This window comes from Quercus robur, chromosome 3 (genome assembly GCF_932294415.1).
Source record: "Quercus robur chromosome 3, dhQueRobu3.1, whole genome shotgun sequence".
Classification (NCBI taxonomy): Eukaryota; Viridiplantae; Streptophyta; class Magnoliopsida; order Fagales; family Fagaceae; genus Quercus; species Quercus robur.
Window position 1 is genome coordinate 19,488,503 of NC_065536.1, and position 72,089 is coordinate 19,560,591.

A 72,089-nucleotide genomic window follows, 5' to 3' on the forward strand; every position below is an offset into this window, starting at 1 on the left:
TGTCAAATTTCATTCAAATTGGAAGTTAATTACTTTTCAATCTATAATATTTTTTTACGCATAATTTTAAGACTAAAAAAACTTGAAATTTAAACATTTTACTGACAACAAAACTAATGATTTTTCATCTTCTTGAAATTTTGTAAGCATAAAAAATATAATTAGAAAATGTAGTCAAATGGTAGATTTGTCAAAATTCACACCAAATAAAAATATATAAAGAGAGTTTAAAGGGTTTCCCTCTAAACTAGTTTGGAGAGAAACTTTATCATTCTTTATTCTTATAAAAATGTGTTAAGAGTTTGATTCTTGAGTATTATTAGTATAGTTTTTTTTATTTGTTATATGCAAAAATATAATTTTAATGTTTAAACTAGTTTGGTTTCTTCATAATCACCAGTAAACTAGTGTGTGTATTTATTTACTTGCATTACTAAAATGCTTATGGAAAATTTAATATATGAGTATTTGTAAGACAATAACTATCTTCATCGCGGCGAAAATGGCCAACTGGCCTTAAAAACCAAACTATCTAGTTAGTTGGCGAGACTTAGAAACATATTTCATTTATAGCATCTCGAGTCTTAAAGACTCGATTTTGGGCTTCAAAATCGAGTCTTTAAGGCTCGGTTTGTATGCTTGACCACGTCTGATGTGGCAGAGTTGTCATCTGGCATTGACATGGAAATCGAGTCTCTTAGACTCGATTTCTAACCCCTATATATAGCGCTCACACCAAACACCAGAGCATCAGAGGAGGAAAAACCCAGAGAAAAAAAAAAAAAAAAAGAAAACCAGAAACAGAGAGGAAGAGAAGATCGAGATCGGAGACCCAGGCGCGCGCGGCATGACCAGAAACTGGCCAGTGACCCAGGCGGCCAGGGGCTCACGCCGGCCAGCGTCGAGCGCGGCCAGGGGCTCGCGCGGCCTGGGGCTCGCGCGAGCCTGGGTCGCGCACGGCCTGAGTCTCGCGCGAGCCCCAGGCAGGCTCGCGCGCAGCCTGGGGCTCGCGCGAGTCAGGCCGCGCGCGACCTGGGGCTCGCGCAAGTCAGGCCGCGCGCGACCTGGGGCTCGCGCGAGCCCCAGGCAGGCTTGCGCGCGGCCTGAGTCTCGCGTGAGCCCCAGGCAGGCTTGCGCACGGCCTGAGTCTCGCGCGAGCCCCAGGCCGGCGCGAGCCCCTGGCCGCGCTGGTGAGGTTTAGCAGTGAGGTTCTCTGTTTCTCTCCCTCTGATCTGATCTGAGTAGCTGTGTGTTTCTCTTTCTCTCCCTCTGATCTGATCTGCGTTTGGGTATTTTGGCATGTAGAGACTTAGAATTTTTTTAAAAAAATTTTGGGATTGAAATCGAGTCTCTAAGACTCGATTTCTGGTTGGAATACACGTGGAAATCGAGTTTAAGAGACTCGATTTCCATGTCAATGCCAGATGGCAACTCTGCCACATCAGACGTGGTCAAGCATACAAACCGAGCCTTAAAGACTTGATTTTGAAGCCCAAAATCGAGTCTTTAAGACTCGAGATGCTATAAATGAAATATGTTTCTAAGTCTCGCCAACTAACTAGATAGTTTGGTTTTTAAGGCCAGTTGGCCATTTTCGCCCTTCATCGCACGTACTGTGAATCATTTTAAAAAAAAATGTTTTTGTTTTCTTACTTAGAATTGACAAACACAATTAAGGTACCTATCTTCAAATTAGGTTGTGCACAAATCAGAGTAATAGAAACATCATATTCCAAGGAATCTCCATTTTCTATATTTTTGTTTGATAACACATGGTTGGTATTGATAGAGTATAAGTGTCATAATTCAAAATGACAGACTTTGAGTCTTGTTTTTTTAAGGGGCACATGTCATCGTTTGATTCGTCTATGTGTCTAAATTTTGAGTAACTCATAATTATATTTAATTAGACTACTTATATCAATTTAAATTAAAATATCAATGCATGTCGTTATGTGATTAGTTTTTGGATCTTCTTTATAATTTTCATTTAGTGACACTTCAAAGTTTTCTTTACTCTGAATAGTAGGACTCACTAAGCAGCACCTAGCATATTGTAATTGGCCATTTTAACTGTACTACATAGATTTAGTGGTTTGATGTGGTAATTTGTGACTAATTATATGGATTATTAAGAATATTTATGGAAATTTTGACATGTAACAATAATTGAGACAATAACTACCTCCATCATAGAGGGTCATTTTTGCCTTTTTTTTATTTCTTTTTTTTTTTTTTTGAATTAATAAAGACAAATAAGGTACTCATTTTCAAATGGTCATGTTAACGGATGTTCTTAGAGCAATTATTAATAAACTATAATAGGAAAGTTTTAGCACCACTTTCATAAAAAATATAAAAAGTTGTTAACAAAATTTATTGTTTTATCATCCTCCCAATAAAATATTTCTAAAAATAGTTTCTAAACTAAGAGTATTGGTTAACATTTCCCATTTTGAACAAATTAGGCTTCACACAAATCAAGGGAAAAAAACAGTATATCTCTAGGAATCTCCATTTTTTACATTTTTGTTTAATTCTAGAGTTGTTATATGTCGAAGTTAAAGTAATATATAATAGGAGAATCACAAACATAAGACCCATGTCAAACTGCTTAGTTATCTCCATCAAACATCATGAGTCCATTCATTAGATTAGCATCCTTGCTACTACTCTTGCTGATAACTACATGCGAAGCAGATTTTCTATTGCCTAGAGTATATATGAAAGTCTCTAATGATTTAGAAAATGGTTTGGTCTTGACCATCCATTGTTAGTCCAAGGATGACGATCTTGGAGTCCATGCACTCCCTAAAGGTGGCACATTTGAATTTAATTTCAAACCTAACTTTTACGCCACTACACAATTCTATTGTAGTATGGATTGGAATGGCGCATCGCACCAATTTGATATTTACATCTATAGAAGAGACCTGGACCGATGCAAAAGCATTTGTTGGTGGAGTGTAAAAGAGGGGGGACCTTGTCTCTATAATCTTGATAGTGGCAAATATGATATTTGTTCTCCATGGAATTAATTCCTAGAACATCACCATCCCTAGTCAAATGCTTGTTGTTGGAGTAAAGAGAAAATTCACATTATGAACTTGAATAACTTTGTAAGAGTTTTTTTTTTTTTTTTTTTAAATGCTATTGGTATCATTTTTCATTTCTTATATATGTAAAAGTATCATGGCAATGTTTTTTCTATTTGGTTTCTTCATTTACTTGAGTTATAGGGGGAATTTGCTTTGATTTAATAATCTTTCATTATAGTTTTCAGTTAATTCAACTAGTAAAGTTTTTTTATGGTTGAATAAAAGATCTGAGGTTTAATCCCCATCTACACCATAAACTGATTAGTATCTTGGTCTGATAATAAAGAGCTATTATCAGAAGCAGACGTCATAAGTTGAAACTCTCTCTCTCAAAAAAAAAAAAAAAAAAAAAAAAGAAACTTTTTATCCTTATTACATAATTAACAAGGTGAGACTAAGGGTGTGTTTGTTTAGAAGTGAAATAGGATAGATGGAAAATTTTGGAGAGAAAATGAGAAGGAAAACTTTTTTGAAGTGTTTTTGATTGGGTGGGGAGGAAGGACACCAAAAATTGATTAGTATCTTAATCTAATAATAAAGAGTTATTATCATGAGCGGATATCATAGGTTGAAACTCTCTCTCAAAAAAAAAAAACTTTTTATCCTTATTACATAATTAACAAGGTGAGACTAAGGGTGTGTTTGTTTGGAAGTGAAATAGGGTAGATGGAAAACTTTGGAGAGAAAATGAGAAGAAAAACTTTTTTGAAATGTGTTTAGTTGGGTGGTGAGAAAGGAAAATAATTAGTAGAGCCCAGGTTTTTTCTCCTCGAGCCTACCAAAAAGTTTTCTCTCCAAAATGGAAAGAAAACTGAAAGGAGAAATTAGGCATCATTTTTGGACAAAAATGTCCATGTGCAATTGCACATGGGCTTCATTCACGTTGTTTTTCTTCACACTTTTTCTCTTTTTCCTTCTAGATGTTGCCTACCTCCTCCTCCTCCTCCTCTTCTTCTTCTTCTTCTTCTTCTTTCTTTTGATTTACTGGGCAGGCTTGTCCAGTATTCTTTTTTTTTTTTTTTTTCTTTTGCTTTCTTTTGTGTGTGCGTGTTTGTGTTTAGATGTGATTTTTTTATGGACATTATTTTATTTTTTTTAATAAATTTAGGTGAATGATTTTTTTTTATCACTTTTATGGTTTTAATTGGGCATCATTTTTAAACAAGGGTATATGCGTAAATTTATACAAACTCACTTTTTACATCCCTCCATTTTTCCACTCCCAACCAAACAAAAATGAGAGAAATTAAAATTTGTTCTATCTTCCACTTTTTTATCCTCTCACAATTTTCTATCCTCCCACTTTTTCATCCCTCCGACCAAACAAACCCTAAAAGTTATCAGTATGGATCATATATAGGTTGTGCAAATTGCCATTCAAGTACTTAATATCTCATTATGTGAAAATAGACAGGTTGGCATGCATGATAATTGCTATCCCTTTTATCCTCATGAATCATATTCTTAATTCCATATTCCAAACACTATGCCAAAAAAATAAGGTTTATTACAATTTTCCCCCCCTAAAATTTTGCACCATTCATAATGTCCTCCTACACTATAAAATCGATTAGTTTCCCCCCTCCCCCCTCTATCATTAGACATAAGCAAATAGCTCCATGCAGTCTTTGCTGTTAAGATCCAACAAAATCTTTTGATTTCTTTATATTCCATACCAAAAACACCCTCCCTCTAGTTGGGAGTGATTGTAAATGGCGCAATATTTCCAAATCATGTCCTTCTAAGAACTCACAAGATGCATTTTGTTTGTATTTATCACAAGTTCATTTTCTGTCTCAAAATCCATTGAAAATAGTGTTCATGATGAGAAATTTGGAAGAATATTTTTTGTTGTTTTAAATGTTAGGTTCTATACTTGTAGACTTTAGTTGGCAAACACTTGAATACAAACTTGTCTAGATATAACTCATAGAGTCTATAAAATTGATTAGACAGTATTCAAGAAGCTAGTAGTGTGCAAGAACAAGAAAGAAGGTGATTCAAGGATATGCATATTTAATAGTTTCGACCAGTCGAAACTTAACTTCGAGTCTTCAACCGATTGACAGTCACATACCAGAATCGGTTCTTCAGCCATCAACCCACCAGATGTCTAGGATTTCAAAGCTACCTCACTAAGTATTTAAGGTAACTCTAAGGCATGTTTTTAGAGACTTTGTAGCTGCTCAATTTGAGATGTTAAGGTTTGTGCTTACTGCTCTTTCAAAGTCACTATTGGTGACAACTTACACACTCATTGAACCGATGGTTTCATGTTTATGATTGTTTATTTAACCTAAAACTTGCATAACAAATCTAAGAATCAACTTGGCTTTAATTTGGTTAAATACAATGTTTTCTCACGATCTAAAACTTACAATAAATAAATAAAAAATGCATCCTGTGGGTTCTTTAAATAGCATGATAAAAAAAATATTGTGTCATTTGCAATTGCCCATCAACTATTAGGTCATTTGCAATTCTCCCCCTTAACTAGAGGATGATGTTTTAGTCATTTCGATACTGAATATAAAGGATTTTTTTTTTTTTTTTTGAATTTTTACAACAAAGCGGAGGGAAGGGTGTCATTTGCTTATTTCCAATGATTGAGGAAGAGCATTGGTCTATTTTATGGAAAAAATTGTGAATGGTCCAATAGTTAACGGGGAAGAAAAGTGTAACCAACCAGAATATGAAATCATTTCTAGATAACTTCAAAATTTTGGTAAAATAGTCTTGACCTAAGGTTGTTTCATGTGTCAACAAGGATAAGAAATTTTCAATTAAATCTAGATTTCCTTGTATATGTTTTCAAATGATCTACAAGGCTTTCTTTTTTAAAGTCATAATTCTTTCCAATCAAAAAAAAGTCCCAATTCTTTTACATGAAAAAATTCACTGTTGTAAATCAATCAAAAGTACAATATTTTTTTATTCAGTCTAGATCACATCATTATTTTCTTATCTTGTTCTATTTTTCTATCATTTTAGTTACCTGTATAAAAATTTAAAAAGGCCAAAATCCAAAACTCACCCTCTATGTTTCACTATTTTTCATTGCAAACCTCTAAGTTTGCATTTTTTTCATTTCAATCCTCTAAGTTTCAAAAATCTCCAATCCAGTCTTCCATTAAGTAGGCATCCATTGTTGTAGTTAAATCCTCAAAACTATGTCATTTTACCCATAATTTAATCTTTATTTTTTACTTTATTATTTATTTATTAATTTATAAAAAAGGTTAATTAAAAAAGTCCAAAATTTAAAATATATATTAAATTCAGGGTAAAACGACATAGTTTTAAGTATTTAGCAGCAACAGTGGACCTTTACTTACCAGAAGACCAAAATTGGGGAGAGGACTTAAATGAGAGAACTAAAACTTATAGGACTAAAAATAGTAAATGTTGTCAATGCCTCGCAACGTTTGACCACCCATCGCGACGACGCTTGTAGTTTTCCCTCCTCGAGACCTTTATTCGAGAAGAGGGCACAGAGCTCGGGTGCTGTGAAAGAGGGTTAAAAAAGGAGGAACCTCTAGCATGTGACTAAATTGAGTCAATTTTAATCTATTATTACCAAATGCAATGAAGTCACCACCAATCATTAGACTTTTTCTAAGGTGTGATTAGTCATCTAATTTTATTTGATTTTATTAACAGTCCTAGGCTAAAAAAATGGTCATTTTTCCTAATCTAATATGAATGGTAAAAAATCTTGATTCTTGAGTTCGGAAGTTTGATTACATGTGAGGAAGGTATTAGGCACTCCACAATACCATACCCATCAAATATATAAGTTTTCTGTCACACCATACCCAAGGTTGTTAAATCCAGACCGGACCGAACGGTCCGACCCGGAAACCCGTGACCCGGGCCCTAATCCAGTTCTTTAGCCAGAGAAAACGGGTCCTACACTTAATCGGGAAAAACGCATGCACCAGGAATAGAACTAGTGACCTCGTAGGAGTTTTGGACTTTTGTCCAACACGCCAACCACTGAACCAGTAGCCTTCCTTGGGTGCTTCTTGACATTTATATTTTATTTATTTTAATTTTACAAGATTAATAGTTTTGGATTTAATTTTATCACTATTTACTTAATAGTATTTTCTAATTTTTTTTTGTTCAAGAATTATTCTTTTACATCAATAAATATGAATATGAAAATTGTAAATTTATGTTAAAAATGATTTTATTTTAAATTAAAATGCATTTTTTATTCGAAAGATTAATAAATACAATTTTTTAAAGCTTGTTTATATTTATTATTTTCTATATACTTTATAAAAATAACGAAAATACATTTGAAAGTTTTTTTAACTGCATAATATTTTTTAAGGGTAAATTTTCATATTTTTACACATTTAATACATTTATTTATATTTTAATTAATATTAAATTAATTTTGACGTCATCACGGTTCGACCTCGGTTGGACCTTGGTCCGACCTTAAAAACCTTGAACCTCTCCCTTCTCCAGTTCTTTGAACGGTCCAAGTCTGAAAACCTTGACCATACCCTGATAATGGGTCCAGTAGACTTGACATTCTCTAAGAGGAGTGTCTCCCGAGGGTTGCCTCCCCATGTCATCTTCCTCTAAGTCATCAATTGTTTCTTCACGAGTTAAGTCCATTAAGCTAGCTTCAAATAATCAATCCAATAACAACAATAAAGTCTATCAACTCAACCGAATCTTGAAAACTCCAATTTAACTTGGCTATTTAATCAAACAGAAGATTAAACTTGGCTATTTGGTTTGTGTTCAGTTGATACGTGGGAGGCACCACACCGTTTGGATTTTTTTTTTTTTAATTAAGAAATTAATAATAAATTAAATATTAAATATTAAATTAAGGCCAAAACAATGTCGTTTTATAAGGTCTTAATGGAAACAGTGGATGACAAGTTGACAGAGGACTAGATGGAGAAGTTTTGAAACTTAGAGCATTGAAATAAACGAATTCAAATTTAAAAGACTGAAATGAAAAATTGTGAAAAAAGTGGGTTTTGCATTTTTTTCAAAAAACTTTCTCACTTTTATTTTGTATAAAAATATGAAATTTGGTAATTTCCAGTTAGCTCAATTGATAAAATTTATGAAGATTGAATAAAAGATCTAGAGTTTAATCTCCACCTACACCAAAAACCAATTGATATTTTAATCTAATAATAAAAAGCGCAATAATCAAAAGCGGATGCTATAGATTGAACTTTATAAAAAACAATATATGAAAATTTAATAGTTATGACTTATGATAGTTGTATATGAAATATTAAATATGAAATTTGATCATTATGGTATTTATTAATAGATATTTATTATGATTTTGTTTTTATATGAAACAATTAAATATGTAATTATGATAAATATTTAATACAATTGTCTTCATTTATTGAACTACCTATTATGTTATTTAGTAATGATTAAATATATAATAGAATTTAAGTCCAATTAAAAATAAATATAAATTAGCATATGTATGTATAAAATAGTGAGTACACAAAAGCTTATGTAAAAAATTATTTCAAGGTTGGGAATTGTAATTAACAAAGGGAGAGAGAAAAAATAAAGCTAATATTAAATGCGCAATAACAACATATCCCAAGGAATATCCATTTTCTACAATTTTTTATTAATTCTAAATTTGTTAAATGTTGAAGTAAAAGTAATATATAATAGGAAAAAGCATCAAAAATATATATATAATAGGAAAATCAACAAAAATAATACCCAAGCAACACTCAGTTGTCTCCCTCCAACAACAAATCTCAATCAAACATCATGAGTCCATTCATTAGATTAGCATACTTGCTGCTTCTCTTGCTCAAAACTACGTGCGACGCTTTTTTTTTCCCACCAACAGTATATTTGAAAGTCTCTAATAATTTGGAAAATGGTTTGGTCTTGACCACCCATTGTCAATCCAAAAATGACGATATTGGAGTCATTTCACTCCCTAAAGGTGGCACATTTGGATTTAGTTTCAAACCTAACATCTTCGACACTACACTATACTTTTGCAGAATGGATTGGAAGGGTGCATAACACTATTTTGATATTTACATCTACAATAGAGATTTTGGTCATTGCCCACACACTTGTCGGTGGAGTGTAAAAGAGGGGGGTCCTTGTCTCTATGATATTGGTAGTGGCAAATATGATCTTTGTTATCCATGGAATAAATCCCAGAACAATAGCCATCCTTAGACAAGTGGTTCCTTTTGGAATAAAGGGAAAATTCATGTTATGCCCTCTCATAGTCTCATAGTCATGAATTAATTTGTAAGAGTTTGTTTCTTTTTAATGATGTTAGTATCATTTTTCATTTCTTATATGTAAAAATTAATATCAAGGCAATGTTTTAGCTAGTTTGGTTTCTTCAATTGCTTATAAGTCATAAGGGTATTTGATGTTTTGATTTAACCTTTTATCCTTATTATATGATAGGGTGAGACTGAGAGTTACGAATATAGATCATGTATACGTTGTGCAGATTGCCATAGAATACTGAAAAATCTCATTTTGTGAAGATAGACAGGTTTGCATGCATGATAATTGCTAGCAGTGGTGTAGCTAGAGTGGCCATGGCCCCCTAGCTTTATGAAATTCCCATTTGTGGTGGTACTAAACTTAATAATTATCTTAAATTCAAAAATAAATAAATACTTGTTTTGGGTTTCTCTCAAATTTTAGACATGGGGTTAGAAAAAATCCGAAAAAGTAATACAAAAAATGATACATGGAACTCAAAAATAATAAAATCCAGCCCATTGATTAGCCCATAGCCCATCCAAACAGATACAAACAACAATAACATCTTCAGTAAATCCCAAATCAGCAATATTACAAAATAAAATATTTATAAAAAAAAAAAATAAGAGTCTGTATGCTGTTTCACTAAAAAAAAAAAGTAAAATAATATTTTTATATCTAAACTTTACTAAAAGTTTTTTTTTTTCATTCCTAAATTTTAAAAAGTTCTTCTTTTCATCCTTATATTTTGTAAAGAGTTTTTCTATTAGTTTAGAGACAAAAATAGGGTTGAAAAAAGAATTTTTCAATAATTTAGGGGACAAAAAATAAACTTTTGGTAAAATTTGAGGATGGAAAGTAAAATATTTTCAATAGTTTAGAGACAAAAATTGAACTTTTCAATTGTTTAGGAACCAAAAAACGAGAGTATTTTAAAGTTTAGGAATCAAAATAGTATTTTCCCCAAAAAAAAAAAAAACCAATTCCATTTATATAAAAATAATCCTTATGTTGGTCTCCACACAATGTTGCACACTTTGCCTCCATAACTTGCCAGTAAACCCACACCTAACTACCTAAGCCATAGACGAACTCCACTTCAGTCATTGGTGCGCTGTGTGCAATGATATCTCATTATCTCTCTGTGTTTAGAAAATTTATTAAGCAATCTGAGAGTATACTCCCTCCCTCTCACATGGGGGTGGCCCCCATGGTGGGTGGGACCCTCCCCTATGTGAGAGGGAGGGAGTATATTAAAGCTATCTTCGTTTATGATTTACAACTATCTTCATTTATGTTAGAATATAATATTACTTTATATTTGATAAATTGCAAATTACACTCCTAAATTTTGAGAGTATTTAGATTTTACACCTTGAAATTTCAGAATTTGAATTTTAACCCCTGAAATTTGGAGGTATTAGATTTTATACCCTAGCGTTTCAAAATTTGGATTTTACCGCCTAAAATTTGGAAGTGTTTGAATTTTACACTCCAAAATTTTGAAACTTCAAGGCATAAAATCCAAATACCTCCAAACTTTAGGAATGTAATTTGTAATTTATCCTTTTATATTTAGTATTGATAATTGTGCAATCTCTTTTCATTAATGTTTTAGAATTTTAATTATTAGTTTTCAGTTTTGTTTACCTCTCTCTCTCTCTCTCATATATATATATATATATATATATATATAAAATAGTGGTTTAAATAATTAAATTAATTTATTCTTGTACTTAAATGTTTGTTTATGATAAATATTTATATTTTCCAATAATAATGAGTACTTATCGATTTATTTTATCGAAGTAATTCAATAAACACAAGTTTTTTTTTTATAATTTGTTATGATGTATTTTCTCAAATTAAGAGATAACAATTAACAACTGTTTAATTTAAATAAAACCAAACAATTAAAGTGAATTTGTGTTTACTGATTTACTTTGATAAAATAAATAGTAAATACTCATTATTATTTGAAAATATAAATATTTATCATAGACAAACATTTAAGTACAACAATAAATTCATTTAATTATTTAAACCACTATTATCGATATATATATATGAGAGAGAGAGAGAGAGAGAGAGAGAGAGAGAGAGAGAGAGAGAGAGAGAGAGAGAGAGAAACGTTTAAGTCTTGATAAAGTGGAAAATGAGAAGAAAAAAAAGTAAAAATATTGGGCTTAGTGGTCCTAAGCCAAAAAAAAAACTGTGTTTTATTTTTTATATATAATTTTTATTTTGAAAATCTAATTTATAAGTGAATAAAACAATTTGATAATTAACAGGAGAGTAACCCTATTTTTTAGGTAATGTTTTAGTGAGAGTTAGAGTTATATTTTTACCAGATTGTTTTTTAGTTTTGTCTCTTCTTAAACATAAGAATGTAAGGGCATTTTTTAACCAAAAAAATAAGAATCCCAAATAAGGGAAACCTCTTAAATAGTAGTATAGATAATAAACTTTTAGTTTGAATAGAATTTAATTTATTGACATTTAAATGATAAAATTTTACCTAAATTAAAAATTTTTTAAATATCATTCCTTAATTTGAGGAAATATATTCTAAAAAATAATATATAATTATTTTACTAATTAATTTAAGTAAAAAAAATTAAAATTTTATGTAAGAGAACCAATAACTTAAATGGGTGTCTATTGTTTTACTTCTTTATATTAAGCTACTTTTTTTGAGAGAGAATATTAAGCTACTTTTGACATAATATCCTTCACGCAAATTTAAAAGCAAAGAACAATAAGTAAGATGGATTTATTAAAAATATAAGTGTAAGTTGCATATAGGGAAAAACAAAATACAACAATGTGGGGTGTATCATGTGGGATTTAATTATAAAGATGACTTCATTGGTTAAAAGAAATTATATCGAAAATTCATGGCTTAATATATATATATATATATATATATATTAATTGGACTAGAATTTAAATTTCTAAAACTTAAATGGTAAAGTTTTATTTAAATTAAATTATTATTACATCTTATTCTTTAGTCAAGAGTCTTGTAACTTAATATTCTAATAAAATATTAATTTATTAAGATGCAACTTGAGGAAAAAAACAAAAACAAAAAAGTGAGATGTATGGGACTTAAGTTTAGAAAATGTTAATGATAGATTTTTAGTTTTATTTGAATTACACAACTGTTGAATGCTATCTCTTAATTTGAGAAAATATATCATAACAAATAATATAAAATTAATTTACTGATTAGTTGTTCATAAAATGTTGATAAGAGACTTTTAGTTGGAGTAGAAGTCAAGAATTTTTTTTTTTTTTTTTTAAAGAAAGAATACGTGGGTTGTTATTTGGGATTTAAGTTTTTTATAATTGACTTTTAGTTTTAATAGAATTTAAATTTATTGAATTTTAAATATATAAAATTAATTTATTAATTAGTTGTTCTTAAAATATTGATAATAGAGTTTTAGTTGGAGGAGAAGTTAAAAGGTAGGGTTTTTTTTTTTTTTTTTGGAGAAAGAAAAAGTGGTTTTTTTTTTTTTTTCAAGAGAAGAAATGGTTGTTATTTGAGCGCCTGTTTGTTTTGGCACGTGTCAACCTTTCGCTCACGATTCATCCACTCGAATCCCATTTCTAATATATATATTACATTATTTAACTTTAGAATTTTTTATAATCTATACTATATATAAAAGAATTCAATTCTTTCAACTGTACTTTTATGTGATTCAAAAATACCCTCATTATTAAAGGGTAACTTCATTTAGAAATATGGTCATCAATGTCAAATAACAAATTTCATTTTAAATTCAAAAAGAAAATTTCTAAAATTTAAGATTTTTTCTATTCAAAAAAAATATTACAGTTACTGCTTATCTTTAAAGTTTTTCATTTTTATTTGATTGAAAAATAAAAATATATATTTCTTAATTATAATAGATTCAAATTATTAATATTTATCTAAAAATATAAAAGAATCTCTGAGTATGCATGCTCAGAGACTAGTAAATTGATAAAATTTTACCTAAATTAAATAGTTGTTAAATATTATCTCTAAATTTAAGAAAATTAATCGTAACAAATAATAGAAAATTAATTTACTCATCAGTAAAAGTAACTATTTAGCGCAATTAGGTTTCAAACTCAACTTTTATTATTCAGTATAGAAATGTATTTAATAATACGATAGGATGTCAATTTTCAAAAAAAATCAACAAAATGTCCCAAACAAACTACATTTCGCATTTCAGATTTCAAACAACAAAGCCAATTTAGTTCAAACCCACCCAAAAGAAAAAGTCTTCTCTCTCCCCCTCTCTTGGCGAAAATGTCAGACGGAGCGTTGACCATCGTAGATGGGACTCAGCTGAGAGCGGCAGACTTGACGGTGGTAGCAGCGGAAGACAACGCCGATTTGATGACCGGAGCTAAGGTGTTGGAGCTGGCGGAATCAAGAGCCTCCTCCGCTCTCTTTGGTCTCTCATTACCCCAAACTCTCAAGTCCTCTGCTCTCCAAAGCATCAATCTCAACGATCAAGACGACGTCATCTCGTTCCGCCAAACCCATCTCTCATCTGACCAAGCTTCCCTCAAGCTCAACCACTACCTCATAGCCATCGCTGGCCAACTTAAAGGTACCCTCCTCTAAAAACAAACATATTATATTCATTTTTATATTTGTATAATGTATAATAATATAATGTCACGACTTGGACACAATAAGTACTAGTCACATGTGTTTTAAAATAGACTGATTATAATTGGAGCTCCTCGTAATTACATATGTAGGCCAGATCGATATACTATATGTACGACTTAGACACATTATATAAGTACTAGTCACATGTGTTTTAAAAAGGACTAGTTATAATTGGAGTCCATCGTAATTGCTTAGTCGATATAGTATATATACCACTTGGACATATAAGTGCTAGGCACATGTGTTTTAAAATTTAAAATAGACTGGTTATAATTGGAGCTCGTCGTAATTGCTTATATAGCCTAGATCGATGAAGTATATGTATCGCTTCGACATATAAGTGATAGTCACATGTTTTTTTAAATATACTGGCTATAATTGGAACTCATCGTAATTGCTTATATAGCCCAGATCAACATTGTATATATACGACTTGGATGTATAAATGCTAGTCACGTGTTTTAAAATCAATTGGGAGCTCGTCGTAATTGCTTATATAGCCTAGATCGATATAGTATATGTACGACTTAGTAGATGAACATATAGGTGTTTTATACATATATTTAGCTTGATCAGGAATTGCTTATATAACCTAGATCGATGTAGTATATGTACAACTTAGTATATGCACATATAGGTGTTATATACATATATATGGAGCTTGATCAGCAATGATCATAATCGTTTTCTTATAGTTTGTTAGTTCGTTCGGTTTGGTGTTTGAAAAAATGTGAGAAATGGAAAGAAAAATCAACTTTTTCTGATCTTACACAATCGAAAATAGTGTGTTTCTGTGTGTTAATTTGGCCTTGTTTGGTTGTTGGGAAGATGTGGGAAAAGGTTAAACATTGTGTAATGTAGACTATTTGGAAAGAGAGGAACAAGAAAAAGAGAGAAGTTGAATGTTTTTGGATCTTGAAATTCTGTTTTATCAAGTGCTTGGACTACTTAATAGACAATTCTATGTATGTTTGTGTGTGTATGTATAATTGATCTCAATTGCCTATGATGTTAACATGTAATGGTATATTTTGTTAGAAGTTTGGACTTTTGGTTGTCCTTGTTGACTGAGAAAATGTGAGAAATGGAAAGAAAAATCAACTCTTTCTGATCTTACACAATCAAAAACAGTGTGTATCTATATATATTACTTTTGGCCTTGTTTGGTTGCTGGGAAGATGTGGGAAAAGATTACACATTGTGTTATATAGACTATTTAGAAAGAGAGGAACAATTTTACTTTTGAAGGGGTTGAGAGATCCATTAATGATATCAAGTTTGTATAAGGGGAAAAAAGTGGGAAAAGAAAAAGAGAGGCTGAATATTTGGATCTTGAAATTGTGTTTTATCAAGTGCTTGGAACAATTAATAGACAGTTATATGTATACTTGCATGTATAATTGAGCTTAATAACCTAGATAAAATGTTATGGTATAATTTGTTAGAAGTTTGGACTTTTGGTTGTGCTTATTGGCTGAGGAAATGTGGGAAAAGAGAGAGAGTGAATGCATGGATCTTATTGATTGGTTTGACCAATTTATATGAAATTGTACATTTCATATACACATATGTGTATGTGTGTATGAATTTATAATTGAGCTTAATTACCAATGATGTTACACGTAATGATATAATTGGTTAGATGTTTTGGGCTTTAATTACTTATTAAAAAAAAAAAAAAGCTTTTGTGATTTTGCCTTTGGGTATTACCATTTTACATTTCATACACACACAAAAAATAATTATTATTATTATTATAATTATATTGGCCCCCTCCCCCAAAAAAAATTCCTGGCTCCGCCACTGTATTCCTGGAAGTAATGTTAAAAATAATCTACATCCCTCATCAAGGATATTTTTAGGATCTTTTTTCCTTCATTGAAACACAGTGCAAATTCACAATATGTACTCCTTGATCTTGAATGCCTAAGAGTTTACTTCCAGAAAGTTAAAACCCCAGGGATCCGACCTATAGCCCTCTCTCCGTCCACCACTGCCTAAAGCACAACCAAGTTTAGCCCAAGTTTTAACGAGTTTGGTTTTTGAATTTGGTATGATTTTTTTATTTGATAACCATCCATCCGCATTCAATAATAGCGTGAGAGTTTCCAGTAATGGTTCATATATATGATTTTTGCAAATTTTTCAATTTGACAAGAGGCATACATGCATGCATCTCAATCGTCCGCATCTAATTGAATAGTCCAAACACTAGACAACCAAACAAATGAAAGAGTGAAGAAAAGAAAAGAAAAGCAAGAATTCTTTAAGGATATGGAATCATTTCTAAAAATCTTCCAATCCCTGAAGATTACAGTGAAATAGTCATGAGTTAAGGTTGTTTCTAATTATTATAATAAGTAGAAAAGTACAAATTCTCTTTTACCATTAAAATAAGCTTTAACATAATATATAGTCGAATCTTTTATAATCTTTTTTAATAAAGTTTCTCTCCAAATTAGTTTAAAGAGATACTTTTTAAACTATTACGAAAAAATTAACATGGATATATATGTTTGAAAATTTAACCGTTGGATTGTATTTTCTTTATGTTCTTAACATGCATGTCAAATTTCATTTAAATTGAAAGTTAATTACTATTCATTCTATAAACATATTTTCATGCATAATTTTAAGACTACAAGATCTTGAAATTTGAACATTTGATTGATGCTTGAAATTTTGCACGCATGAAAAATACAATAAGAAAATTTAATCGAATGGTGGATTTGTCAAAATTCACATCCAATAAAAAGATATAAAGGGAGTTTGAGGGATTTTCCTCTAAACTAGTTTGGAGAGAAACTTTATCCCTCTCTAGTCTTAGAAAAACATGTTAAGAGTTTGTTGCTTGAATATTATTAGTATAATTTTTTATTTATTATATGCAATGATATATTTTAAATGCTTTAACTAGTTTGGTTTCTTCATTTCCTTATAAGTTATAGGGGAATTGATGTTTTGATTTTACAACCTTTCATGATAATATATGAAAGCTCAAATAGTATAAAACACTATAAGTTCTATAATTAGTTTAGACCCTAAATTTTAAATTACGGCTTAATTACTTTTACTCTAACTTAACTAAGTGTGGAACAAGAGTAAATGAATCATAATAAAACCGAAACACTGCTCTAAGCCTTAGAGTAGTCTAAGGCATAAGCATGTGCAATAAACAATAAATGTAAAGCTTAAAGAGTAGTAAAGAGAACTACAAACACGAGATAACACCAAGACGAGTTATCAAAAAGGAAACCAAAGTACTTAGGAAAAAACCTTTCTATGGCCCTCCAAGCTGAAATTGATCCACTAGTGAATAAAGTTAGAGTACACGAATATCTAAAAGACCCTACAAGCCTAATCTACTCAATGTTGTAATTGAACTCTCCATATTCCAGTTACTAATGGGCTTCATAGAGCCATGTCTTCATTAGTTATCGAGATCTTGCAATTAGCTCTAAATTGCTTCCACGAATCAATGGCTTCTTCTAATGCTTCCTATACGCACCAAAACTTCTCTCAACACTCAAATTGGGTGAGGTAAGTATTTAGGCTAAGAACCTTTCAAGGATGTGTAGATGAAGAGGTAGGAGTAGAGGAAAACTTTAGAGAAATGGTGTGTAAATGATTGTGCATTTACAATCTCTAACTCTCAAATATATAGTTAGGGTTTTCTCTCTCAAAAGTTCCTTAGAAAAACTCCTTACAATTTCATAGATAATGTGGGCTTATGTAGTGTTAGCAAAGAAATGAGATAAACACACTTTAAAAAGCTCTAAACAATGAGTTTCGCGGGTCACTAGAGACTTGGCCTGTGTCGTGAAGTGACTCACGAAATCCAACCTGGCATGAGACTATTCAGATTCTAACATATGCTACTCACGTGGCCTTTTGCGGATTGTCACTTGCGAGCCAATCGCGAAATCTTTTTTTTTCACAGATCTTCATCAAACTCTCACACACAATCCTTACATTAAATCCTACAATAAATACAAGAAATTGATTGAACAAAAATACAATCAAATTTAACACGAAATTAAAGCCAACATAATAACATAGTTGTAAATCACAACTTTACAATATAGGATCAAAGTTTGAACTATCGATCATATATAAGTTTGCAAATTGCCATTAGAGTACTGAAAATCTCATTGCATGAATTATTTTAAAAACAAAAAATATCTCATTGCATGAAAATAGACAGGTTGGCATACATGTTAATTACTTGTCCTAAAATAAAAATCATCATGTTGTTAATTTTAGATTCTAATAAAAACTAAAAAAATAAAAATAAAAATGAAAAAGTGAGGAGGAAAAGGATGGGAAAGAAAAGCAATGTTGCTTAAGAATATGAGATCATTAATTTCTAGATAACTTCAAATTAGGGTTAAAAGTCTTGACGTAAGGTGGTTTCCAGTTTAGAGACGATCTACAAAATTACATATAAATCCTATTCGTCCTTTAATATGTTTGCAAATGATCAACTAGGCTTTCTTTATACATGAATGATTTCACTGTTGTTAATCAATAAAAAATATAATGTTTTTCATTCAATATAGATTATCATTTTATTTTGTTGTATTTTTCTATCCTTTTAATTACCTGTATGATAAACAAAAATGAGTTTAATGTGTTAATAATCAGACCTTGTGATTTATAGTATAGTTTTCAAGTCTCAATGTGGATTTATTTTTTTAAAAACAAACCCAACTATGCGTTTATAAAGTTAACAGGTTGCCAGCCTTACTAGATCTACAGCTTACACTATTTTCTATCGCCTATTAGCTAGATCTACAGCTTATACTATTTTATATATATATAAGATACAAATTCTACTCTAGTTTAATATAAATGTAAATGTGTGTGAAACTCCCTCCTAGAGACTTAAACTCTGGCCCTTACTTCCACAACCCACAAACACTCTTATACCTGTAAAATGACCATCTTGCCAAGGGTGCACGGTGGTTATTTTCTTAATGGTATCATCTTTGCTAGTAGATTTACATAAAAGGCCTTGATTAGCTTACATTCATTTTATATATGCTATCACCCTAATTTACATTTTAAATGTTAATATTAATAAATAAATAAATGTGCACATCACAAAGTGCGATGATATCCGCATTGATGATATCCACATTTAAAACATGAAATAAGGTGATATGTAGGGACAATGTACAAAACGAGTGTAAAACAATATTTTTCACAATGTAAAGTGTAAATCGGAGCAAAATAATAAACACTCATAAGTCCTAGTAGAAAGTGTCAAAGCAATATTTTTCCTTCCAAAAAACCACACAATCTTAGCTTTTCATAAAAAAGTTGTGTGTGAATTTATGACCATGTGTGTGTAATTATTAACTTGGATTACTAAAATGCTTATGGAAAATTTGACATAAATTTTTGCAAGACAATAACTATCTTCATCACTGTGAGCCATTTAAAGTTTTCTTTTCTTACTTAGAATTGAAAAAAACAATTAAGGTACCTATCTTCAAATTAGGTTTTCCACAAATCAAAGGAATAGAAACAGCATATTCCAAGGAATCTCCATTTTCTGTATGTTTGTTTGATAACACATGGTTGGTTTTGATAGAGTACAAAATGAGAGACTTTAAGTCTTGTTCTTTAAAGGGCACATGTCATTATTTGATTCGTCAATGTGTCTAAATTTTGAGTAACCTATGATTATATTTAATTAGACTACTTATGTCAATTTAAATTTAAATATCAACGCATGTCATTCTGTGATTGGTTTTTTAAAATATTCTTTATAATTTTCATTTAGTGACACTTCAAAATTTTCTTTACTCTAAATAGTAGGACCCACTAAGTAGCACCAAGGTTTTGAAACCCGAATCGGACCATACGGTCCGACCGAATTAACCGCGATCCTCTCCTCATTCCGGTTCTTTTAATCTTAAGAACCTCTTTATGAAGAAAAAGCATGAAACCGTGTGAACCACGGTCAAACCGCACGGTTCTTAGAACCGTGAATGTTTCTCACGGTCTTTTTTTTAGCTAACACTTGGACTTTCTTCTTCTTCTTCTTCCTCTTTCTCTTTTCATTTGTCCGTCTCCAGACTCTCCACTCCCTTTTTTAGTTTTTGTATTCTTTTTTTATTTGTGTTTCCAAAGCCCCTCCACGTGATTACATTGGAAAGGTAGACAAGTTTCAGCCATTCCTTTTCTTTCACCTTGCCCAACGTGATGTGACAAATATCTTAACTTTTAAATGGGGCTGTCTTCTTTTGGTCTTAGAGCATCCACAGTAGTGGACCTAAATTTTTAGCTTTTTAGCTATACAAAAAGTCACTTTATCTATTTTACCTACATACATGCTGTAGCAGTGGATTTATTTTAACTTTCAATACAATAAAATAATATAAACATCACAATAAAATAATATAACCACTACAATAAAATAATATATCCCACTACCCAAAAAAACCTCCACAGCACCATCCACAACCACCTCTACCATCAACCACACCCACAACCACCACCACCACCACTGGCCACCAGTCCACAGCAGGAGGAAAAAAAAAACCCAACCCAAATCAAACCCACAAATCCACAACCACCTCTACCATCAGTTACACCCACAACCACCACCACCACCTCCACCACCACCGGCTACCAGTCCACAATAGCAAAAAAAAAAAAAAAAAAACCCAAATTGAACCCACAAATCCACAACCACCTCTACCATCAACCACACCCACAACCACCACCACCGCCACCACCACCATCGGCCACCAGTCCACAGCAGGAAAAAAAAAAAACAAAAAACAAAACAAAACAAAACCAACCCAAATCAAACCCACAGCCATAAATCACAAATCAGACCCATCCATCACAAATCGAACCCACGCCAATACGACCCACTACCAGCAAAACGACCCACCACCACCACCATCTCCACCATGACCCCTGAAATCCAGCAACTTAAATACCGAAACCCACCAAACCCAAATCCAGCTACCCAAACGTTGAAACCACACACCGATCTCAACCCCGATACCAACGCACACCGGAGCACAACCACAACCCAATGGCGGAGTGGAGGTGAGGGAAGCCACTTCGATCCACGAGGCCGGAGCATAACCACGACACAGCAGCCGGAGCACAACGTTGAGAGAGTGAGGTTAAGAGAGATACCGGAGTCAAGAGAGTAAGATTGAGAGAGATGAGATGAGAGTGAATGAGTGAGAGAGAGACAGAGGCACGGTTAGAGTGAATGAGAGAGAGAGAGAGAGAGAGAGAGAGAGAGAGAGAGGCATTTTTTTAATAAAAAGCTGGAATAAAACCTTTTTTTTTTTTTTTTAGCTCTCATGAACAGTGCACATCTATAGATAGATGTACACTGTTCATGTGGAGCTAAAAAAAAAATGGATATAGCTCCACTGCTGGAGCACCATTTTAGTATTAGTATAGCTAAAATATAGCATTATAGCATTATACCTACACTGCTGCAAATGCTCTTATATGACTATCTGTGGTTTTTGCCTTTAGGACAACATTGCATGTAGTAGATGTCCCCCCTATGCTAGTGTATGCACTAGCTTTACTTGTATGACTATATATGGCATTTTGATAAAAGTTTTCTATCGTTGAGCTAAAAAAAAAAAACTTTCTAGTTTCAATTAATATTTCCAATTTTTTTTAAAGAAAAAAAAATCTAATACCACAATTTATTTCATAACTTTTTTATTGTAATTGTGATACAATACAGGGTAACTAATAAAGAAAAAATAATGAGTCTATATAAATGATAAGCATTCAAATTCACAATTATGCAAAAATATATATATAATTTTATGATTCTAAAATTACTTTCTTTTAAAAGCAATAGATATAATTGAGTATATAAATAGTTTAATTTAAAACTATTAAATAATTTAAATTTTTTATTTTACTTAATATAATATAAGTGTCCTTATAATTTGTATATTATTATTGCTATCACAAGTTTAACTAATCAACATATAAATAAATACTATATCTACCTTTGCTTAGTATTTGATATTTCTTATTTATCTTGTGAAAGTTATGATATAAAAAAATACATTTGAAAGATAGATTTTTATATTTAATTTAATTATTTTAGTTATTTCTTATATTTATAATTTAATATAATTTTTTATTTAATTATTAAATTAATTATAATGTCACACTGTTCGACCTCAGTCTAATCTCAAAAACCTTAAACCTCTCCTTTTTACAGTTCATTGAACGGTCCGAGTTTCAAAACCTTGAGTAGCACATGGCACAATATAATTGGCCATTTTAACCGTACTGCATAGACTTGTGGTAATTTGAGACTAATTATATGGATTATTAAGAATATTTATGGAAATTTTTACATGCAACAATAATTGAGACACAATAACTATCTTCATCATTGAGAGTCATTTTTACCAATTTTTATTTTTATTTTTATTTTTCTTAATTAACAAAGAACCTATCTTCAAATTAGGCTTCACACAAATCAAAGGAACAAAAAAAGTATATCTCTAGGAATCTCCATTTTTTTACATTTTTGTTTAATTCTAAAGTTGTCAAATGTCGAAGTGAAAGTAGTATACAATAGAAGAATCACAAACATTAGATCCATGTCAAACCTTAGTTATCTCCCACCAACAGCAAATCTCAATCAAACATCATGAGTCCATTCATTAGATTAGCATCCTTGCTACTACTCTTGCTGATAACTGCGTGCGAAGCAAATTTTTTCCTACCTAGAGTATATATGAAAGTCTCTAATGATTTAGAAAATGGTTTGGACTTGACCATTCATTGTAAGTCCAAGGATGACGATCTTGGAGTCCATGCACTTCCTAAAGGTGGCACATTTGAATTTAATTTCAAACCTAACTTTTACGCCACTACACAATTCTACCATAGTATGGATTGGAATGGCGCATCGCACCAATTTGATATTTACATCTATAGAAGAGACCTGGACCGATGCAAAAGCATTTTCTGGTGGAGTGTGAAAGAGGGGGGACCTTGTCTCTATAATCTTGATAGTGGCAACTATGATAGTTCTCCGTGGAATTAGTTCCTAGAACAATCACCATCCCTAGTCAAATGTATATTGTTGGAGTAAAGAGAAAATTCACATTATGAACTTGAATAAATTTGTAAGAGTATTTTTTTTTTTTTAATGTTATTGGTATCATTTTTCATTTCTTATATATGTAAAAGTATCATGGCAATGTTTTTACTATTTTGGTCTCTTCATTTGCTTGAGTTATAAGGGGAATTTGCTTTGATTTAATAATCTTTTATAGTAGGTTTCAATTAGCTCAACTGGTAAAAATTTTGATTGTTAAATAAAATATTAGGGACTCAATCCCTGCCTACATCAAAAACTAATTGGTGTCTTAGTCTGATAATAAAGGGCTATCATTAAAAGCGGATGCCATAAGTTAAAACTCTCTCAAAAACCAAAAAAAAAAAAAAAAAAATATATATATATATATATATATATATATCCTTACTACATAATTAACAAGGTGAGACTAAGAGTTATCAGTATGGATCATATATATGCTGTGCACATTACCATTCGAGTACTTAGAGTATGTTTGGTAACTGTTTTTTGCCCTTATTTTCTGTTTTCAAAAAAAAAAAATTCTATTTTTGAAACTAAAAAACTTGTTTGGCAACCTAAAATGGACAAAAAACAAAAACTATTCTCAAAACTCAATTTGTGAAAGAAACTGAAAACATGCAAAAATTTGTTTTCACTTTCTAATTTTTAAAAGTCAATGAAAATACGCATATAATTTAATGAATTGTCTCATTTAATGAGTTAGCATTAAAATACAAATCCAAGTAACAAAAAATTTTAGTATTTTTTATTTTTTTCTTCAAAAAACTATTTTTTTAATTTCAACTAATCAAACATGTTTTTTATTTCAAAAATACAAGAAAATTGTTTTTTTTCTCTATATTCCTAAAAACAAGTTTTTGAAAATAGAAAACAAAAACTATTACCAAACTTAACCTTAATATCTCATTTTGTGAAAATAGACAGGTTGGCATGCATGATAATTGCTATCCCTTTTGTCGAGGTAATGTGCAAAACAGCAATGCAATAGAATTGTATATAGTTAGTTAGGCAACGTTTGAAACAATAAAGGAAAGTAGCATCTCGAGTTTTAGAAACTCGAGATCCATTTCATGTGAAAAAAATTTTACCTATAGTGGCGTTTTTAAGCCTTTCAGTGACATTTTAAATCCCTATAGCGGCGTTTTCCTAAAAAAAATTTCTTAGTACAGATTTATGGAGTCCTATAGTGGCGTTTTTAATCCCTATAGTGACGTTTTATAGACCTATAGCGGCGTTTTAATTCAATTTATGAAAATCAAGTCTTTAAAACTCGATTTTCAGCTTCTTTTTTTCCCCTTTTTACTGATCCACTTACAAATCGAGACTTAAAAACTCGGTTTTTATCTTGTAACTCGAGTTTTAGACACTCGAGATGCTAGTTTTCAATATTGTTTTAAAACGTGACAATTAACTAAATTTTTTAATATTTATTGTTATTTAGAAAAAAAATTCCCTTTTGTCCTATTCTTTTTTTTCCAAACACTATGCCACAAAAATAAGGTTAACTACATTCCCCCCCCCCCCCTTAAATTTTGCACCATTCATAATGTCCTCCTACACTATAAAATCGATCAGTGTCCCCCGCAACCATTAGAAATAAGCAAATAGCTTCATGCAGTCTTTGCTGTTAAAATCCAAAAAAATCTTTTGATTTCTTTATATTCCATAGGGGGTGATTGTAAATGGCGCAACATTTCCAAATCATGTCATTCTAAGAACTCACAAGATGCATTTTGAATTTTTGATTGTATTTATCACAACTAAAAAACCTTTTTCCAAAATTCTCATCCATGAGTGTTTTCTATGGAGCCCGAGACAGACAGTAACATTTTTTTGATAGCATATACTACTGTTACATTGTACATGATTATACTTTCTTCTTCTTTTCTTTTCTTTTTTGAATTTTGGGCTTTTGTTTCAAATTGTCTCAATGGCTTAACCCACTTGTTATGGTAGTTTGATTCCAAGATTTTGGAATATTGGTCTTTAAGATTTAGATTTTTCACAGTTAGTTTATAATCAGCATGATAAATGTTTGTGAAAATGCCCAACCAAGTCACAGTAGTATAATGGTTCATAAAAATGGATTCTCAAGAAATTTGTTTAGTTAATTACAAAAGTATAATGGTGTAGAATAGTTTGATTTTTAATTAGGTGTGAAAATGTCGCATTAGAGTAACAGTAGTGTAAGCCAACAAAAAGATTATTATTTTCTGTCTCAGAATCCATTGAAAATAGTGTTCATGATGAGAAATCTGGAAGAATATTTTTTGTTGTTTTAAATGTTAGGTTCTATACTTAGTATAGTTTAGTTAGCAAACACTTGAACACAAACTTGTCTAGATATATTTCATAGAGTCTATAGAATTGATTAGATCACAATACTTAAGAAGCTAGTATTCAGTGTGTAAGAATAGGAAAGAAGGTGATTCAAGGATATGCATATTTAATAATTTCGACCAGTCGAAACTTAACTTCAAGTCTTCAACTGATTGAAAGTCGCATACCAGAATCAGTTCTTCAACCATCAGCCCATCAGATGTCTAGGGTTTTAGACCTACTTCATTGAGTATTTAAGGTAACTCTAAGGCACGTTTTTAGAGACTTTGTAGTTGCTCAATTTGAAATATTAAGGTTTGTGCTTACTGCTCTTTCAAAGTCACTATTGGTGACCACTAACACAGTCATTGAACCGATGGTTTCATGTTTATGATTGTTTATTTAACCTAAAACTTGCATAATAGATCGAATAATCAATGTTAGGAACCCAATTGTATGTGTGTGACTGATATGTGTGTGCATATGTGACTGATGGCTAGTGTGCATGGTGCTAAGGACCAATGCATGTGGTGCTGCATGAAGGTGTGCTAGCTGCTGATGCAGCGTGCGTGCTGAGCTGATGAGAGGTGGCCCTCCAGTGCAGCCTCTGTGTAATACAGCAGATATAGAAGTGGTTAGCTGAGGGAAGAGTAAGTTAGATGGATGAGCTGTCAAGGTAGTTAGAGTTAGTTAGATTGATGAGCTGTCAAGGTGGTTAGAAGGTAGTTATACAGCTAAGCTTGGAGTGGAAGCTACGGGTATAAAAACAGGGATAACAGATTGTAAAAGGGGGAACCATTTTGTTAATTGAATACTCTATTCCCATTCTCTAATATCTTTCTCTATCTCTGTTTCTGTTTCCTCTATCCCTGTTCTTGGAGGTTAGTTGTCCTCGAATTCAACTATCCATTTTCAAATTCCTTACATTTGGTATCAGAGCTTGGCTTTCCTTGGCCATGGCAGAAACACGATCAAGCACTATTGCTACTCAGGAAGCCATTGCTGGGCTTAGAACTACGTCTGATCATCATGGTAAAAAGATTCAAGAAATGCGTACCATCCAGGAAATACACACACGTACCATGAACGAAATGACTCAGCAACTAGCAATTCTGGTGCAGTGGTGTAATGATTCTGTTCAAGGTGGATTGCCTCAATCTCCAACAAATGTGGAAGCCAGAAATGCTAATTCATCAACAATGGCTCTGTCTCGTCCTGTGAGATTGGAATTCCCAAGGTTTTCTAGAGAAGATCCTGCTAGTTGGATTTACAAAACCAACCAATACTTCAAGTATTATAATACACCTGTTGCAGAGAAGCTAATGTTAGCTTCATTCCATATGGAGGGTGAAGCCTTAATCTGGTTTCAAGATAGTGAAGATGCAGGTCTTTTTGTGGATTGGGAATCATTGATTCAAGCATTGCACATCAGGTTTGGGGCCACGGCTTATGATGATCCCATGGAAACACTTACAAGGCTGAGACAGACTGCTTCAGTGTCCTTGTATAAAGCTCAATTCGAAGTGTTGTCCAATAGGATTAAGGGTTTATCTGCTGCTCACAAGTTAAGTTGCTTTCTAAGTGGTTTAAGAGATGAAATAAGGCTGCCAGTGAGAATGTTGAGTCCTAGATCATTGAATGAGGCTTTTGGTTTGGCAAAAATTCAAGAAGAGTACAATTGGAGTTGCAAGAAGTTTGCTAAAGTTCAAGGGGATCAGAACAAGCCTTCCATTTTGGGAGTTCCTCCAAAAACTCCTTCTCTATTGGAGTATAAACCAAGGCTGCCCATCAAGAAAATTTCTCCTGCTCAAATGGAAGAAAGGAAGAAGAAAGGGTTGTGTTACAATTGTGATGAGAAGTGGGCTCCTGGCCATAAGTGCAAGAGTGCTATGCTGTTCTTATTGGATTCTGCAGAGTTAGCTCAGGAAGACACCAACTTTGGAGTTCACATTACTGATTTTGAAGAAAAATGCTATGCAGATCAGGTTGGACAGGAAGATGCTGAGATTACTCTTTATGCATTGAGTGGTACCCCTACTTCAGGCACTATGAGAGTCATGGGCAGGATCAAGCATAAGTCCTTTGTCATTCTTATTGATTCAGGGAGTACTCACAACTTCATTGATGCTGCATTGGTGTCACATCTGCACCTGAATGTTGATGCTTCTCAAGTCTTGGAGGTGAAGGTTGCCAATGGTGATTTGATTAAAACTCAAGGTGTTTGTGAGGAGGTTCCAATCCGGGTACAAGGGAATGAGTTTATGGTGCATTTGCATGTGTTGCCAATGGGAGGGTGTGATTTGGTTCTAGGGACTCAGTGGTTGGGTACTTTAGGAGTAATTCAATGGGATTTCAAGATGCTTACAATGAGCTTTGGTTATAACCATAGACAGGTACTGCTACAAGGGTTGAGGAGCACAAGGTCTCAATTGCAAGATGGGAAGACTTTCTTGAAGCAATCTGTTGAGAAAGGTTTGGTTCTTCACATTACATTCCAGCCTCAGTTATTAGCTGCAGAGGGTATGGACCAACTGCCTGAAGGAGTGGCTGCTTTGTTAGATGAGTTTAAGTCAGTCTTTGTTACACCAGAGGGGCTGCCACCCTTAAGGGACCATGAACACCAAATTACCTTGAAGGAAGGAGCTCAAGCTATATGTTAGAGGCCTTACAGGTACCCTTACTACCAGAAAAATGAAATTGAGAAGATTGTTAGGGAATTACTATCTGCTGGTTTAATTAGAAACAGTAGCAGCCCTTTTGCTTCACCAGTCCTCTTAGTGAGGAAGGCTGATGGTTCATGGAGAATGTGCATTGATTATAGAGCCTTAAACCAAGAAACAATTAAAGATAAATACCCTATACCTGTCATAGATGAGCTATTGGATGAATTGTTTGGTGCAGCTGTCTTTTCTAAACTAGATTTAAGGTCCGGGTACCATCAGATTAGAATGAGGGAGAAGGATATTCCTAAAACTGCCTTTAGGACTCATGAAGGCCACTATGAGTTTTTGGTCATGCCATTTGGCTTAACCAATGCACCTTCCACCTTCCAATCCCTCATGAACACCATTTTTAAGCCTTACTTAAGGAGATTTGTGTTGGTTTTTTTTTATGACATCCTTGTATATAGTAAGACTGTGAGTGACCATGTGCATCACCTTCATGTAGTCTTGGAAGTCTTGGTGAAACACCAATTGTATGCCAAACAATCAAAGTGTGTGTTTGCTTGTAAGGAAGTGGAGTATCTAGGCCATCTTATTTCTGGTGAAGGGGTCAGGACAGACCCAAGGAAGACTGCTGCTATGCAGCAATGGCCAATTCCTAAGGATGTGAAAGCTTTAAGGGGATTCTTGGGGTTGACTGGCTATTACAGGAAGTTTGTCAAGGGGTATGGACAAATTGCTGCCCCTCTAACAGCTTTATTGAGAAAGGATTCATTTAACTGGAACCCTGAAGCTTCTCAAGCTTTCCAACTCCTTAAGGATGCAATGTCACAACCTGCTGTTTTGGCTCTACCGGATTTCACTAAGTCCTTTGTGGTAGAGTGTGATGCATCTGGAGTAGGTGTTGGTGCTGTCCTCATGCAGAACCAGAGACCAATTGCTTACCATAGCCAAGCTTTGAAGGGCAGAAGCCTTGCCCTTTCAACTTATGAGAAGGAGTTGCTAGCTCTGGTAGTGGCAGTAAAGAAATGGAGACCCTATCTACTTGGCAGACCCTTTGTGATTAAAACTGACCATCAAAGCCTTAAATACTTGCTGGAACAGAAGATTGGAACCCCTGCTCAACAAAAATGGATAACTAAGCTCCTTGGCTATGCATTTGTGGTTGAATATAAGCATGGGAAAGATAATTTGGTAGCTGATGCACTTTCCAGAAAAGAAGTTGTGGGGGTTGAAGAGGTTAGGGATGTTAGGGTGGGGACTCTCTGCATGATTTCTTTTCCTACTCCCACATGGTTGGATGAACTCAAGCTGACTTACACCTCTGATGCTACAATCCAGAAGATTATCCTTGCTATTCAGTCAGGTAGTGATGGTCCAATTGGATTTACTGTCTGTAATGACTTGTTATTCTACAAGGGAAGGCTATTCTTGGGAAGTTCAGCTCAAGAATTGAAGGCTCAAGTGTTGCAATAGGTTCATGCTAGCCCTCTAAGGGGTCATTCTAGCTATTTAAAGTCTTTTCAGAGGCTTAAGAAAGACTTTTACTGGACGGGTATGGTGAAGGACTTGAAACAGTTTGTGAGGGAGTGTGATACATGCCAGAGGTTGAAGAGTGAGACTTGCTTACCTGCTAGTTTGTTGCAGCCATTGGCTATTCCTAATAGACCTTGGTTAGACATTAGCATGGATTTTGTGGAGGGGTTGCCTAAGTCTCAACAGAAATCACTGGTTTTTGTAGTGGTGGACAGGTTCACCAAGTATGTGCATTTCATCCCTTTGGCTCATCCTTACACTGCTGCTAAGGTTGCCCAAGTGTTCATGCAGTATGTTTTCAAATTACATGGTATGCCATCTACAATTGTGAGTGATAGAGACCCGGTGTTCACTTCCAAATTCTGGTCAGAATTGATGAAACTACAGGGAACTCACTTGGCCATGTCTTCTTCATATCATCCTCAATCAGATGGGCAGACTGAAGTGGTGAACAAAAGTCTGGAACACTACTTGAGAGCTTATGCTGCTGACAGACCTCATTCTTGGGTAGATTGGCTGCCCATGGCTGAGTTTTGGTTCAATACTAACTTCCACACTTCCATTAAACTTATTCCTTTTGAGGCCCTTTATGGTTATCCTCCTCCTAAGATTGTGGAATATGTGCCAGGTGTGACTAGAGTTGCAGCTGTGGATTCTTATTTGCAGGATAGGCAGCAACTTTTTTCCTTGTTGAAACACAACTTGAATATAGCTCAAGAAAGGATGAAATGGTTTGCTGACAAAAGGAGGGTGGATAGGTCCTTTGAGGTGGGAGATTGGGTTTATCTAAGGCTTCAACCATACAAGCAAGCTTCAGTACAGTCCAGACAATTTGGAAAGCTTGCTCCTCGTTTTTATGGTCCCTTCCAGATTTTGCAGAAGGTTGGTCAGGTTGCTTACAAGTTGGATTTACCTGAGGGGTCCCAAATTCATCCTGTGTTTCATGTCTCAAATCTCAAGGCAAAATTGGGTGCCCATGTGATTCCTAGACCTGCTTTACCAACTGTGTCTGCAGAGCATATACTAGCCCCTGAGCCTGTGGCTGTGTTGGATACCAGAACTCATCAGTTGAGGAGCAGACTCATCACCCAGGTTCTTGTGCAATGGCAGGATGAAAGCAAGGATGATGCAACCTGGGAACACTTGTTTGATTTGCAACAGAAGTTTCCACACCTTGTGGGCAAGGTGTTTTAAAGGAGGGGGCATTGTTAGGAACCCAATTGTATGTGTGTGACTGATATGTGTGTGCATATGTGACTGATGGCTAGTGTGCATGGTGCTAAGGACCAATGCATGTGGTGCTGCATGAAGGTGTGCTAGCTGCTGATGCAGCATGCGTGCTGAGCTGATGAGAGGTGGCCCTCCAGTGCAGCCTCTGTGTAATACAGCAGATATAGAAGTGGTTAGCTGAGGGAAGAGTTAGTTAGATGGATGAGCTGTCAAGGTAGTTAGAGTTAGTTAGATTGATGAGCTGTCAAGGTGGTTAGAAGGTAGTTATACAGCTAAGCTTGGAGTGGAAGCTACGGGTATAAAAACAGGGATAACAGATTGTAAAATGGGGAACCATTTTGTTAATTGAATACTCTATTCCCATTCTCTAATATCTTTCTCTATCTCTGTTTCTGTTTCCTCTATCCCTGTTCTTGGAGGTTAGTTGTCCTTGAATTCAACTATCCATTTTCAAATTCCTTACAATCAACCTGGCTTTAATTTGGTTAAATACAATGTTTTCTCTCAAGTCTAAAACTTAAAGTAAATATAAACAAAATGCATCCTATGGGTTCTTTAAATAGCATGATAAAAAAAAAAAAAATTTGTGTCATTTGCAATTGCCCCTTAACTATTAGGTCATTTGCAATTCTCCCCCTTAACTAGAGGATAATGTTTTAGTCATTTCAATACGGAGCATAAAAAATAAATAAAAATAAAAAAATAAAAAATAAAAAAAGGGTTTTTACAACAAAGCCGAGGGCAGGGTGTTATTTTCTTATTGCCAATGGTTGAGGAAGAGCATTGGTCCATTTTACATTTTACGGAAAAAATTGTGAATGGTAAAATAGTTAAGGGGGGAGAAAAGTGTAACCAACCAGAATATGAAATCATTTCTAGATAACTTCAAAACTTGGGTAAAATAGTCTTGCCCTAAGTTTGTTTCATGTGTCAACAAGGATAAGAACTTTTCAATTAAATCTAGATTTCCTTGAATACGTTTTCAAATGATCTACAAGGCTTTCTTTTAAAGTCCTAATTCTTTTACATGAAAATATTCACTGTTGTAAATCAATCAAAAGTATAATATTTTTTTTATTCGGCGTAGATCACATCATCATTTTCTTAACTTGTTTTATTTTTCTATCCTTTTAGTTACCTGTATAAATAAATAAAAAAAATTTTAAAAATGGCTAAAATCCAAAACTCATCTTCTAAGTTTCACTATTTTTCATTACAATTCTCTAAGTTTGCGTTCTCTCATTTCAATTCTCTAAGTTTCACTATTTTCATTATAGTCCTCTAATAAGTTTGCGTTCTCTCATTTTAGTCCTCCAAGTTTCAAAAATCTCCAATTCAGTCTTCCGTTATGTAGGCATCCATTGTTGTCGTTAAATCCTCAAAACTACATCATTTTACCCATAATTTAATATTTATTATGAAATATTAAATATGAAATTTGATCATTATGGTATTTATTAATAGATATTTATTTTGATTTTGTTTTTATATGAAACAATTAAATATGTAATTATGATAAATATTTAATATGATTGTCTTCATTTATTGAACTACCTATTATGTCATTTAGTAATGATTAAATATATAATAGAATTTAAGTCCAATTAAAAATAAATATAAATTAGCATATGTGTGTATAAAATAGTGAGTACACAAAAGCTTATTAAAAAATTATTTCAAAGTCATCCTAAAATCAAATGTCTTCAATATATACACATAGGAGAGGAGTAAGGAAGTTTTGTTTAGGGAGGATCGAGTTATGACACGGATATATTGGTCAAGACAATTGCCAAACACATACATAAACACACACACACACACACGCATATGTACACACACACATACAAACTCGAAATCTCTTATTTGAGAACAAAAGAATTTACCAGATGAACTAACTCAAACTAACATTGAATTGAAGTTAACTAATTTAAAATTAGCTAAGATATGCACAGCATTATAAAAAAATAAATAAATCTTAAATAAAAAATAAAAAAGCTATGTGGATGTAGTAGGCAATTAAGAAGAGAGATACATTTTGCATTATATAATGAAAAATGCTAACGAATGCCCTTAGAGTATTGGTTAATAATTCATTAAAAAAAAGTTTTTATAGGAAAAGAAAAAAAAAACAATTTATGTTTTAATAGTTTTTTTCATTTTCCATAAAAGTAATATCAAAACTTTCCTAAAATGAATGGTTAACCAATGTCTTAAAAACACTCACTCACTCTTATTGAGCCATAATATATATGCCATTGTCTCACTCACTCTTGGGAATTGTAATTAACAAAGGGAGAGAAAAAATAAAGCTACTATTAAATGCGCAATAACAACATATCCCAAGGAATATCCATTTTCTACATTTTTTTATTAATTCTAAATTTGTTAAATGTTGAAGTAAAAGTAATATATAATAGGAAAATCAACAAAAATAATACCCAAGTAACACTCAGTTGTCTCCCTCCAACAACAAATCTCAATCAAACATCATGAGTCCATTCATTAGATTAGCATACTTGCTGCTTCTCTTGCTCAAAACTACGTGCGACGCTCTTTTAGTCCCACCGAGAGTACATATGAAAGTCTCTAACAATTTGGAAAATGGTTTGGTCTTGACCACCCATTGTCAATCCAAAAATGACGATATTGGAGTCATTTCACTCCCTAAAGGTGGCACATTTGAATTTAGTTTCAAACCTAACATCTGGACCACTACACTATTCTTTTGCAGAATGGATTGGAAGGGCGCATCACACTATTTTGATATTTACATCTACTTTAGAGATTATGAACGTTGCCGACACACTTGTTGGTGGAGTGTAAAAGAGGGGGGTCCTTGTCTCTACGATATTGATAGTGGCAAATATGATCATTGTTATCCATGGAATAAATCCCAGAACAAATAGCCATCCTTAGACAAGTGGTTCCTTTTGGAATAAAGGGAAAATTCATGTTATGCCCTCTCATAGTCTCATAGTCATGAATTAATTTGTAAGAGTTTGTTTCTTTTTAATGATATTAGTATCATTTTTCATTTCTTATATGTAAAAATTAATATCATGGCAATGTTTTAGCTAGTTTGGTTTCTTCCATTGCTTATAAGTCATATATAAGGGTATTTGATGTTTTGATTTAACCTTTTATCCTTATTATATGATAGGGTGAGACTGAGAGTTACGAATATGGATCATGTATACGTTGTGCAGATTGCCATAGAATACTGAAAAATCTCATTTTGTGAAAATAGACAGGTTTGCATGCATGATAATTGCTAGCAGTGGTGTAGCTAGAGTGGCATGGCCCCCTAGCTTTATGAAATTCCCATTTGTGGTGGTACTAAACTTAATAATTATCTTAAATTAAAAAAATAAATAAATACTTGTGTAAAGAGAGATGAAGGCTCTCTGTGAATAAAACTCTCTGTTTTATTGAAGAAGACTGAGCAGTACAACTTTCTAGAATGAATAAAGTACAATCGCCTAGCTATATATATACAAGAGATATCTAATAAAATTGAAGAGAAAGAAACAAAACTAATTTCCACTTTTGACGGGACAAGTGGTTACAAGCTTATACTACAACTACCTATGATTACAAGAATTTATATCATAGCCTTATCTCCGTAAGCCACGTGGCAGCAATTCCTCATAACTATGTATAAACAAGTCATGGTAAGGTATGGCTTCTATTGTCTCCATTAAGTAGCTCATGTCCATTACGTCATGTTCTGCCTTTGGGATTGTGGTCTTGCCTTTCACTGCACTGGTATCAATTTTGGACTTATCTTCCACAGCACTAGCATTAGTCCTAACATCACCAACATTGAGATTAATCTCATCAAGTTTAACACCCCTCCTCAAGAGCAAAGCTCTTGCTGCTTGATCATCCACAATATACTCTGGATATTCAACTTGATGAGTAAAAATATTAATCAATCCCAATTTCTTAACCATTCTAACATAGTTGTCGACACCAAGTGCCTTAGTAAAAATATCTGTCAATTGATTCTTGGATGCAACATGGAAAGTCTTGATTGTACCATCTAAAACTCTATTTCTAATAATGTGACAATCTGCTTCTATGTGTTTTGATCTCTCATGGAACACTGGATTTGCAACTATATGCAATGCTGCCTGGTTGTCACAGTAAAGCAAAACTGACTTCTCATGCTTCACTTGCAAATCTCTTAGTAAGAATAAAATCCAAGTAACTTCACAGGTGGTGCTAGCCATAGATCTATACTCAGCTTCAGCTAAAGATCTTGATACCATTGACTACTTCTTTGATCTCCATGAAATCAAAGCATCTCCAAGAAAAACACAATATCCAGTAAGTGATTTCCTTGTGTCTGGGCATCCTGCCTAGTCAACATCACAATATGCTCTCAATTGTAAATCTGAATCACTAGGAAAGAAAATCCCTTGTCCAGGTGTACCTTTGACATATTGTAAGATTCTTGTTGCAGCCTGCATATGAGGAACTCTTGGTTTGGCTAAAAATTGGCTTAGCTTGTTCACGACATATGTGATATCAGGTCTACGGAGTGTCACGTACATCAATTTACCTATGAGCCTTCTATATTTGCTTGAATCTAATAGAAGTTCACCACTGTCCTTTGACAGTTTCAATTGTTGTTCCATTGGAGATTTAGCAGGCTTACAACCCATCATGCCTGTTTCCTTTAAAATGCCTAAAGCAAAATGATATCTCATTATCTCTCTATGTTTAGGAAATTTATTAAGTAATCCGAGAGTATACTCCCTCCCTCTCACATGGGGGTGGCCCCCATGGTGGGTGGGACCCTCTCCTATGTGAGAGGGAGAGTATATTAAAGCTATCTTCATTTATGATTTACAACTATCTTCATTTATGTTAGAATATAATATTATTTTATATTTGATAAATTGCAAATTACACTCCTAAATTTTGAGAGTATTTAGATTTTACACTCTGAAATTTTAGAATTTGAATTTTACCCCCTGAAATTTGGAGGTATTAGACTTTTATACCCTAGCGTTTCAAAATTTGGATTTTATCGCCTAAAGTTTGGGAGTATTTGAATTTTACACCCCAAAATTTTGAAACTTCAAGGTGTAAAATCCAAATATCTCCAAACTTTAGGAATGTAATTTGTAATTTATCCTTTTATATTTAGTATTGATAATTGTGCAATCTCTTTTCATTAATGTTTTAGAATTTTAATTATTAGTTTTCAGTTTTGTTTATCTCTCTCTCTCTCTCTCTCTCTCTCTCTCTCTCTCTCTCACATATATATATATAGATAATAGTGGTTTAAATAATTAAATTAATTTATTGTTGTACACTTGTACTTAAATGTTTTTTTATGATAAATATTTATATTTTCAAATAATAATGAGTACTTATCTATTTATTTTATCGAAGTAATTCAATAAACACAAGTTTTTTTTTTTAATTTGTTATAATGTATTTTCTCAGAGATAACACTTAGCAACTGATTAATTTAAATAAAACCAAACAATTAAAGTGAATTTGTGTTTACTGATTAACTTTGATAAAATAAATAGATAAATACTCATTATTATTTGAAAATATAAATATTTATCATAAACAAACATTTAAGTACAACAATAAATTCATTTAATTATTTAAACCACTATTATCAATATATATGAGAGAGAGAGAGAGAGAGAGACAGAGAGAGGGTACAGATAATAAACTTTTAGTTTGAATAGAATTTAATTTATTGACATTTAAATGATAAAATTTTACCTAAATTAAAAATTTGTTAAATATCATTCCTTAATTTGAGGAAATATATTCTAAAAAATAATATAAAATTAATTTACTAATTAATTTAAGTAAAAAAATTAAAATTTTATGTAAGAGAACCAATAACTTAAATGGTGTCTATTGTTTTACTTCTTTATATTAAGCTACTTTTTTTTGAGATAATATTAAGCTACTTTTGACATAATATCATTCACGCAAGTTTAAAAGCAAAGAACAATAAGTAAGATGGATTTATTAAAAATATAAGCATAAGTTGCATATTGGGAAAAACAAAATACAACAATGTGGGGTGTATCATGTGGGATTTAATTATAGAGATGACTTTATTGGTTAAAAGAAATTATATCGAAAAGTCATGGCTTAATATATATATATATATATATATATATATATATTAGTTGGAGTAGAATTTAAATTTCTAAAACTTAAATGGTAAAGTTTTATTTAAGTTAAATTATTGTTACATCTTATTCTTTAGTCAAGAGTCTTGTAGCTTAATATTCTAATAAAATATGAATTTATTAAGATGCAACTTGAGGAAAAAAACAAAAACAAAAAAGTGAGATGTATGGGATTTAAGTTTAGAAAATTTTAATGATAGATTTTTAGTTTTATTTGAATTACACAACTGTTGAATGTTATCCCTTAATTTGAGGAAATATATCATAACAAATAATATAAAATTAATTTACTAATTAGTTGTTCATAAAATTTTGATAAGAGACTTTTAGTTGGAGTAGAAGTCAAGAATTTTTTTTTTTTTTTTTAAAGAAAGAATACGTGGGTTGTTATTTGGGATTTTAGTCTATTTTTTTTTTTTTTTTATAATAGACTTTTAGTTTGAATAGAATTTAAATTTATTGAATTGTAAATGTATAAAATTAATTTATTAATTAGTTGTTCTTAAGATATTGATAATAGAGTTTTAGTTGGAGGAGAAGTTAAAAGGTGGGTTTTTTTTTTTTTTTTTTTTTTTTGAGAAAGAAAAAGTGGTTATTTTAAATTATTTTTTTTCAAGAGAAAAAATGGTTGTTATTTGAGTGCCTGTTTGTTTTGGCACGTGTCAACCTTTCGCTCACGATTCATCCACTCGAATCTCATTTCTAATATATATATTACTTTATTTAACTTTAGAATTTTTTATAATCTATACTATATATAAGAGAATTCACTTCTTTCAACTGTACTTATATGTGATTCAAAAATACCCTCATTATTAAAGGACAACTGCATTTAGAAATATGGTCATAAATGTCAAATAACAAATTTTATTTTAAATTCAAAAAGAGAATTTCTAAAATTTAAGATTTTTTCCATTCAAAAAAAAATTACAGTTACTGCTTATCTTTAAAGTTTTTTCTTTTTATTTGTTTGAAAAATAAAAATATATATTTCTAAATTATAATAGATTTAAATTATTAACTTTTATCTAAAAATATAAAAGAATCTCTAAGTACGCATGCTCAGAGACTAGTAAATTGATAAAATTTTACCTAAATTAAATAGTTACTAAATATTATCTCTAAATTTAAGAAAATTAATCGTAACAAATAATATAAAATTAATTTACTCATCGGTAAAAATAACTATTTAGCACAATCAGGTTTTAACTCAACTTTTATTATTCAGTATAAAATTGTATTTAATAATATGATAGGATGTCAATTTTTAATAAAAATCAACAAATGTCCTAAACAAACAACATTTCGCATTTTAGAATTCAAACAACAAAGCCAATTTAGTTCAAACCCACCCAAAAAAAAAAGGTCTTCTCTCTCTCCCTCTCTTGGCGAAAATGTCAGACGGAGTGTTGACCATCGTAGACGGGACTCAGCTGAGAGAGGCGAACTTGACGGTGGTAGCAGTAGAAGACGACGCCAATTTGATGACCGCAGCTAAGATGTTGGAGCTGGCGGAATCAAGAGCCTCCTCCGCTCTCTTCGGTCTCTCATTACCCCAAACTCTCAAGTCCTCCGCTCTCCAAAGCATCAATCTCAACAAGGAAGACGACGTCGTCTCGTTCCGCCAAATCCATATCTCATTTGACCAAGCTTCCCTCAAGCTCAACCACTACCTCACTGCCATCGCTGACCAACTTAAAGGAACCCACATCTAAAAACAAACATATTATATTCATATTTATATTTGTATAATGTATTATAATATAATGTCACGACTTGGACACATAATAAGTACTAGTCACATGTGTTTTAAAATAGACTGGTTATAATTGGAGCTCCTCATAATTGCTTATATAGCCCCGATCAATATAGTATATGTACGACTTGAACACATAATATAAGTGCTAGTCACATGTGTTTTAAAAGGACTAGTTATAATTGGAGCTTGTCGTAATTACTTAGTTGATATAGTATATATAACACTTGGACATATAAGTCCTAGTCACATGTGTTTTAAATTTTAAAATAGACCGGTTATAATTGGAGCTAGTCGTAATTGCTTATATAGCCTAGATCGATGAAGTATATGTATGGCTTGGACATATAAGTGCTAGTCACATGTATTCTTAAATATACTGGCTATAATTGGAGTTCATCGTAATTGCTTATATCACCCAGATCAACATTGTATATATACGACTTGGACGTATAAATGCTAGTCACGCGTTTTAAAATCAATTGGGAGCTCATCGTAATTGCTAATATAGCCTAGATCGATATAGTATATGTACGACTTAGTAGATGAACATATAGGTGTTTTATACATATATTTAGCTTGATCAGCAATTGCTTATATAACCTAGATCGATGTAGTATATGTACAACTTAGTATATGCACATATAGGTGTTATATACATATATATGGAGTTTGATCAGCAATGATCATAATCGTTTTCTGATAGTTTGTTAGTTGGTTATGTTTGGTGTTTGAAAAAATGTGAGAAATGGAAAGAAAAATCAACTTTTTCGGATCTTACACAATCGAAAATAGTGTGTTTGTGTGTGTTAATTTGGCCTTGTTTGGTTGTTGGGAAGATGTGGGAAAAGGTTAAACATTGTGTAATGTAGACTATTTGGAAAGAGAGGAACAAGAAAAAGAGAGAAGCTGAATGTTTTTGGATCTTAAAATTCTGTTTTATCAAGTGCTTGGACTACTTAATAGACAATTCTATGTATGTTTGTGTGTGTATGTATAATTGAGCTCAATTGCCTATGATGTTAACATGTAATGGTATATTTTGTTAGAAGTTTGGACTTTTGGTTGTCCTTGTTGACTGAGAAAATGTGAGAAATGGAACGAAAAATCAACTCTTTCTAATCTTACACAATCAAAAACAGTGTGTATCTATATATATTACTTTTGGCCTTGTTTGGTTGTTGGGAAGATGTGGGAAAAGATTACACATTGTGTTATATAGACTATTTAGAAAGAGAGGAACAATTTTACTTTTGAAGGGGTTGAGAGATCCATTAATGATATCAAGTTTGTATAAGGGGAAAAAAGTGGAAAAAGAAAAAGAGAGGCTGAATATTTGGATCTTGAAATTGTGTTTTATCAAGTGCTTGGAACAATTAATAGACAGTTATATGTATACTTGCATGTATAATTGAGCTTAATAACCTAGATAAAATGTTATGGTATAATTTGTTAGAAGTTTGGACTTTTGGTTGTGCTTATTGGCTGAGGAAATGTGGGAAAAGAGAGAGAGTGAATGCTTGGATCTTATTGATTGGTTTGACTAGTTTATATGAAATTGTACATTCATATACACATATGTGTATGTGTGTATGAATTTATAATTGAGCTTAATTACCAATGATGTTACACGTAATGATATAATTGGTTAGATGTTTTGGGCTTTAATTACTTATTAAAAAAAAAAAAAAAAAAGCTTTTGTGATTTTGCCTTTGGGTGTTACTATTTTACATTTCATACACACACAAAAAATAATAATAATAATCATTATTATTATATTGGTCCCCTCCCCCAAAAAAAATTCCTGGTATTCCTGGAAGTAATGTTAAAAATAATCTACATCCCTCATCAAGGATATCTTTAGGATCTTTTTTCCCTTCATTGAAATACAGTGCAAATTCACAATATGTACTCCTTGATCTTGAATGCAGTTTACTTCCAGAAACTTAAAACCCCAGGGATCCGACCTATAGCCCTCTCTCCGTCCACCACTGCCTAAAGCACAACTAAGTTTTGCCCAAGTTTTAACGAGTTTGGTTTTTAAATTTGATATGATTTTTTTATTTGATAACCATCCATCCACATTCAATAATAGCGTGAGAGTTTCCAATAATGGTTCATATATATGATTTTTGCAAATTTTTCAATTTGATAAGAGGCATACATGCATGCATCTCAATCGTCCGCATCTAATTGAGTAGTCCAAACACTAGACAACCAAACAAATGAAAGAGTGAAGAAAAGAAAAGAAAAGCAAGAATTCTTTAAGGATATGGAATCATTTCTAAAAATCTTCCAATCCCTGAAGATTACAGTGAAATAGTCATGAGTTAAGGTTGTTTCTAATTATAATAATAAGTAGAAAAGTACAAATTCTCTTTTACCATTAAAATAAGCTTTAACATAATATATAGTCGAGTCTTTTATAATCTTTTTGAATAAAGTTTCTCTCCAAATTAGTTTAAAGAGATACCTTTTAAACTGTTACGAAAAAATTAACATGGATATATATATATGAAAATTTAACCGTTGGATTGTATTTTCTTTATGTTTTTAACATGCATGTCAAATTTCATTTAAATTGGAAGTTAATTACTATTCATTCTATAAACATATTTTTATGCATAATTTTAAGACTACAAAATCTTGAAATTTGAACATTTGATTGATGCTTGAAATTTTGCACGCATGAAAAATACAATAAGAAAATTTAATCGAATGGTGGATTTGTCAAAATTCACATCCAATAAAAAGATATAAAGGGAGTTTGAAGGATTTTCTTCTAAACTAGTTTGGAGAGAAACTTTATCCCTCTCTAGTCTTATAAAAACATGTTAAGAGTTTGTTTCTTGAATATTATTAGTATAATTTTTTATCTATTCTATGCAAAGATATATTTTAAATGCTTTAACTAGTTTGGTTTCTTCATTTCCTTATAAGTTATAGGGGAATTGATGTTTTGATTTTACAACCTTTCATGATAATATATGAAAGCTCAAATAGTATAAAACACTATAAGTTCTATAATTAGTTTAGACCCTCAATTTTAAATTACGGCTTAATTACTTTTACTCTAACTTAACTAAGTGTGGATCAAGAATAAATGAATTGTAATAAAACCGAAACCCTACTCTAAGCCTTAGAGTAGTCTAAGGCATAAGCATGTGCAATAAACAATAAATGTAAAGCTTAAAGAGTAGTGAAGAGAACTACAAACATGAGATAATACCGAGACGAGTTATCAAAAAGGAAACTAAAGTACTTAGGAAAAATCCTTTCTGTGGCCCTCTAAACTGAAATCGTTCCACTAGTGAATAAAGTTGGAGTACAGGAATATCTAAAAGACCCTACAAGCCTAATCTACTCAATGTTGTACTTGAATTCTCCATATTCCAGTTACCAATGGGCTTCATAGAGCCATGTCTTCATTAGTTATCGAGATCCTGCAATTAGCTCCAAATTGCTTCCACCAATCAATGGCTTCTTCTAATACTTCCTATACGCACCAAAACTTCTCTCAACACTCAAATTGGGTGAGGTAAGTACTTAGGCTAAGAACCTTTCAAGGATGTGTAGATGAAGAGGTAGGAGTAGAGGAAAACTTTAGAGAAATGGTGTGTAAATGATTGTGGGTTTACAATCTCTAACTCTCAAATATATAGTTAGGGTTTTCTCTCTCAAAAGTTCCTTAGAAAAACTCCTTACAATTTCGTAGGTAATGTGGGCTTATGTAGTGTTAGCAAAGGAATGAGATAAACACACTTTAAAAAGCTCTAGACAATGAGTTCCGCGGGTCACTCGAGACTTGGCCTAAGTCATGAAGTGACTCATGAAATCCAACCTGGCATGAGACTGTTCAGATTCTAACATATGCTTCTCACGTGACCTTTTGCGGGTTGTCACTCGCGAGCCAATCGCGAAATCTTTTTTTTTCACAGATTTTCATCAAACTCTCACACACAATACTTACATTAAATCCCACAATAAATACAAGAAAATGATTGAACAAAAATACAATCAAATTTGACACGAAATTAAAGCCAACATAATAACATAATTGTAAATCAGAACTTTACAATATAGGATCAAAGTTTGAACTATCGATCATATATAAGTTTTGCAAATTGCCATTAGAGTACTGAAAATCTCATTGCATGAATTATTTTTAAAAAAATATATATCTCATTTCATGAAAATAGACAGGTTGGCATACGTGTTAATTACTTGTCCTGAAAATAATCATCGTGTTGTTAATTTCAGATTCTAATAAAAACTAAAAAAATAAAAATAAAAATGAAAAAGTGAGGAGTAAAAGGAAGGGAAAGAAAAGCAATGTTGCTTAAGAATATGAGATCATTAATTTCTAGATAACTTCGAATTAGGGTTAAAAGTCTTGACGTAAGGTGGTTTCAAGTTTAGAGACGATCTACAAAATTACATATAAATCCTATTTGTCCTTGAATATGTTTGCAAATGATCAACTAGGCTTTCTTTATACATGAAAGTTTTCACTGTTGTTAATCAATAAAAAATATAATGTTTTTCATTCAACGTAGACTATCATTTTATTTTGTTGTATTTTTCTATCCTTTTAATTGCCTGTATGATAAACAAAAATGAGTTTAATGTGTTAATAATCAGACCTTGTGATTTATAGTATAGTTTTCAAGTCTCAATGTGGATTTCTTTTTTAAAAAACAAACCCAACTATGCGTTTATGAAGTTAACAGGTTGCCAGCCTTACTAGATCTACAACTTACACTATTTTCTATAGCCTACTAGCTAGATCTACAGCTTATACTATTTATATATATATATATATATATATAAGATACAAATTCTACTCTAGCTTAATATAAATGTAAATGTGTGTGAAACTCCCTCCTAGAGACTCAAACTCTGGCCCTTTCTCTCACAACCCACAAACACTTATACTTGTGAAATGACCATCATGCCAAGGGTGCGCGGTTGTTATTTTCTTAATGGTATCATCTTTGCTAGTAGATTTACATAAAAGGCCTTGATTAACTTACATTCATTTTATATATGCTATCACCCTAATTTACATTTTAAATGTTAATATTAATAAATAAATAAATGTGCACATCACAAAGTGCGATGATATCCGCATTGATGATATCCACATTTAAAACATGAAATAAGGTGATATGTAGGGACAATGTACAAAACGAGTGTAAAACAATATTTTTCACAATGTAAAGTGTAAATCGGAGCAAAATAATAAACACTCATAAGTCTTAGTAGAAAGTGTCAAAGCAATATTTTTCCTTCCGAAAAACCACACAATCCTAGCTTTTCATAAAAAAGTTGTGTGAATTTATGACCATGTGTGTGTAATTATTAACTTGGATTACTAAAATGCTTATGGAAAATTTGACATAAATATTTGCAAGACAATAACTATCTTCATCTCTGTGAGCCATTTAAAGTTTTCTTTTCTTACTTAGAATTGAAAAAAAACAATTAAGGTACCTATCTTCAAATTAGGTTTTCCACAAATCAAAGGAATAGAAACAGCATATTCCAAGGAATCTCCATTTTCTGTATGTTTGTTTGATAACACATGGTTGGTTTTGATAGAGTACAAAATGAGAGACTTTAAGTCTTTTTCTTTAATGGGCACATGTCATTATTTGATTCGTCAATGTGTCTAAATTTTGAGTAACCTATGATTATATTTAATTAGACTACTTATGTCAATTTAAATTTAAATATCAACGCATGTCATTCTGTGATTGGTTTTTTAAAATATTCTTTATAATTTTCATTTAGTGACACTTCAAAATTTTCTTACTCTAAATAGTAGGACCCACTAAGTAGCACCAAGGTTTTGAAACCCGAATCGGACCATACGGTCCGACCGGATTAACCGCAATCCTCTCCTCATTCTGGTTCTTTTAATCTTAAGAACCTCTTTATGAAGAAAAAGCATGAAACCGTGTGAACCGCGGTCAAACCGCACAGTTCTTAGAACCATGAACGATTCTCACGGTCTTTACTTTTTTCAGAGCTAGCACCAAAGGTTGGTAGGAAAAAAATAATAATAAACAGGAAAGAAGAAGACGGCTAAGCAGAGGCTGCACCAAGTACAAGTCGCCGATCACGCCTTCATCTTCTGCTACTGTTTCCGGTCACGCTGAATCTTCTACTATTGCCTGCCGTTTCTTCTTCCCCTTTCTCTTTTCATTTGTCCGTCTCCAGACTCTCCACTCCCTTTTTTGGTTTTTGTATTCTTTTTTTATTTGTGTTTCCAAAGCCCCTCCACGTGATTACATTGGAAAGGTAGACAAGTTTCAGCCATCCCTTTTCTTTCACCTTGCCCAACGTGATGTGACAAATATCATAACTTTTAAATGGGGTTGCCTTTTTTTGGTCTTAAAGCATCCACAGCAGTGGATCTAAATTTTTAGCTTTTTAACTATACAAAAAGTCACTTTATCTATTTTACCTACATACATGCTGCAGCAATGGATCTATTTTAGTTTTCAACACAATAAAATAATATAAACATCACAATAAAATAATATAACCACTACAATAAAATAATATATCTCACTGCCCAAAAAAACCTCCACAACACCATCCACAACCACCTCTACCATCAGCCACACCCACAACCACCACCACCACTGGCCACTAGTCCATAGCAGGAGAAAAAAACTAAATAAAATAAAAATAACCCAACCCAAATCGAACCCACAAATCCACAACCACCACTACCATCAGCCACACCCACAACCACCACCACCACCTTTACCACCACCGGCCACCAGTCCACAGCAGGAAAAAAAATTTAAAAAAAAAAACAAAACAAAACAAAACCAACCCAAATCAAACCCACAACCACAAATCACAAATCAGACACATCCATCACAAATCGAACCCATGCCGATACGACCCACCACCATCACCATCTCCACCATGACCCCTGAAATCCAACAACCTAAACGCCAAACCCCACCAAACCCAAATCCAGCTACCCAAACGTTGAAACTACACACCGATCTCAACCTTGATACCAACGCACATCGGAGCACAACCACGACCCAACGGCGAAGTGGAGGTGAGGGAAGCCACTTTGATCCACGAGGCCAGAGCACAACCACGACCCAGCAGCCGGAGCACAACGTTGAGAGAGTGAGGTTGAGAGAGATACCGGAGTTAAGAGAGTGAGATTGAGAGAGATGAGATGAGAGTGAATGAGAGAGAGAGAGAGAGAGAGAGAGGCATTTTTTTAATAAAAAGCTGGAATAAAATTTTATTTTTTTTTTTATCTCTCATGAACAGTGCACATCTATAGATAGATGTGCACTGTTCATGTGGAGTTAAAAAAAAATGGATATAGCTCCATTGCTGGAGCACCATTTTAGTATTAGTATAGCTAAAATATAGCATTATAACATTATACCTACACTGCTGCAAATGCTCTTATATGACTATCTGTGGTTTTTGCCTTTCGGACAACATTGCATGTAGTGGATGTCCCCCCTATGCTAGTGTATGCACTAGCTTTACTTGTATGACTATATATGGCATTTTGATAAAAGTTTTCTATCGTTGAGCTCAAAAAGAAAAAACTTTCAAGTTTCAATTAATATTTACAATTTTTTTTAAAGAAAAAAAAATCTAATACCACAATTTATTTCATAACTTTTTTATTGTAATTGTGATACGATACAGAGTAACTAATAAAGAAAAAATAATGAGTCTATATAAATGATAGGCATTCAAATTCACAATTATGCAAATATATATATATATATATATATATATAATTTTTATGATTCTAAAATTACTTTCTTTTAAAAGCAATAGATATAATTGATATATATAATTTTTATGATTCTAAAATTACTTTCTTTTAAAAGCAATAGATATAATTGAGTATATAAATATTTTAATTTAAAACTATTAAATAATTTAAATTTTTTATTTTACTTAATATAATATAAGTGTCCTTATAATTTGTATATTATTATTGCTATCACAAGTTTAACTAATCAACATATAAATAAATACTATATCTACCTTTGCTTAGTATTTGATATTTCTTATTTGTCTTGTGAAAGTTATGATATAAAAAAATACATTTGAAAGATAGATTTTTATATTTGATTTAATTATTTTAGTTATTTCTTATATTTATATTAATTTAATATAATTTTTTATTTAATTATTAAATTAATTATAATGTCACATGGTTCGACCTCAGTCTAATCTCAAAAAACCTTGAATCTCTCCTTTTTACAGTTCATTGAACGGTCCGAGTTTCAAAACCTTGAGTAGCACATGGCACAATATAATTGGCCATTTTAACCGTACTGCATAGACTTGTGGTAATTTGAGACTAATTATATGGATTATTAAGAATATTTATGGAAATTTTTACATGCAACAATAATTGAGACACAATAACTATCTTCATCATTGAGAGTCATTTTTACCAATTTTTATTTTTATTTTTATTTTTCTTAATTAACAAAGACAAATAAGGTACCTATCTTCAAATTAGGCTTCACTAGGGGTGTCAATGTTCGACCCAACCCGTGAACACAACACGAACCCAACACGAGTTTTTTCGGGTTAGGGTTGGGCCTTAATGGGTTTGGGTCATAAACGGGTTGACCCGAAAGCGACACGATAAAAAAAGTGTCATAAGCGGGTCAACCCGCGTAACCCGCAATAGACACGTTTGACACGCCAATTTATTTGTGTCAACCCAAAATGACCCATTTAACACAACCCGTTTAACTCGTATAACAAATAAATATTTATTTTATTTTAGATTTGTCAAATACCTTTTATATCCAACATATATTTTAAATTTAAAAAGAAAAGTGAGTAATTATAAAAATTTACAAGGGATATAATTGGAAATTGAAACTTTACAGACCCTAGAACTACTAATACATTTTTTTTTTTTTTTTTTGGCATAGAACTTGCACAAATGAAATTGGATGAGCTTGTGGAAGATGTTATGAATTTGGACATTAACAAAGAATCTATGGATGGTAATTGTGGTCATAGTCAGGATTAGTCTACTGTTTGCTCAAATTCTTTCAATATTGATACTGAGCATTTAGCGAGTTCTAAGGATATTATATTTTTATTGAGCTATGTTATTTTATTTTTGTTAAACTTTGTTATTTTGAATTTGGGTTGAAGTGTATGCACTTCTTTTGGAGTGTAAAAAACTTATTTCTAGATGAATGTTATATTTTTGTTGAACTATATTATTTTGAATGTGGGTTGAAGACTTGAAGTGTATGCATTGCTTTTTGGGATGTAAAAAAAATTATTTCTAAATGGATGTTATATTTAATATTATGCAGGTTGAAATAAGTTGTGTTACATTCGTGTCAACTCAACACTACTTGTTTATTAAGCGTGTCAAATGGGTTGGGTCAGGTCAACCCGCTTTATTAACAGGTCGGGTTAGGGTTGAAGGATTATGACACGATTATTAAATGGGCCGGGTTAGGGTTGAGCCATTTAGTCGAATATCCCTACCTCGACACGACACGAACCCGACACGCTAACCCAAATTGACACCCCTAGGCTTCACACAAATCAAAGGAACAAAAAAAGTATATCTCTAGGAATCTCCATTTTTTTACATTTTTGTTTAATTCTAAAGTTGTTAAATGTCGAAGTGAAAGTAGTATATAATAGGAGAATCACAAACATAAGATCCATGTCAAACCTTAGTTATCTCCCACCAACAGCAAATCTCAATCAAACATCATGAGTCCATTCATTAGATTAGCACCCTTGCTACTACTCTTGCTGATAACTGCGTGCGAAGCCGATTTTTTCCTACCTAGAGTACATATGAAAGTCTCTAATGATTTAGAAAATGGTTTGGACTTGACCATCCATTGTAAGTCCAAGGATGACGATCTTGGAGTCCATGCACTCCCTAAAGGTGGCACATTTGAATTTAATTTCAAACCTAACTTTTACGCCACTACACAATTCTACTGTAGTATGGATTGGAATGGCGCATTGCACCAATTTGATATTTATTTCTATAGAAGAGACCTGGACCGATGCAAAAGCATTTGCTGGTGGAGTTTGAAAGAGGGGGGACCTTGTCTCTATAATCTTGATAGTGGCAACTATGATATTTGTTCTCCGTGGAGTTTATTCCTAGAACAATCACCATCCCTAGTCAAATGCTTATTGTTGGGACAAAATGGGCTTCTACCCTTTTTGGGTAAAGTAATTAGCCTTTTACCCTTCTTCCCAAACTAAATAGGGAAATGCCCCTCTTTTGAAAATCGAGTTTCTCAAAATCGAGTTAAAAAAAAAAAAAAAAAAAAATTCTAGAGCCTTATAGTGACGTTTTTAAGGACCTATAGTGACATTTTAAGAACCTATAGTGACGTTTTATAACTTGATATCCATAAAATCGAGTTATAGGCAATTAAATTGCCTATAACTCGATTTCATGGATATCAAGTTACAAAACGCCACTATAGGTCTTTATAAACGTCACTATAGGTCCTTGAAAAGGTCACTATAGGGCTTAAATCGATTTTGAGAAACTCGATTTTCAAAAGAGGGGCATTTCCCTATTTAGTTTGGGAATAAGGGCAAAAGGCTAATTACTTTGCCCAAAAAGGGCAGAAGCCCATTTTGTCCATTATTGTTGGAATAAAGAGAAAATTCACATTATGAACTCGAATAAATTTGTAAGAGTATTTTTTTTTTTTTTTAATGTTATTGGCATCATTTTTCATTACTTATATATGTAAAAGTATCATAGCAATGTTTTTACTATTTTGGTTTCTTCATTTGCTTGAGTTATAAGGGGAATTTGCTTTGATTTAATAATCTTTTATCGTAAGTTGAAATTAACTTAACTGGTAAAATCTTTGATAGTTAAATATAATATTTGGGATTCAATCTCCGCCTACACCTAAAACTAATTGTTTTCTTAGTCTGATAATAAAGGGCTATCATCAAAAGCGGATGTCATAGGTTGAAACTCTCTAAAAAAAAAATTATCCTTATTACATAATTAACAAGGTGAGACTAAGAGTTATCAATATGGATCATATATATATGCTATGCAAATTACCATTCGAGTACTTAGAGTATGTTTAGTAACTGTTTTTTGCCCTTATTTTCTGTTTTCAAAAACAATTTTCTATTTTTGAAACTAAAAAACTTGTTTGGCAACCTAAAATGGACTAAAAACAAAAATTGTCCTCAAAACTCAATTTGTGAAAGAAACTGAAAACTTGCAAAAAGTTGTTTTCAATTTCTAATTTTTAAAAGTCAATGAAAATACGCATATAATTTAATGAATCTGTCTCATTTAATGAGTTAGCATTAAAGTTCAAATCTAAGTAACAACATATTTTAGTATTTTTTATTTTTTTTCTTCAAAAAACTATTTTTTTAATTTCAATTAACCAAACATTTTTTTTATTTCAAAAATACAAGAAAATTTTTTTTTTCTTTATATTCCTTAAAACAAGTTTTTGAAAATAGAAAACAAAAATTGTTACCAAACATAACCTTAATATCTCATTATGTGAAAATAGACAAGTTTGCATGCATGATAATTGCTATCCCTTTTATCCTATTCTTTTTTTTCCAAACACTATGCCACAAAAATAAGGTTAATTACATTCCCCCCCCCCCCCAATTTTGCACCATTCATAATGTCCTTCTACACTATAAAATCGATCAATGTCCCCCTCAACCATTAGAAATAAGCAAATGGCTTCATGCAGTCTTTGCTGTTAAAATCCAAAAAAATCTTTTGATTTCTTTGTATTCCATACCAAAAATACCCTCCCTCTAGTTGGGGGTGATTGTAAATGGCGCAACATTTCCAAAAAAAAAAAGAACTCACAAGATGCATTTTGAATTTTTGATTGTATTTATCACAACTAAAAAACCTTTTTCCAAAATTCTCATCCATGAGTGTTTTCTATGGAGCCCGAGACAGACAGTAACATTTTTTTGATTGCATATACTACTGTTACATTGTACATGATTATACTTTCTTCTTCTTCTTCTTCTTTTTTTCTTTTTTTTTTTTTGAATTTTGGGCTTTTGTTTCAAATTGTGTCTCAATGGCTTAACCCACTTGTTATGGTAGTTTGATTCCAAGATTTTGGAATATTGGTCTTTAAGATTTAGATTTTTCACAGTTAGTTTATAATCAGCATGACAAATGTTTGTGAAAATGCCCAACCAAGTCACAGTGGTATAATGATTCATAAAAATGGATTCTCAAGAAATTTGTTTAGTTAATTACAAAAGTATAATGGTGTAGAATAGTTTGATTTTTAATTAGGTGTAAAAATGTCGCATTAGAGTAACAAGTAGTATATGCCAACAAAAAGATTATCATTTTCTGTCTTAGAATCCATTGAAAATAGTGTTCATGATGAGAAATTTGGAAGAATATTTTTTGTTGTTTTAAATGTTAGGTTCTATACTTAGTATAGTTTAGTTAGCAAACGCTTGAACACAAACTTGTCTAGAACAGTCATTGAACCGATGGTTTCATGTTTATGATTGTTTATTTAAACTAAAACTTGCATAATAGATCTAATAATCAACCTGGCTTTAATTTGGTTAAATACAATGTTTTCTCTCAAGTCTAAAAACTTACCGTAAATATAAACAAAATGCATCCTATGGGTTCTTTAAATAGCATGATTAAAAAAATGTTGTGTCATTTGCAATTCTCCCCCTTAACTAGAGGATGATGTTTTAGTCATTTCAATACGGAACATAAAGGAAATCGAAAAAAAAAAAAAAAAAAGGGTTTTTACAACAAAGCGGAGGGCAGGGTGTTATTTTCTTATTGCCAATGGTTGAGGAAGGGCATTGGTCCATTTTACATTTTACGGAAAAAATTGTGAATGGTAAAATAGTTAAGGGGGGAGAAAAGTGTAACCAACCAGAATATGAAATCATTTCTAGATAACTTCAAAACTTGGGTAAAATAGTCTTGACCTAAGGTTGTTTCATGTGTCAACAAGGATAAGAACTTTTCAGTTAAATCTAGATTTCCTTGAATATGTTTTCAAATGATCTACAAGGCTTTCTTTTAAAGTCCTAATTCTTTCACATGAAAATATTCATATATTTTTTTATTCGGCGTAGATCACATCATCATTTTCTTATCTTGTTTTATTTTTCTATCCTTTTAGTTACCTGTATAAATAAAATAAAATAAAAAATGGCTAAAATCCAAAACTCATCTTCTAAGTTTTAATATTTTTCATTACAATTCTCTAAGTTTGCGTTCTCTCATTTTAGTCCTCTAAGTTTCACTATTTTTCATTACAGTCCTCTAATAAGTTTGCGTTCTCTCATTTCAATCCTCTAAATTTCAAAAATCTCCAATCTATTCTTCCGTTATGTAGGCATCCATTGTTGTCTTTAAATCCTCAAAACTACATCATTTTACCCATAATTTAATACTTATTATGAAATATTAAATATGAAATTGGATCATTATGGTATTTATTAATAGATATTTATTATGGTATTTATTAATAGATATTTATTATGATTTTGTTTTTATATGAAACAATTAAATATGTAACTATGATAAATATTTAATATGATTGTCTTCGTTTATTGAACTACCTATTATGTCATTTAGTAATGATTAAATATATAATATAATTTAAGTCCAATTAAAAATAAATATAAATTAGCATATGTATGTATAAAATAGTGAGTACACAAAAGCTTATTAAAAAATTATTTCAAAGTCATCCTAAAATCAAATGTCTTCAATATATACATAGGAGCGGAGTTAGAAAGTTTTGTTTGGGGAGGATCAAGTTGTGGGGAAATTATTATGTACTCCCGGAATATTATAAATGCGTACTCCCTCCTCTCACATGAATGGTGAGTCCCACTAATTAAATTCATGGTGGGACCCATCATTCATATGAGAGGAGGGACTAGGGAGTATCCATTTATGGTACTCCGGGAGTACCTAATAATTTTCCCAAGCTGTGACACTAATATATTGGTCAAGACAACCGCCTAACACATACACACACATGAGCATACGTACACACACACACACAAACTAGAGATCTCTTATTTGAGAACAAAAGAATTTACCAAATGAGCTAACTCAAACTAACATTAAATTGAAGTTAACTAATTTAAAATTAGCTAAGATATGCACAGCATTATAAATAAAATAATAATAAAATAAAATCTTAAATAAAAAATAAAAAAATCTATGTGGAAGCGGTAGGCAATTAAGAAGAGAGATTCAGTATGCGTTATATAATGAAAAATGCTAACAAATGTTCTTAGGACTTTGGTTAATAATTCATTAAAAGAAAGTTTTTATAGAAAAAGGAAAAAAAAAAAAAACAATTTATGTTTTGATAACTTTTTTCATTTTTCATAAAAGTGATGTTAAAACTTTTCTAAAATGAATTGTTAATCAATGTCCTAAGAAAACTAGTCAGCATCACAAATAATATATATGCCTTTCTCACTCACTCTTGGGAATTGTAATTAACAAAGGGAGAGAGAAAAAATAAAGCTACTATTAAATGCGCAATAACAACATATCCCAAGGAATATCCATTTTCTACATTTTTTTATTAATTCTAAATTTGTTAAATGTTGAAGTAAAAGTAATATATAATAGGAAAATCAACAAAAATAATACCCAAGCCATACTCAGTTGTCTCCCTCCAACAACAAATCTCAATCAAACATCATGAGTCCATTCATTAGATTAGCATACTTGCTGCTTCTCTTGCTCAAAACTACGTGCGACGCTTTTTTTTTCCCACCAAGAGTACATATGAAAGTCTCTAATAATTTGGAAAATGGTTTGGTCTTGACCACCCATTGTCAATCCAAAAATGACGATATTGGAGTCATTTCACTCCCTAAAGGTGGCACATTTGGATTTAGTTTCAAACCTGACATCTTCGCCACTACACTATACTTTTGCAGAATGGATTGGAAGGGTGCATCACACTATTTTGATATTTACATCTACAAAAGAGATTATGATCATTGCCCACACACTTGTTGGTGGAGTGTAAAAGAGGGGGGTCCTTGTCTCTACGATATTGATAGTGGCAAATATGATCTTTGTTATCCATGGAATAAATCCCAGAACAATAGCCATCCTTAGACAAGTGGTTCCTTTTGGAATAAAGGGAAAATTCATGTTATGCCCTCTCATAGTCTCATAGTCATGAATTAATTTGTAAGAGTTTGTTTCTTTTTAATGATATTAGTATCATTTTTCATTTCTTATATGTAAAAATTAATATCATGGCAATGTTTTAGCTAGTTTGGTTTCTTCAATTGCTTATAAGTCATAAGGGTATTTGATGTTTTGATTTAACCTTTTATCCTTATTATATGATAGGGTGAGACTGAGAGTTACGAATATGGATCATGTATACGTTGTGCAGATTGCCATAGAATACTGAAAAATCTCATTTTGTGAAAATAGATAGGTTTGCATGCATGATAATTGCTAGCAGTGGTGTAGCTAGAGTGGCCATGGCCCCCTAGCTTTATGAAATTCCCATTTGTGGTGGTACTAAACTTAATAATTATCTTAAATTAAAAAAAAAAAATACTTGTTTTGGATTTCTCTCAAATTTTAGACATGGGGTTAGAAAAAATCCAAAAAGGTAATACAAAAAATGATACATGGAACTCAAAATTAATAAAATCCAGCCCATTGATTAGCCCATAGCCCATCCAAACAGATACAAACAACAATAACATCTTCAGTAAATCCCAAATCAGCAATATTATAAAATAAAATATTTTTAAAAAAAATAAGAGTCTATATGCTGTTTCACTAAAAAAAAAAAAAAAAAGTAAAATAATATTTTTATCTCTAAACTTTACTAAAAGTTTTTTTTTTCATCCCTAAATTTTAAAAAGATCTTCTTTTCATCCTTATATTTTGTAAAGAGTTTTTTTATTAGTTTAGAGACAAAAATAGGGTTGAAAAAAGAATTTTTCAATAATTTAGGGGACAAAAAATAAACTTTTGGTAAAATTTGAGGATGGAAAGTAAAATATTTTCAATAGTTTAGGGACAAAAATTGAACTTTTTAATTGTTTAGGAACCAAAAAAGAGAATATTTTAAAGTTTAGGAATCAAAATAGTATTTCCCCCCCCCCCAAAAAAAAAAAAAAACCAAATCCATTTAGATAAAAATAATCCTTATGTCGGTCTACACACAATGTTGCACACTTTGCCTCCATAACTTGCCAGTAAACCCACACCTAACTACCTAAGCCATAGACGAACTCCACTTCAGTCATTGGTGCGCTGTGTGCAATGATATCTCATTATCTCTCTGTGTTTAGGAAATTTATTAAGTAATCCGAGAGTATACTCCCTCTCTCTCCCCAATGGTGGGTGGGACCCTCCCCTATGTGAGAGGGAGGGAGTATATTAGAGCTATCTTCATTTATGATTTACAACTATCTTCATTTATGTTAGAATATAATATTATTTTATATTTGATAAATTGCAAATTACACTCCTAAATTTTGAGAGTATTTAGATTTTACATCCTGAAATTTCAGAATTTGAATTTTACCCCCTGAAATTTAGAGGTATTAGATTTTATACCCTAGTGTTTCAAAATTTGGATTTTACTGCCTAAAGTTTGGGAGTATTTAAATTTTACACCCCAAAATTTTGAAACTTCAAGATGTAAAATCCAAATACTTCCAAACTTTAGGAATGTAATTTGTAATTTATCCTCTTATATTTAGTATTGATAATTATGCAATCTCTTTTCATTAATGTTTTAGAATTTTAATTATTAGTTTTCAGTTTTGTTTATCTCTCTCTCTCTCTCTCTCTCTCTCTCTCTCTCTCTCTCTCTCTCTCATTCATATATATATAGATAATAGTGGTTTAAATAATAAAATTAATTTATTGTTGTACTTAAATGTTTGTTTATGATAAATATTTATATTTTCAAATAATAATGAGTACTGTAGGGGGTATAAAAACCGAGAAGCCCATGTCAATGTTCGTGCTGGGCCCAAGGCCCGATCCAAGGAAGGCCCACCCCTTGGCCATGGGAAGGACCCTCCTCGGCCATGGGAAGGACCCTCCTCAGCCATAAATGTAGCCGAGGGCAAAGGGAGCAACTCGGTCCTTGTGATGACATTCCGGGTCATTTCGCCGAACAGGAAAAGTACTAAAACAACAAAAAACAAAGGAAAGATTACCATTACTGCAATTAAGTACTCTGCACCTGGCAGAGCTATTCTTTTCAGCTTTTACAACCACCCCCAACCACTTTGGATATGGGCTGATGGGACAAGTACCAACCCTATAAAGCTGAACCTACTCGTGGACGTTGGGGGGAGGGAAAAAGCTAGTATAAAAGGAGGAAGAAGCAATCCAGAAAGGGGACTGGGACCAGGTCCAAGAACCGGAGCCACCCAGGCCATGCCGAGGAGAAAGTCTTCTTGGATAAGCTCAGTTCACCTCTGTGCGATCATCATGAACACCATGACTAACGACTGTCCGTTCACCAAGGCTCATCCTTTTAGCCCACTCTCTACAAATTCATTGTATTGGGCCCACTGGTCTAAGATCCCACCCACCATGTGGTATTGGGCTGAAAAACGAGACCCTACAAGTACTTATCTATTTATTTTATCGAAGTAATTCAATAAACACAAGTTTTTTTTTAAAATTTGTTATGATGTATTTTCTCAAATTAAGAGATAGCACTTAACAACTGTTTAATTTAAATAAAACCAAACAATTAAAGTGAATTTGTATTTACTGATTTACTTTGATAAAATAAATAGATAAATACTCATTATTATTTGAAAATAGAAATATTTATCATAAACAAACATTTAAGTACAACAATAAATTCATTTAATTATTTAAACCACTATTATCAATATATATATATATGAGAGAGAGAGAGAGAGAGAGAGAGAGAGAGAGAGAGAGAGAGAGAGAGAGAGAGAGAGAGAGAGAGAGACGTTTAAGTCTTGATAAAGGGGAAAATGAGAAGAAAAAAAAAGTAAAAATATTGGGCTTAGTGGTCCTAAGCCCAAAAAAAAAAAAAAAACAACAACAACTTGTGTTTTATTTTTTATATATAATTTTTATTTTTGAGAATCTAATTTATAAGTGAATAAAACAATTTGAAAATCAACAGGAGAGTAACTCTATTTTTTAGGTAATGTTTTAGTAAGAGTTTTTTTTTTTTTTTTTTTTTTTTGACATTATGTTTTAGTGAGAGTTAGAGTCATATTTTTACCAGATCGTCTTTTAGTTTTGTCTCTTCTTAATTAGGAATGTAAGGGCATTTTTTAACCAAAAAAATAAGAATCCCAAATAAGGGAAGCCCCTCAAATAGTAGTATAGATAATAAACTTTTAGTTTGAATAGAATTTAATTTATTGACATTTAAATGATAATATTTTACCTAAATTAAAAATTTGTTAAATATCATTCCTTAATTTGAGGAAATATATTCTAAAAAATAATATAAAATTAATTTGCTAATTAATTTAAGTAAAAAAAATTAAAATTTTATGTAAGAGAACCAATAACTTAAATGGGTGTCTATTGTTTTACTTCTTTATATTAAGCTACTTTTTTTTGAGAGAATATTAAGCTACTTTTGACATAATATCCTTCATGCAAATTTAAAAGCAAAGAACAATAAGTAAGATGGATTTATTAAAAATATAAGCGTAAGTTGCATATTGGGAAAAAAAATACAACAATGTGGGGTGTATCATGTGGGATTTAATAATAGAGATGACTTTATTGGTTAAAAGAAATTATATCGAAAAGTCATGGCTTAATATATATATATATAGAAATTAGTTGGAGTAGAATTTAAATTTCTAAAACTTAAATGGTAAAGTTTTATTTAAATTAAATTTGTGGGGGCCGGCCCAAAAATGATGGGCTATTCCAAACTCAGGCCCGTCCGAGGAGCGTACTATCCGAGGAAGAGCCTCGTATGCAGCATTACCCAATCCCAGCAGCTCCAAGGAAATCCGTCCGAGAAGTAATTCGTCCTCGGACATCACGAAGCCCAGACGAGAAACTCTGCTCAGCCCTTTCAGCTCACCTTCCCCAACATATAAAACGAATTAAATTCAAAATATCTCACGGAAGGCTACCACCACATTAATTGCGCCCCAACCACCCTCTTGGCCGCATTAATGAGGAAAAGACTCCTGAACAGTACCGCCTTGGCCTCTGCAACTCACAAAGGGTCTGATGAGGGCGTCTGATGGGACAGGTGCTCGAGTGGATGCTTGGATGACTAACAGGTGTAAGGCTGGGATGAAAAGAAGAAAAATATATAATGTAGTGAAGTCCCTCAAAGAAGAGACGGCAGAATTGTAAGAGGAACAAAAGAAATAAAATCAGACTTGAGGAATCCTTTTTTGCGTTCTTATTTCCTTTCTGCAAACAGTACACTACATGCATTAGACTAGCTAGTTTCACTGAGGCCAAGTTCTTTAACCCATTCTCTACAAGTATTTATTGTGGGTTGTGCTTTGGGCCAAGGCCTGATCAACGGAAGTTGGGCCAGGAAAATCGTGCAACCACAATTGGCGCCGTCTGTGGGAAGAACTAGGGCATCAGCTAGTGCAACGGTCAAGCATGTCAGAACTAGACCCGCACCAAGAGGATCCTCACCAAGCTAACTCCCAACGGACACGACATGCCGAGTCCCAGAGGTAAAATAACCCAACTGGCCCAGGTGAAAGAGGGAATCGTGAAGGGAGTGTGCATACCACCCGGACGAGCCAGAGTCACACTCAGATAGGAAGTCACGTGTCTCAGAGGCGAAATAGTCACCAGGCCATGCAGCGAGAGATAGATGACCTAAAAAGGAAGTTACGACGTGCGCAGCGAAGACGATCTCCCTCTGACTCAGGCGAGTCTTCTAGTCCAGAAGACGTGAGTTACAGACGAAGGTCAAGGACCCCACCTAGCGAAACCTTTTCTTACGAAAAGGAACCACGCCTTGTACGAAAGTATGAGCGCCCGTCCAGCAAAGGCTCGGGGAGCGACGCCATGAAGAAGGCGTTGGATCAGGTTTCAAGATCACCCTTCACTAATAGAATCGAAGGGGCTAAGATGCCAAGACGCTTCAACCAACCGGCGTTCGCCATTTATCACGGCAAAGCAGACCCGGTGGAGCACGTGAGTCAGTTTAATCAAAAGATGGCAATTTACTCGCAAAACGAGGCCCTGATGTGCAAAATCTTCCCCTCTAGCTTGGGATCGATGGCAATGAGATGGTTCAACAGCCTGAAAACAAACTCCGTGGGCTCCTACAAGCAGCTCACTCAAGCTTTTTGCTCCCGTTTCATTACAAACACTAGAGTCCCTCGACCTCTCAGTTCGCTGCTGTCCTTGTCCATGCACGAAGGAGAAACCCTGAAAGCGTATTCGGATAGGTATTGGGAGGTGTATAACGATTTAAATGACAACCATGATAACATTGCTATCAGCACGTTCACAAGCGGCCTCCCCACTAGGCATGGCTTAAGGAAATCCCTCACCGGGAAACCAGCTACTGACGTCCAACAGCTGATGGATAGGATCGACAAGTACAAAAGAGTGGAGGAGGATCAGCTGCAAGGGAAGGGCAAGGAGAAGGTCGTCCCCTTTAAGGCAAATGATTTCAGAATGGAACGTCACAATCCTGGTCAGCCGAGGAGAGATTTTTCGCGACAGGCTGGGCAGAGCACCCCGCAAACAGTGAATGCCGTATTCAGAGAGCCAGTACAACAGGTACTGGAGAAAGTAAGGGATGAACCCTATTTCAGATGGCCGGGAAAGATGGCTGGAAACCCTGCCAACCGTAATCAGAACCTGTACTGCCAATATCATCAGGACCACGGGCATACTACTGAGGACTGTAGGAGTCTGTGGAATCATCTAGATCAATTGGTCCAAGAAGGAAGGTTACGTCACCTGCTGCACCCATCAAGCGGCCATCCCGGCCAAGCAGCACAAGAACCTCGAAGGGACGTGTCTTTAAGACCCCCCACCGGGACGATACATGTCATCCTCACTGCACCAGGAAGAACTGGGCCGCCCATCCCCAGGGTATTAGCCGTGGATCATTTCCCCTACATGGGCAGGCAAAGAGAGCCCAAGAGGTTAAAAAAGGAAAGCTCTTTGATACTGGGATTCTCGGATGAGGATAAAGAAGGAACGGTTCAACCTCACGATGATGCCTTGGTGGTCACCTTGCGGATTGGGGGTTTTGATGTTAAAAGGGTGTTAGTAGATTCGGGAAGTGCGGTGGAGATAATGTACCCCGACCTATACAAGGGGCTAAACTTGACGCCAGAAGACTTAACAGCTTATGATTCCCCCCTCCTCAGCTTTGAGGGGAAGCTTGTCACGCCAAAGGGGCTAATCCGACTGCCCGTACAGACTGGGGCGGAAGTGGTGGAGGTGAATTTTATCGTGGTCGACGCTTATTCGCCCTACACTGCGATAGTTGCAAGGCCATGGATCCACAGCCTAGAGGCCGTGACCTCCACACTTCACCAGAAAGTAAAATACCCATCCCAAGGACGAGTAGAAGAGATCCGAGGAGATCAGGTCGTGGCCAGGAAGTGTGTGGTGGCCGCCATTTTACATCGGCCCTCGGTCGAGACCTCGGACTCAAAAAGCTTATAGCAACCAGCCTCCTCGGTGAAGCATAACGAGGGGCTGGCCGAGGAGATAAGGTGTGAAGGCCTAGATAAGATTGCTGTCAGCGATGACCCGGAGAAGTTCTTTCAGGTCGGCTCTGAATTGCCCTCTCAAGAAAAGGAGGAACTGGTCAGATTTCTCAGAGAAAACGTCGATGTATTCGCTTGGGACGCCTACGATGCCCCGGGAGTCGATCCTAGCCTTATTTGTCACCACTTGAACGTCAACCCCTCTTCCACTCCGAGGAAGCAGCCACCCCAACGCCCTTCAAAGGAGCACGCTAGTGCCGTGAGAGACGAGGTGGCAAAATTAAAAAGGGCAGGGGCTATCAAAGAGGTCTTTTACCCCGAATGGTTGGCAAATACAGTGGTGGTAAGGAAGAAGACGGGGAAGTGGAGGGTCTGCGTAGACTTCACGGACCTGAACAAGGCGTGCCCCAAGGACCCATTCCCCCTACCCAAAATTGACTGATTGGTGGACGCAACCGTGGGGCACCCTCGAATGAGTTTCCTGGATGCCTTCCAGGGCTATCATCAGATACCCCTTGCGCTGGAGGACCAAGAGAAAACGGCTTTCATGACGCCCGTCGAAAATTATCATTATAAGGTGATGCCTTTCGGGCTAAAGAACGCGGGTTCGACATACCAAAGGATGATGACTCGGATGTTCGAGCCACAACTGGGCAAAATCATTGAGGTGTATATAGACGATATGGTCGTGAAGAGCAAAAGGGTGTCCGAACACGTGAAAGACCTTGGAACCATCTTCGCTATCTTGAGGGAGCACCGCTTGCGGCTAAATGCCTCCAAATGCTCATTCGGGGTCGGGTCTGGGAAATTCCTAGGGTACATGGTCACCCATAGAGGAATAGAAGTAAGTCCTGACCAAATCAAAGCCATTAACAGTCTGCAGACTCCTCGGAACCCGAAGGAAGTGCAGAAGCTCACTGGCATGATTGCGGCATTAAGCCGGTTCATATCACGATCGGCGGATCGATGTCGACCTTTTTACCTCCTGATAAACAAGTGGAAAGAGTTTAAATGGTCGGAGGATTGCGTTCAGGCTTTCCAGCAGCTTAAGGACTACTTGTCCCGACCACCCATCATGTCCAGTCCGGAGGCAGACGAGGTGCTGTTTGCCTACATCGCCGTAGCACCCCACGCCGTAAGCCTGGTATTAATACGGGATGATAATGGGGTGCAGCGACCGGTGTACTATGTGAGCAAGTCACTACATGAAGCCGAGGTGCGATACCTACCCTTAGAGAAGGCAATTTTGGCGATAGTGCATGCAACCCGGAAGCTTCCTCATTACTTTCAGGCGCACACGGTCATCGTCCTGACTCAGCTTCCACTTCGAGCCGTGCTTCGAAGTGCTGACTACACAGGAAGGATCGCCATGTGGAGCGCTCTTCTGGGGGCTTTTGATATTAAATATATGCCCAGACCCTCCATCAAAGGACAGGTCCTCGCGGACTTGGTAGCAGAATTCGCTGAGCCCTCTGTAGAAACGGTGACCGAGAAGAAAGACCTGTGCGGAAAACTGGTCGGCGCGATTTCGGCCGGGGAAACCATGCATTGGAAGGTCTACGTGGATGGTGCGGCCAACCAGAGAGGATCAGGAGTTGGGATAGTTTTAATATCGCCAGACGGCGCTGTCATTGAAAAGTCATTAAGGCTCGGATTCTCGGCTGCGAACAATGAAGCCGAATACGAAGCCTTACTTCAAGGAATGGCAATGGTTCAAAGGTTGGGTGGAAGAATAATAGAAGCCTTCTCGGACTCCAGATTAGTGGTCGGACAAGTGATGGGAGAACTGGAAGCTCGAGATACTAGGATGCAAGAGTATCTGGGACAAGTCAAACGGCTACAGGAGAGCTTTGAATCCTTCAGTATAACGCACATCTCCAGGAGCGTAAACACTCATGCAGACTCGCTGGCCACTCTTGCCACGTCCTCGGCACGTAATTTGCCACGAGTAATCCTAGTCGAAGATCTAGTTAAGGCCAGCCCCATCAGTGGAAACCCGACCCAAGTCCATCAGATAAGACAGAGCCACAGTTGGATGGACCCCCTAAGGAATTTCCTCCAAGATGAGATCCTACCGGAGGAAAGACTGGAAGCCGAGAAGATACGTAGAAATGCTCCTCGTTTTTGGCTATCAGAGGACCGCAAGCTTTATCGGCGCTCATACTCTGGACCGTACCTGCTCTGCGTACATCCAGAAGAGTCCGAGTCTCTTCTTGAAGAGTTGCATGAGGGAGTATGTGGAAGTCACACCGGAGGAAGATCGCTGGCGCACAGGGCACTCACCCAAGGATACTGGTGGCCGAACATGCAGAGACAAGCCCAGGAATATGCTAAGAAGTGCGATCAGTGCCAAAGATTCGCCCCAAATATCCACCAACCCGGAGGGGTTCTCAACCCACTCTCCAGTCCATGGCCGTTCGCGCAATGGGGTCTTGATATTGTCGGACCTTTCCCCAAGGCTGCGGGGAACAAGCGATACATAATAGTCGGAACCGATTACTTCACTAAATGGGTGGAGGCTGAGCCTTTGGCCAACATCAGGGACGTGGACGCCCAGAAATTCATCTGGAAGAACATTATCACCCGCTTCGGAACTCCGAGAACACTCATTTCCGACAATGGTCTTCAGTTTGACAGCAAGAATTTTAGGGAGTATTGCCGTGAGTTTGGGATCATTAATCGATATTCCACTCCCGCATACCCCCAAGGAAATGGGCAAGTCGAGGCCGTGAACAAGGTCATAGTGAACGGGTTGAAGAAAAGACTGGATGAGTCAAAGGGGAGATGGGTAGAAGAACTACCGCACGTCTTATGGACATATCGGACAACGCCGCGGCGTTCAACCGGTGAAACTCCCTTCTCAATGACTTACGGGGCAGAGGCTGTGCTTCCAATCGAGAACAACTTCCCCACGTTAAGGTCTAGCTCGTTCACCCCAGGTGATAACGATGAGTTGTTAGGAAGCAGTCTGGACCTAGCCGAGGAAAGAAGGGAAAAGGCCACGATTCACATGGCCTATTATCACCAGAAGCTAAGACAAGGGTATGATGCTAACGTCAAACTGCGGCCTCTGGGTCCAGGTGATCTTGTGATGAGGAAGATTCTTGGCAGCGCAAAGAACCCCTCTTGGGGCAAGTTGGGGCCCAATTGGGAGGGACCATACCGTGTCACATCCGTGGCCGGAATAGGCGCCTACTACCTGGAGGATTTGGATGAAAAAGCTGTACCTCGACCATGGAATGTAAATAACCTCAGGAGGTATTATTATTAATAAAAATGGCTTAGCATACGTTCTCTTTCATGACTATTTGCCGCTTGCCAGTCTACATTACAATTATTTATAAGTTTTAAACAGAACCCAAGTCCTGCATGGCTCCTCGGACCACAGACTTGGGGTAAATTAATACTTAAGCCGATTATTTATCAGTTTTAAACAGAACCCAAGTCCTGCATGGCTCCTCGGACCACAGACTTGGGGGAAATTGTTACTTAAGCCAACTATTTATAAGTTTTAAACAAAACCAAAGTCCTGCATGGCTCCTCGGACCACAGACTTCAGTGGAAGTTATTACTCATGACAGCTCATAGTTTTAAACAAAACCTAAGTCCTGCATGGCTCCTCGGACCACAGACTCTAGGGGAAGTTATTACTCATGACAAGTCGTAGTTTTAAGCAGAACCTAAGCCCTGCCTGGCTCCTCGGACCACAGACTTTTGGGGAGATTATTACTTGTGATAGATTGGGAGATTGTTGCTTGAAGGAAATCACTTTTAATACATGCGCACCGTCTAGCACCATCGCGACCCTCGAATGAGCAACCCAAAAACCCATTTTCATTTTGACCATTTGCCTGTATCTACCTCGTTACAAATGTTTAAAAAAAAAAAAAAAAAAAAAAAAAAAAAAAAAAAAAAAAACGCTATTGACATACATTCTTAGTAAGCAAAACGAACATCTTATATTAATGTTCCGAGTACACTAAAAGGAGAGGTCCTTACAAAAGAATGAAAAAACAAGACAACTCTCATATAAAAAAAATAAAAAAAAAAAAAAATGAGAGGGCTAATCCTTAGCGGGAGAATCTTCTTTCTGCTCGGGCTGAGGAGGAGGAACCTCAATGGTAGAGTCTGTGGCAGGATCCTTAGCCACATCAGACACAAGGACGGCATCAGGCACCGCCAGGTCTTGCTCCGAAGCGACTTGGGCTTCATCAGGAATAGCTCGGATCTCCGGAGGATAGAAGATGCTCTCGGGCAGCCTTAGGGCCGAATCCGCAGGAACTCCTGCAGCGTCGAGAGCATGAGCCCATGAAATGCCGTAGTACTCCCTGCACACCTCAGGGATCTCCTCGGAAAGCCTGGCCTCAGTCTCTTCGGCCCCAAGCTGGCGAGCAGCATTCTTCTCAGCCTCTGTGGCCTCTCGGATCAGCTGGGCCTCCTCCCTTGCCAGCCTCAGCTCATCCTCTACCTTTTGCAGGGCAGTCCTGAGATCCTGCACTGCCTGCCTCTCGGTGTTAAGGTTAAGCTGAGCCGTGTACAGTTGTTTGCGCTGGTCCTCCGCCTGATCCTAGGCACTCTTCAAGCCAGCCTTTGCACTTTTACGTCGGTTCTCCGAATCCTTGAACTCAGCCGTGAGTTTAGTGTGATCATGCCTGAGGGACCCCAAGGCTTTCTCCACCTCTGTCCGAGCCTGGGTCTCAACCTCAGCCAGGTTGCGGCTATTACGGCAAAACTCCTCAGCCACAAAGACCTGCTGAGTAATCTGCGGACAAAACAAGAGCGTCCTTAAAAGAAAAATATATAATCTAACAGGAGCAAGTAAATGGACAAAGCAGTAAAAGGATTACTTACCAACGCGAGATCCCTTTTAAGGGATAGAAAGAGCTCGGACTGAGTGCACCGCCTGTAGGCCTCCATGTCCCGAGGAAGAAGTAGGGGCTGCTCTAAGGCCTCCGCCACGTACCCTGCCCGGCCACGATTATACTCTCGGACCGAAGCAGTGTAAGGAATGGCAAGCCCATCCAGCTCCAACTTTGGGTCCCATTGACGAGGGGCGGTGCGCACTTCAGCAAGGTTCCCCTCATCCCTACTTCCCGAGGAGGTGCCCCTTCTGCTCCTCGGCGCCCGTGTGGTTTTCTGCTGCTTGGCCGACTAGACAGCCACCTCGCCCTCCTCAGGCGTGTCCACCGGCCTCTTCTTCTTCAGGTCCGGGATAACCTTAAGGCCAGGGTCCGAGACGCCCTGGGGGACCACAGGGGGAAGGGTTTTGACCTTTGATGGACTTGGTCCCTTTGATGGACTTGGTCCCTTCGATGGCTGAACCTTTGATGACTGACCTTTCCCCCGAGAGGTCATCAGCTCCTTTAGAGACTTTCCCTTTCCTGCCATGGGCTCTACCTCTTCGTCTGAAGTATCGTCCGAGCAGATAACGATTGAGGGAACACCAACCGCGGAGTGTTGATCCTGCTCTGCTTCGGGATTAAAGGGCTCCACCGGGGGGTTTTACTGAACTTCCTCCTCGAAGTAAAACTTGTCTATTTCTTCCTCAAGGGAAAGACGAGATGATTCAGCTCTTTCTTCAATCAAAACAGCAACACCAGGCTCATCTATCGGAGGTAGCTGCTCTGCCAAGTAAGGATTTCTGACACCTGGCAACACCACTGGTGGCAAATCGTGGTCAGCTAGGAGTCCGTCCAGGGACACGTCAATTCTAGCCAGCCTCGGACTGCCGGCCCTTATAGCGTGACCGACCGCCTGAAAAGCGCTGCTCAGAGGCTGGTAACCCAAAATCAAATGGGCCGCGCGCAACTGTCCGTCATGGGCGACGTAAATCTCCGACCTGAGAAGATAGTTCAGCGCTGGCACGTTCACAAATCCTATCCGAGGAGCAACGTGACTTTTGTCTGCAAACAAACCAAGAAAAGTGAGGTCATATCATGAAATTTTCCAATTACAAAGAAAGCCAGAAAAAATAACCCCTCAACACTAAATCCTTTCCCCAAAAAAGATCAATCCTAAAAGCGCCGCACCTGGGTTTCCTGCCCGAGTTGGACAGTGAATACCGTCGAACCACTCCCCAGAAGCAATGAGGAAGTCATCCTTCACGGTCTTATTGGAAATTGGAAGACAAGAGATCAACCTAACGACCTCGTTCCGGGATTTAAGATAATACCCGTCATCCCCGAGGCGGTGGCATTCGTACAAATAAGCCACATCATGCCAAGTGAGGCCTAGATTCATCCGCTCGTTTAGGACATCTACACAGCCTAGTATCTTGAACATATTTGGGGCACACTGATACGGCGTCAACCTATGGTTGAACAGGTATTCCCTTGTGATCCTGCGCATGGGAAGTGTCATCCCTCCCTCTATGAAAGCAATCATGGGGATAACGACTTCTCCCTCAACTCTATCGGTCAATATTCCTTCAAGAGGACAGTGCCGCAGCCCAACCCTCGGGGGAATGCGGTATTTAGTCCTAAAGGCTTCCATAGCGGCAGGAGTTTTTACTAATTTTTCGAATCTACCCATCTGAACTGAACTGAGGAAATGAAAGTAAAGACTGAAAAGAAAAGTAGAGTCCGAGGAAGGAATTGAAACGGAGAGAAAGGCGAAATGTACTGGTACCTTCACAAATCGCTCAAGAGGACACCTGGGAATCTCTCTTGGACGAAGCGCTTCACAAGAACGGCTACGGCGGCGTAACGGACGCAAGTGTTCGTATATCTCTGGGATTCGATGGAGTTCTCTGGAGCCTTTTGGGGTTTGAGAAATGCAGATGAAAAAAGAAACTGAACCCCGCTGACGTCTTATATAGCAGGGAGGAGAGAGAAAAGATCCTCCCCGCCTAGAAATACGGGAAGAAACGATGGCCGTTGGATCCACGCCAAGCCGTTGGATGAAAGGAACATAACGCCTCCAGAAGTTAATGGCCACGTCTCGTAAATTGTAGCGCGTCAAAAGTAACGGACCGCACGCGCGCCCCACGATCTCCTTATTTCCCTCCACTCACAAATATCAAAACCCCGCTTTTCTCCTCGGAGTGAGGTTAAAACCGCAGTTTTGAGGGGCTATTGTGGGGGTCGGCCCAAAAATGATGGGCTATTCCAAACTCAGGCCCGTCCGAGGAGCGTACTATCCGAGGAAGAGCCTCGTATGCAGCATTACCCAATCCCAGCAGCTCCAAGGAAATCCGTCCGAGAAGTAATTCGTCCTCGGACATCACGAAGCCCAGACGAGAAACTCTGCTCAGCCCTTTCAGCTCACCTTCCCCAACATATAAAACGAATTAAATTCAAAATATCTCACGGAAGGCTACCACCACATTAATTGCGCCCCAACCACCCTCTTGGCCACATTAATGAGGAAAAGACTCCTGAACAGTACCGCCTTGGCCTCTGCAACTCACAAAGGGTCTGATGAGGGCGTCTGATGGGACAGGTGCTCGAGTGGATGCTTGGATGACTAACAGGTGTAAGGCTGGGATGAAAAGAAGAAAAATATATAATGTAGTGAAGTCCCTCAAAGAAGAGACGGCAGAATTGTAAGAGGAACAAAAGAAATAAAATCAGACTTGAGGAATCCTTTTTTGCGTTCTTATTTCCTTTCTGCAAACAGTACACTACATGCATTAGACTAGCTAGTTTCACTGAGGCCAAGTTCTTTAACCCATTCTCTACAAGTATTTATTGTGGGTTGTGCTTTGGGCCAAGGCCTGATCAACGGAAGTTGGGCCAGGAAAATCGTGCAACCACAAAATTATTGTTACATATTATTCTTTAGTCAAGAGTCTTGTAACTTAATATTCTAATAAAATATTAATTTATTAAGATGCAACTTGAGGAAAAAAACAAAAACAAAAAAGTGAGATGTATGGGATTTAAGTTTAGAAAATTTTAATGATAGATTTTTAGTTTTATTTGAATTACACAACTTTTCAATGTTATCCCTTAATTTGAGGAAATATATCATAACAAATAATATAAAATTAATTTACTAATTAGTTGTTCATATAATGTTAATAAGAGACTTTTAGTTAGAGTAGAAGTCACGAATTTTTTTTTTTTTTTTTTAAAGAAAGAATACGTGGGTTGTTATTCGGGATTTAAGTTTAATTTTTTTTTTATAATAGAATTTAAATTTATTGAATTTTAAATGTATAAAATTAATTTACTAATTAGTTGTTCTTAAAATATTGATAATAGCGTTTTAGTTGGAGGAGAAGTTAAAAGGTGGGGTTTTTTTTTTTTTTTTTTTGAGAAAGAAAAAGTGGTTTCTTTTGTTTTTTTTTTTTTTTTTCAAGAGAAAAAATGGTTGTTTTTAAGCGCCTGTTTGTTTTGGCATGTGTCAACATTTCGCTCACGATTCATCCACTCGAATCTCATTTCTAATATATATATATTACTTTATTTAACTTTAGAATTTTTTATAATCTATACTATATATAAGAGAATTCACTTCTTTCAACTGTACTTTTATGTGATTCAAAAATACATTCATTATTAAAGGGTAACTTCATTTAGAAATATGGTCATAAATGTCAAATAACAAATTTCATTTTAAATTCAAAAAGAGAATTCCTAAAATTTAAGATTTTTTTATTCAAAAAAGAAATTATAGTTACTGCTTATCTTTAAAGTTTTTCATTTTTATTTGTTTGAAAAATAAAAATATATATTTTTAAATTATAATAGATTCAAGTTATTAACTTTTATACAAATATATAAAGGAATCTCTGAGTATGCATGCTCAGAAACTAGTAGGTTAATAAAGTTTTACCTAAATTAAATAGTTGCTAAATATTATCCTTAAATTTAAGAAAATTAACTGTAATAAATAATATAAAATTAATTTACTCACCAGTAAAAGTAACTATTTAGCGCAATCAGATTTCAATCTCAACTTTTATTATTCAGTATAGAAATGTATTTAATAATACGCTAGGATGTCAATTTTCAATAAAAATCAACAAAATGTCCCAAACAAACAACATTTCCCATTTCAGAATTCAGACAACAAAGCCAATTTAGTTCAAACCCACCCAAAAAAAAAAAAAAAAAGTCTTCTCTCTCTCCCTCTCTTGGCGAAAATGTCAGACGGAGCGTTGACCATCGTAGACGGGACTCAGCTGAGAGCGGCGGACTTGACGGTGGTAGCAGCGGAAGACGACGCCGATTTGATGACCGGAGCTAAGGTGTTGGAGCTGGCGGAATCAAGAGCCTCCTCCGCTCTCTTCGGTCTCTCATTACCCCAAACTCTCAAGTCCTCCGCTCTCCAAAGCATCAATCTCAACGATGAAGACGACGTCGTCTCGTTTCGCCAAACCCATCTCTCATCTGATCAAGCTTCCCTCAAGCTCAACCACTACCTCGCCGCCATCGCTGACCAACTTAAAGGTATCCACCTCTAAAAGCAAACATATTATATTCATATTTATATTTGTATAATGTATAATAATATAATGTCACGACTTGGACACATAATAAGTACTAGTCACATGTGTTTTAAAATAGACTAGTTATAATTGGAGCTCCTCGCTTATATAGCCCAGATCGATCGATATAGTATGTATGACTTGGACACATAATATAAGTGCTAGTCACATGTGTTTTAAAAAGGACTAGTTATAATTGGAGCTCGTCGTAATTGCTTAGTTGATATAGTATATATACCACTTGGACATATAAGTGCTAGTCACATGTGTTTTAAAATTTAAAATCGACTGGTTATAATTGGAGCTCGTCGTAATTGCTTATATAGCCTAGATCAATGAAGTATATGTATGGCTTGGACATATAAGTGCTAGTCACATGTATTTTAAAATATATTGGCTATAATTGGAGCTCATTGTAATTGCTTATATAGCCCAGATCAACATTGTATATATACGACTTGGACGTATATATGCTAGTCACATGTTTTGAAATCAATTGGGAGCTCGTCGTAATTGCTTATATAGCCTAGATCGATATAGTATATGTACGACTTAGTAGATGCACATATAGGTGTTTTATACATATACTTAGCTTGATCAGCAATTGCTTATATAACCTAGATCGATGTAGTATATGTACAACTTAATATATGCACATATAGGTGTTATATAAATATATGGAGCTTGATCAGCAATGATCTTAAAAGTTTTCTTATAGTTTGTTAGTTCGTTATGTTTGGTGTTTGGAAAAATGTGAGAAATGGAAAGAAAAATCAACTTTTTATGATCTTACACAATCAAAAATAGTGTGTATGTGTGTGTGTTAATTTGGCCTTGTTTGGTTGCTGGGAAGATGTGGGAAAAGGTTAAACATTGTGTAATGTAGGCTATTTGGAAAGAGAGGAACAAGAAAAAGAGAGAAGCTGAATGTTTTTGGATCTTGAAATTCTGTTTTTCCAAGTGCTTGGACTAATTAATAGACGATTCTATGTATGTTTGTTTGTGTGTGTATGTATAATTGAGCTCAAATGCCTATGATGTTAATGTGTAATGGTATATTTTGTTAGAAGTTTGGACTTTTGGTTGTCCTTGTTGACTGAGAAAATGTGAGAAATGGAAAGAAAAATCAACTCTTTCTGATCTTACAAATCAAAAATAGTGTGTATCTATATATATATATATAGATATTACTTTTGGCCTTGTTTGGTTGCTGGGAAGATATGGGAAAAGATTACACATTGTGTTATGTAGACTATTTAGAAAGAGAGGAACAATCGTACTTTTGAAGGGGTTGAGAGATCCATTAACGATATCAAGTTTGTATAAGGGGAAAAAAATGGGAAAAGAAAAAGAGAGGCTGAATATTTGGATCTTGAAATTGTGTTTTATCAAGTGCTTGGAAGAATTAATAGACAATTATATGTATTTGCATGTATAATTGAGCTTAATCGCCTTTGATGTTAAAATGTTCTGGTATAATTTGTCAGAAGTTTGGACTTTTGGTTGTGCTTATTGGCTGAGGAAATGTGGGAAGAGAGAGAGAGAGATTGAGTGAATGTCTGGATCTTATTGATTGGAACAGTTTATATGAAATTGTACATTTCATATATACATATATGTGTATGTGTGTATGAATTTATAATTGAGCTTAATTATCAATGATGTTACATGTTATGATATAATGATTTGGCCTTTGGGTATGCTTGGTTGCTAATAAAATGTGAAAAACGGAAAGAAAAATCAACAATTACGATTATTAAACAATCAAAGACATGAATTTTGTTTTTTACTTTGCCTATGTTTGATTGCTAAGCAATTGTGGGGCAAAAGACAACTAGAATTTTTTAATCCTAAAATCATACTAATTAATTGGTGGAAATAATTAATTTACATTCATAAGTATATATGTATATGTTTTTGTATGTATGCACATAATTTTTGTTAACATTTTTTATGGATTGAAAAAGATACATGCTTGTGTGCAAAACTTTGGTCAGATGATCCGCTTGTTATATCGATATTGGATGGGAATATTCTCCGATTGTTTTTGGACGACGAGGATGACTT

The 72,089-nt window shown here is 34.5% G+C and overlaps 2 protein-coding genes across 3 annotated transcripts in view; both read left to right on the top strand.

Annotated features, from left to right (window-relative positions):
• Positions 1 to 13,659: 13,659 nt before the first annotated feature.
• On the top strand, positions 13,660 to 29,610 carry LOC126719366 (uncharacterized). The gene is made up of 4 exons (XM_050421935.1): positions 13,660 to 13,966; positions 17,430 to 17,571; positions 26,409 to 28,040; positions 28,143 to 29,610. Exons 1-4 carry the CDS (start codon positions 13,660 to 13,662, stop codon positions 29,608 to 29,610), a joined length of 3,549 nt encoding a protein of 1,182 aa, XP_050277892.1.
• A 39,942-nt stretch (positions 29,611 to 69,552) lies between these two features.
• The window catches only part of LOC126717415 (uncharacterized), a 6,360-nt gene continuing 3,823 nt past the window's right edge, over positions 69,553 to 72,089 (top strand). The window contains exons 1-2 of one of the 2 annotated variants that reach the window (XM_050419148.1): positions 69,553 to 69,984; positions 71,990 to 72,089. The exon at positions 71,990 to 72,089 is cut by the window's right edge and continues 125 nt beyond it. In XM_050419148.1, the coding sequence (XP_050275105.1) occupies positions 69,678 to 69,984; positions 71,990 to 72,089 (407 nt within the window). In that variant the 5' untranslated portion in view covers positions 69,553 to 69,677. The remainder of the gene's footprint in view (positions 69,985 to 71,989) is intronic. The other variant, XM_050419149.1, reaches the window with a different exon arrangement.

Excerpts from the sequence above, each read along its gene's own strand:
- LOC126719366 (XM_050421935.1), top strand. The coding sequence starts at position 13,660 with ATGTCAGACGGAGCGTTGACCATCGTAGATGGGACTCAGCTGAGAGCG. Across the intron at positions 17,572-26,408 it reads CAACACTCAAATTGGGTGAG|AGCTTGGCTTTCCTTGGCCA; the intron begins GTAAGTATTTAG and ends ATTTGGTATCAG. Across the intron at positions 28,041-28,142 it reads GCTTTGTTAGATGAGTTTAA|GTACCCTTACTACCAGAAAA; the intron begins GTCAGTCTTTGT and ends GAGGCCTTACAG.